The 72,089-nt window shown below is 38.4% G+C and overlaps 1 protein-coding gene and 2 non-coding genes across 3 annotated transcripts; all 3 read left to right on the forward strand.

Moving 5' to 3' along the window:
- The first annotated feature begins 18,687 nt into the window (after nt 1-18,687).
- LOC112781154 (small nucleolar RNA R71) lies at nt 18,688-18,795 on the forward strand. Its single transcript, XR_003191948.1, has one exon. It is a non-coding gene; the product is annotated as a small nucleolar RNA R71 (small nucleolar RNA).
- Nucleotides 18,796-31,681: 12,886 nt separating this feature from the next.
- Nucleotides 31,682-34,125, forward strand: LOC140182251 (uncharacterized). The gene is made up of 3 exons (XM_072228393.1): nt 31,682-32,321; nt 32,913-33,053; nt 33,656-34,125. Exons 1-3 carry the CDS (start codon nt 31,682-31,684, stop codon nt 34,123-34,125), a joined length of 1,251 nt encoding a protein of 416 aa, XP_072084494.1.
- Nucleotides 34,126-54,289: 20,164 nt separating this feature from the next.
- LOC112781550 (small nucleolar RNA R71) lies at nt 54,290-54,396 on the forward strand. Its single transcript, XR_003192322.1, has one exon. It is a non-coding gene; the product is annotated as a small nucleolar RNA R71 (small nucleolar RNA).
- Nucleotides 54,397-72,089: the final 17,693 nt, after the last annotated feature.

Genomic DNA, 72,089 nt, shown 5'->3' on the forward strand with positions numbered 1-72,089 from the left:
ACCACTTCAAGGAATCAAAAAACATAATTTGTTTTTTGTTATGAACCTTAGTCCATCATGGTCGCGTGGATATAAAGTTTGCGCGATTCGGAGATCGATTGATATTTTTAGTATAGGAAGGAAATTAGAACGTCGGGGATGTTTTAGAGTAAAAGATGAGGAAAAAGTATACTTAAAATATTAAAAGTAGTGATCCCTTATAGAAAAAAAAGATACAGAGTTAAAAGATTCATCAGAGATAAGAGCTATTCCCAAGATACCTTTTACCCCAATGAAAGAAACATATTGGTAGGGAAGAGAAATACTATCCAAGAAAATGTACGGACCGGGCAAAGACGCCAGCTAGCGAAAATGTACTAGCTAGGTAATGTTGCCAGGCGAGGACACCCACTTTAAAGTAGAGCGGTATTTGACTGATATGAATTTGCCCATATAGTACCCCGTTTCTCGCTGAATGCACATTTGCTATAGTAAAATTCTGATTAAAATTTTAAACTGACTGACATAAAAAAATCTGTGTGGCTTTAGTATCTGACTGACATGGAGACACCCATGTGGTACATGTGTTGACTAATTCAGTGAAAAATCATATTCGGGATTCGTCCCAAGTAACATCAGGCTGCGGATAGTTAATCGATGCGTGAGCTCATTGTCTACACTAGGGACAGGCATGCATCATATTATTTGCACATTTGTATTTGATTGTATTTGTTTATTGTATTTCCTTGTAATTGTGTTGTTGGTCTCATTGCAACATGTTTATGTGTTTATTTGGGTTTCTTACTTGTGGTGTTGGTTTTTGAATGTATTGAGATGATTAAGGACTGATGTTGTGATTGAGAATTGACTATGTGGCTGAGAGATGGTTAACATGACTAATTTTGTAGTTAAGGTCTGTTTATGTTTAGAATTTAAAGAAAGGGGTTAAATTGTTTTTAGGAAAATTTTTAAAGGATTAATAAAATTGTTTTTGGAATATAAGTTAACTATTTGCATTTATTTTGTAATTTTGTGGCATTCACATTCTCTACTGAGAATGTGTGGTTTTATTCTCAACCTAAATTTTCTAAAACATTTTCAGAGATATAGAAGGATGACTGATTGAGGAGCTACATACAAGTAGAAAATTGGTTTGAATAGTTACTTTTGGGTTTATTGCCCTTGCCCCTGATGTTTTCGAATGTATTTTACAGAAGGGTAGGCTTTGTTTTTTAGTTCTATTTGAATAGCTATTGTCTATTATTAATATAAATTACATAAATATGTGCATATATATATATATATATATTTGTACTTGATGGAAAACGAATTTAGCTTTTTCTTAAAATTGTCGACAAGTTAATGTGTAAAGGCTCAATATTAAATAGATAGTAATAGGAAAGTCTGTGTGACGTCCTTCTAGTAGAAGTACTAGTTGGAAGGGTCGTTACAAATGGTATCAGAGTAGTCCTTCTTGTAGAGTCTTGGGAATGGAATGACTATGTTTCACTATAACTATATACTTTGAGTGTCTGTCATGCAATAGGACTTGTCTTAATAACAAGAGTTTGAGTTTGTATGCATGATTGTCTATTGATTAAGGTCGTTAGTCTACTGTTACATGTCTCATGGTATTAGGTTTAGCCAACTTAATACTGATGATTTGTGTATACGGAAACATTAATGGATTATCATAGATGAAATAGGAGTAATAGGTAATGCAAATCATAGGGTTTAGGAACGTTAGAAGTTAAGTGTTAGGGGTTAGTTCCATTTCGACGTATAATCTTTATTCGTGCCAATGTGACTTGGTGTAGTCTCTTCCTTAATTGCTTGCAATGGAATTCTTTGTTTTGAACTTTCTTCTTGAAATGTGTTTTAAATATTTTTCAACCATACTTCATCATTCATGCATATCCTTTCTTGATTATGTTCTTATGCATTGCTTGAATCTTTTGAAACATTCCTCTGTATCACTGTTTATTTTGGCATAACAAATGATCTCTAACTCTTGGGAAACCTTGCCATTGACTTTGGTTAACTACATTTGTGAACCTTGTATTTCTTTTTAATTTAGTTTGAATTTGTTTCAACTTATTATGCTACCTTTTCTTTTATTTTTCCTATCCAAGTTCCTTGCCTCATATTTCTTTCTTAAGCTACGATTTAACTCTCCTTCTGATACGCTTCACTGCATCTGTATTCCTTGTTTGATTGTGGTACTACTCAGCCTTCCGATTTCTTTTGAACATGGTCCGTGATATTTTTTATTCTCATCCTAAGTCTTGTATTCCTTTGAATAAACTCAAGCTTGTTTTGGTGTCACGTGCGATTTCCAGATGTAGCAAGCGATACATTAGTTCTTTGGCACTTAACTTATTGATGTAAAAGGTGAAATCAGTAAGTGTGCAACGTCACAAGAAGTTGTGAAGTTTTGAGTTTGGTAGAAGAGTTTTGTTAATGTTAGATTCATGGTTGCCAAAAAAAGTCTTGTGAGATGGTTGTTGATCAAGAAGGTGTTACGTTTGGGATAGCATTGCACATGAGGAAAGACGATGTGTAAACCGTAGGTAATTAGTAAATAATTAACTAATAAATTAATTATTATTTAAAGAAATTAGAAAATTAAAATTTGGTAAGTTAGAAGAGCATTAACATCAAAAAAATAAATTTTGACACTAATTTTAAAGGTTTTAGTCCAAATGGGCCAACGGATCGAACCGATTGAACCGGATCCAAACCGGGCCCAAGGCCTAATATATAAACCCAGCTTCAGCCAACCTTTTCCTTTATTTTTCACTGATAAACCACAATTTTATGGTTTATTTTGTATTGAATTAGGTAGATTTTATTAACTTCTCTCACTTTATTCAATGAAATAGCATAGTTTTATAAATTCTCCCTAAATTGTGTTTAAGAGTGAAAACATGCTTTTTAGGCCCTAAAATTGATAATTTAATTCACTTTAATTCTATTCGATGCCTTGATATGTATGTTGAGTGATTTTAGGCTTAGAAGGCAAATATTGAGTAGAAGAAGTGAAAAGAAAAGCATGCAAAATGGAGAATTCATGAAGAAATGAACATTTGCAGAATTCATGGCGACGCGTGGAAAGGAAATCTGCCAGGCGATGCATATGCGTGACCCATGCGTATGCGTGACAAGCAGCACGTGACCTTCTTAATGAAGCACATTGGGGGCGAATTCTGCAGCTACCAAGGCCCAAATCCACTCATTTCTGAAGTATTTGAAGCCAAAATCAAGAATGGACAAAGGGGAGAGCAATTAGGATAGATATAAACATGCTTTAGGTCATATTCTAGAGAGAGAAACTCTCTCTTCTCCCTAGAATTAGGTTAGATTAGGATAGATTCCTCTTAGATTTAGGTTTAATTGCTTGTTTTGATTTAGTTTTCTTTACTTTTTCTTGTTCCATTGCTTTAATTTTCTTAGTCTTCTTGTTAATTTTCCTTTTATGTCACTTTTATGTTTATGAACTCTTTGTTGAATTTAATTTCCATTAATACAATTTTGTTTCTTTGTTTATTGTTGTTTAATTTAGTTGTTATTATTGTTATCTTGTATTTGGTAGTTGTTAGATTTTATATTTCTTGCTATTTTACCATGCTTTTCTTTTATGTCTACCAAGTGTTTGATAAAATGCTTGGTTGGATTTTAGAGTAGATTTTTATACTCTTGGCTTATGATTGAGGACTTAGGTCCCTTGAGATTATTGATGTCCATTTTCATTGGTGATTTAGGGTTGTTAATTGGTTCTACAACCAATTATGTCCATTTGACTTAACCTTCCGATGTTAGAGGAAAACTAAGTGAAATTAATCCTTTGTAATCACCATGTTGTGGTCAATGATCCGAGATAGGATACCTTGACTCTTGATCCTTGCCTTGAGTGATTTTTAGCATTTACATATTTTAGTTGTTAGTTTTATTTTCTTGTTCACAAACCCAAAACCCTAAAAGATACATCATAACCAATAATATGCACACTTCCCTGCAATTCCTTTGAGAGATGACCCGAGGTTTGAATTCTTCGGTTTATTTTTGTTGGGGTTTGTACTTGTGACAAACAAATTAAACTTTTATTGAGGATTAATTGTTAGTTTGGACTATGCTTGCAACGAAATTCTATTGAGAAATTCTAGACCGACATTAATCCTTACATCAAGTTTTTGGCGCCGATGCCGGGGAGTTGCAAATGTGTGCTTATTATTGGCTATTGTATATATGTTGATATTGTGAATAGCTTGATTTTTGGTTGTTTCTTTGTTTTTCTTGTTTTAGGAATTTGTTTTCATTATTTCTTATTAGTATTTGTTTTTATTTTCTCTTGTCACCATGAATTCTCACCCTTTTGGCTATGAGTTTGGTTACAATTATGTTGTAGGAAATGCAAGCTTTAATGATGATATGTGCTATGGGATTGGAAAATAATCAAGGGAGAAATTGCACGCTCAGGAACAAACCTCTTGGTATCCATACCAATTTTCTCCAGCCAATAATGATCCTACTCCATCCTATAATGCATACTTTTATGAACCAACTCCACAACATAGTTCTCAACCTACCTCACAAGCCCTATTTTACCAAACACCATCCTATAACCTATATCCATCATACAACCAACCTTCCTTACCTCATCCTTGTGACCATTATGAATAGAACCCCCTAGAGCACCATAATTCCAACATAATTCTCAACCTACCTCACAAGCCCTATTTTACCAAACACCATCCTATAACCCATATCCATCATACAACCAACCTTCCTTACCTCATCCTTGTGACCATTATGAATAGAACCCCCTAGAGCACCATAATTCCAACATAATTCTCAACCTACCTCACAAGCCCTATTTTACCAAACACCATCCTATAACCCATATCCATCATACAACCAACCTTCCTTACCTCATCCTTGTGACCATTATGAATAGAACCCCCTAGAGCACCACAATTCCAACATAATTACTCCCAAGAACCACCTCCACATACACCATCTCCATACCATTACCAAGATGAACCACCTTCCTATTATGAGCCTTTTCTCCCAAATAATGAACATTCCTATCCACCCCCAAACACTCATGAATGACACTCTCCTGTCATATATCCAAGAGATAAGGGAATATCGCGCCATTGTTCAAGAGTGATTTGAAGCTCTAATGGCTACCTCAATCGAGGTAGTAACCAAATTGGTCTCCCAACGCTTAGATACTTAAAGAACTCCCATGGTCACATGTGGAGAATCAAGTGACGAGCATAGTATAAAAGATAGATTAGAAACTCTGGTGGAAAATAAGGAGTGGCATTTTGTACTAGAGCAAGTGGAGAAAGCCAAAATTGTGGAAGAGAAAGAAGTGGTTGAAGACTTAAGAGATATTGAAAGTCCATGGGAATCTCAAGTCATAGAGCCCCCTTCTAAGAAGTTTAAATTTGATGTTGAGGATGGTACGCAACCTCCAAAACATATTTCGCATGAAGAATCGGAAGGAGTAGAGTAAGAAACGAGTTCCCTTGATGATGATGATGATCCCACATCAAGTCCTCCTATTTATGATTTATGATGATTTCACATCAATATACAATCCTTTTGAGCTTGATAAACCCTTTCCCATTGAGTTTGAATTTGATGTTGAGGTAGATTTCACTCAACCTCCAAGCTATGATCTGAGTAATGGGGAAGAGCTAGAAGAAGTTGGTAAGGAAGAATGTGAATTTGAGGAAGCATGGCAAGGAGTAGAACTTAAAGCATCTTGTGACGTGGTTTAAGTCCCTCAAAATGGACGGACAGGAGTGGAAATTATCCTATCAAGACCGTTGGAAGCATCTCCTCCTAAGTTACCATCATCTTTTACATCATTCAAGCGGGTAAAATTCACATCTCTTAGCTTTCTTATTCCGCTTGAATATGGTTTGCTAGAAACGGATGGTCAAATTAGGATGCTTTGTGGATTGAAGAGTAAGAGAGAGTTGTGTAGTGGTTAGAAATACAATCCTAGGTTCATTTTAGTTGGATCATCAAGGTTGAACTGCAAAGGTTGGAGTCATGCTAAATTGAAATGAGTCTAAGAGGATAGTTTGGGACCCCAGAATACATATCAACTGATGACTTGCATCATCTACCTCTTTTTCTCATCTAAAAGGACCATAAAAGAAGTATAATCTCATTCAATCAATGCAATTTCATGAGTTAATGGTGAATATTATGGTACATTTCTTTGAAATGAGCTTGTGTTAAATTTCAGGTGAAAGGAGCAACAAAAGAAGGAGGAAACAAGAAAAAGAAGCTGGGCGTGCAACTTGGCTCAAATGCCACCAAATAGTATGGGTGTGGCACGCCAACAATAGGGCGTGGCACGCCAGTTGACAACTCCAGAGAGCAACAAGAAAAGAATTACAATGGGCGTGGCGCGCCACCTACTGGGCGTGGCACGCTAGTTTATAAATTCAGAAAGCACAATGCAAGTAATTCACTGGGCGTGCCACTTGATGTCGAAGGCGTGACATGCCAGTCTTCAAGTCCATGGAACTCACAATGGGCGTGGCACGCCAAGCCCAGGCGTGGCATGCCAACTATACTTTCCAGAGAGCACTTTTGAAGATCACAAAGGGGGCGTGGCACGCCAGGCTGGGCGTGGCATGCCAACTCCATTTTGAGCAATGGGCGTGCCACTTGAACGCGAAGGCATGGCACACCAGTTATGAATTCTAGAAAGGGAGGAGGCAACATCAACAAGGGCGTGCCACTTGAAACTTCAGGCGTGGCACGCCAAGGCAACATGAAGAGGGGTGTGCCACTTGAACTCGAAGGCATAGCACACCAATACATTTGACCAGAGGAGCATAGAGGAAATACCCACACTGGGCATGCCACTTGGGTCCCAGGTGTGGCACGCCAATGCTTGCAGAGCTTAAGTACCAACACTGGGTGTGCCACTTGATGTCGAAGGCATAAAACACCAACTCCAGCACCCATGGAAGAAGAAGACTGGGCGTGCCAGTGGAGACTTAAGGCGTGGCACGCCAAGACAAGATAACTATGGGTGTGCCACTTGAATGCTGGGCGTGGCACGCCAGTCACTTTTCATTCATGCACTATCAAAGGCGTGACACGCCACTTACTGGGTGTGGCACGCCAGTATTGTTTTCCAGAGAGGAATGATGGAGTGCTTATTTTGGGAGTCACATGCCAGACCTAGGCGTGCCACGTTAGTTCAAGATTCCAGAGAAGAAGGGCAAAAGGAAGAGCCTGGGCGTGCCACTTGAGCTCGAAGGCATGGCACGCCAGGCTAACTAAGCAAAGGAGAGACCCTAGGCGTGCCACCTGGGTTCGAAGGCATGGCACGCCAGGTTGGCTGATGAAGAGGGCGTGCCACTTGGGGAACCAGCCGTGGCATGCCAGGCCAAACTGAAGAGGTAGACGTGGCACGCCACTCAAGCGCCAGTCACACGCACAGGCACATGGTTCATTTTATGAGTTTTTCCTTATCCTTTCAGTTGTAATTTTCTTTTCTCTTTTGTATTTTCTTAATTCTAGTAATAGGAGTAGTATATATACCCCTGAGAATATTGAAAAGGGGGGGGGCTAGTGGTTAGCTTGATTGGTCAAGTTTTAGTTTTACTTCACTTTATCTCTTCCATCTCTTGTACTTTTCTCTAAGATATGAGTAGCTAAACTCTCTCTCATTGGGAGAGGGAGCTCTGTTGTACTTGATGGATTAATGATAGTGAATTTCTTCTTCTTTTCATCTTCTCTTTGATTTGCTAGTGTTCAATCATCTTGGAGAAGAGGTTGAATGCAAAATGGGTTTCATGGGAACCTTGGAAAAGGAAAAATCAAACCATGCTTGAAATTCCTTCTCACACTTGAGTAGATCTGGGTTTTGGGATTGGATATGGTAACATGAAATCCACCCACTATTTGGATCTATGAGGATGTATGGTATAATCAGGGACCAAGCATATCTCTCTTCATGAGCAATTAGACCAAGGAATTGACTTATTATCAAGATTTGAGAGATTGAATCACCAAGGGTTTGGGGTTCAATGAATCATGATTGCCAAGAGGTCAATGAGTTGCATGATTGAAGATAAGATGAGATGAATTTAATCCAAAGAGAGCAACATTTCCTAATCCCAATGAATTCCCCTTATTCTTATTTTCCCTATTCTTTATAGCTTTCTTTACTTTCTGCTATTCCCCATTCCCATTTATAATTCAGTCATATATGTTTCAGTTATTTACATTCTTACTATTTACTTTTTTGCACTTTATTGCTTTCCTTTACTTTTAAGGCATTTACATTTTTGCTATTTAATTTTCTACAATCAACATTCTCTCTATTGATTAGCTTAACTAAATTCACTCATTAACTAAAGTTGCTCAATCAATCAATCTCTGTGGATTTGACCCCACTCCACTGTGGGTTATTACTTGACAATAATTTGGTGCGCTTGCCAAAGAACGGATTCATTTTATCTGGGGAGCAAATTCTGGTCATCAAGTTTTATGGCACCGTTGCTGGGGATTGATTTTGAATTAATAATGACTAAGTTGCTGAGTATTTAGATTAAGCATTTTCTTTACTTTGTTAGTCTCTTTAACTTCAGTCTTTACTTTATCCATTCCTTTTAGTATTTTAATTCTTAACTATTTATTGTTTATACATTAACTCTAACAAGAAGCACACTAACTGTTTGATACTTTGCATCAATTAATTTTGACTTATCCACCCTTCTTCCAAAGGGTGCTAATCTCTTGTTTAGATTGTTTTGTGTTGTGTATGACAGGGAGAAGAGGAGCTGTAACCTCCTACGATTCTGAGCCAGAGAGAACATTCTTAAGATTGAAAAGAAAAGCAGTGGCAAGAGGCAAGAGGGTGGTTGGTGAAGAAGAAGAAGAAGAAGAAGAGGATCCAACTCAAACCATGGAAGCAGAAGCACACAATCACATGAAGAAGCAGTTGGCAACCATGCTCCACAAGCTATGATGCACGGACACTAACACAGACACGGGACACGACACGACACGGAACACGCTGACTGGTGCACAAAATTACAATCACACTTTTGCAACTCTGCACAACTAACTAGCAAGTGCACTGGGTCGTCCAAGTAATACCTTACGTGAGTAAGGGTCGATCCCACGGAGATTGTCGGCTTGAAGCAAGCTATGGTTATCTTGTAACTCTTAGTCAGGATATCAATAATTCTCAGATTTAATTGTAAAAAGTAAAAGAACATGAAATAAATACTTATTATGCAATAATGAAGAACAGGTTGAGGCTTTGGAGATGCTTTGTCTTCTGAATCTCTGCTTTCCTACTATCTTCTTCTTCATGCACGCAAGGCTCCTTCCATGGCAAGCTTTATCTTGGGCATCACGGTTGTCAATGGCTACTTCCCGTCCTCTCAGTGAAAACGTTCCAAATGCACTGTCACCGCACGGCTAATCATCTGTCGGTTCTCGATCATGCTGGAATAGGATCCATTGATCCTTTTGCGTCTGTCACACGCCCAACAATCGCGAGTTTGAAGCTCGTCACAGTTATCCCTTCCCAGATCCTACTCAGAATACCACAGACAAGGTTTAGACGTTCCAGATCTCAGGAATGGCTGCTAATAATTCTAGCTTATACCAGATCTCCCCTCTTGTAACTGGTTTGAGATCTCCCCTCTTGAGTTGGTTTGGGACACCTTTTGAATTGGTTATCCACTTAGTTCCAGGGAGGCATATGTCCTCTAGAACTTGATCCAACCCCTTATCTACTTTCACCATTCTCCTATTAAAGGATTCTGGATCATCTTGTAGTTGAAGCAATTTGAAGATCTCTTTTATTTTGTCCAGATGGAAGTAAATAAGCCTCCCTCTGACCATGGTTCGGTAGGTATGAAAGGCGGTTCCAGTTATTCTCTGCTTATCTGTCAGCCACAGATTTGAGTAGAATTCCTGAACCATGTTTCTTCCAACCTTTGTCTCAGGATTGGCTAGAATTTTCCATCCTCTGTGTCGAATTTGCTCTTGGATCTCCAGATATTCATCCTCTTTCAGATTGAATTTAACTTCCGGGATTACTGACCTCAGATCCATTATTTTGTGGTAATGGTCTGCATGTTCTTTGGTTAAGAACCTCTCTTGATTCCAAAGACTCTTTGGAGTATTCTCTTTCTTGCCTCTTGATTTGGTTTGTTTTCCCTTAGGTGCCATGATCTTGATGAGTCTTAGCTCAATGATCACGGAAAAACACACCAAACTTAGAGGTTTGCTTGCTCTGAAGCAAAAGAAAGGAAAGGGGAGAGAGAGGAGAAGAGGCAAATTCGAATGGTAGAGAGGAGGGGATGGCCGAATGTATATTTATAGGAGGAGGGGAGGGATTTCGAAAAATTTGAAAGAGATATGACATAGAAATATGATTGATGGAAGAAAATAAAATCATGATATGAAAAAGATGAGATTTGTAATTGAAAAAGATATAAAAATGTTAAATCTGAAAATTTGGTTATGCATCTAAGAATTAAAAGATGATATGATGAGTTGAAAAAGATTTGGAAAGAAATTAAGAAGATAATTGAGTTTTTGAAGAAGATTTGGGAAGGATTTGAAAAGAAAATTGAAAAAAGATTTAGAAAATGTTTGAATTTTTGAAAATTGAGGGTGGATGATGAAAGTTTGAAACATGTTTATGCAGAAAAGTATGAATCAAAACATGAAAATTTGAAAAAATTTGAAGTTGGAAACAAAATCTCCTCCCCCTGCCTTTCTGGTGTTAAACACCCAGTATGGTATCCATTCTGGCGTTTAACGCCCAATTGTTGGCCATTATGGGTGTTTAACGCCCAGCCAGGTACCCTGGCTGGCGTTAAATGCCAGAAACCCCTTTATCACTGGGCATTTTTCTGAACGCCTAGGATGCTGCAATTCTGGCGTTAAACACCCAGAATGGTACCCATTCTGGCGTTTAACGCCCAAAATGCCCCTTACTGGCATTTTCTTTCCAGCAAGCTCCTTTTCTCTACTTTTTGCACTGAATCCTTCTGTAACTCTGTGAATTCCTTCAATTTTGATGATTAACCTTTGAAGAAAAATGTATATCAAACTTCTACAAGTATTAATTAAAACAAATAAATTGCTAATGGCTGGGTTGCCTCCCAGCAAGCGCTTCTTTATTGTCTTTAGCTGGACTTTTACTGAGCTTCATTCAAGCTTCAGTTTTGAGCATTCTTGCTCAAAATTGCTTTCAAGATAATGTTTAATTCTCTGTCCATTAACAATGAACTTTTTGTCAGAATCAATATCTTGAAGCTCAATATATCCATATGGTGACACTCTTGTAATCACATATGGTCCCCTCCACCGGGATTTTAGTTTCCCGGGGAATAATCTGAGCCTAGAGTTAAACAGCAGAACTTTTTATCCTGGCTCAAAGACTCTGGATGACAATTTCTTGTCATGCCACTTTTTTGATTTTTCCTTATAAATTTTTGCATTTTCAAAAGCATTGAGTCTGAACTCCTCTAGCTCATTTAGCTGGAGCAATCTTTTCTCACCAGCTAACTTAGCATCCATGTTTAGGAATCTGGTTGCCCAGTAGGCTTTATGTTCCAGTTCCACGAGTAAATGACAGGCCTTGCCATACACAAGCTGGTATGGAGAGGTTCCTATAGGAGTCTTGAATGCTGTTCTGTATGCCCACAGAGCATCATCCAAGCTCTTTGCCCAATCCTTTCTTCGGGCAATTACGGTCCATTCTAGGATTCTCTTTAGTTCTCTATTAGAGACTTCAGCCTGCCCATTTGTCTGTGGATGATACGGAGTTGCCACTTTGTGGCTAATTCCATATCGAACCATAGTAGAGTAAAGCTGTTTATTGCAGAAATGGGTGCCCCCATCACTGATTAGTACTCTGGGAACACCAAATCTGCTGAAAATATGTTTCTGGAGGAACTTCAGCACAGTCTTGGTATCATTAGTAGGTGTGGCAATTGCTTCCACCCATTTAGATACGTAGTCTACTGCCACCAGAATGTAAGTGTTTGAGTATGATGGTGGGAAAGGACCCATGAAGTCAATACCCCATACATCAAACAACTCAATCTCTAAGATCCTTTGTTGAGGCATGGCATAACTATGAGGCAAGTTACCAACTCTTTGGCAACTGTCACAGTTATGCAAAAACTCTCGGGCATCTCTATAGAGAGTAGGTCAATAGAAGCCACATTGGAGGACTTTAGTGGCTGTTCGCTCACTTCTGAAATGTCCTCCATACTGTGATCCATGGCAATGCCACAGGATCTTTTATGCCTCCTCTCTAGGGACGTGGTGCACGAAATTGTGATCATCAACAATGGCGCCAAAGACTTGGAGCTCTCAAATGTGAATCACACTTTGTCACAATTCCGCACAACTAACCAGCAAGTGCACTGGGTCGTCCAAGTAATACCTTACGTGAGTAAGTGTCGATCCCACGGAGACTGTCGGCTTGAAGCAAGCTATGGTCATCTTGTAAACCTCAGTCAGGAAAATTCAGATGGTGATGGAGAATTGATAATTAAAAGATGAATAAAACATAAAATAAAGATAGAGGTACTTATGTAATTCTTTGGTTGGAATTTCAGATAAGCGTATGAAGATGCTTTGTTCCTCCTAAACCTCTGCTTTCCTATTGCCCTCTTCCAATCATTCATACTCCTTTCCATGGCAAGCTTTATGTTGGGCATCACCGTTGTCAATGGCTACTTCCCGTCCTCTCAGTGAAAACGTTCTAAATGCGCTATCACCGCACAGCTAATCATCTGTCGGTTCTCGATCATGTCGGAATAGGATCCATTGATCCTTTTGCGGCTGTCACACGCCCCACAATCGCGAGTTTGAAGCTCGTCACAGTCATCCCTTCCCAGATCCTACTCAGAATACCACAGACAAGGTTTAGACGTTCCGGATCTCAAGAATGGCCGCCAATAATTCTAGCCTATACCACGAAGGTTCCAATCTTAGATTAGAAACCCAAGAGATATGCATTCAAGCCATTGCTAGTAGAACAGAGGTGGTTGTCAGGAACATGTTCATAGGTGAGAATGATGATGAGTGTCACGGATCATCACATTCATCAAGTTGAAGAACGAATGAATATCTTGGAGAAGAAATAGACTTGAGTTGAATAGAAAAACAATAGTACTTTGTATTAATTCATGAAGAACAGCAGAGCTCCACACCTTAATCTATGGTGTGTAGAAACTCCACCGTTGAGAATACAAAAGTGATAGTGGTGTAAGCATGGCCGAATGGCCAGCCTCCAGGGTCTAGGGACTAAACGTCCAAAGATTTGTCTAAATACAATAGTAAAAGGTCCTATTTATAGAGAACTAGTAGCCTAGGGTTACAGAAATAAGTAATTAATGCAGAAATCTTCTTCCGGGCCCACTTGGTGTTTGCTTGGGCTAAGCATTGAAGCTTCCACGTGTAGAGACTTTTCTTGGAGTTAAACGCCAGCTTTTGTGCCAGTTTTGGAGTTAAACGCCAGAATTCTTGAGTTGACTTGGAACGCCGGTTTGGGCCATCAAATCTTGGGCAAAGTATGGACTATTATACATTGCTGGAAAACCCAGGATGTCTACTTTCCAACGCAATTGAGAGCGTGCCAATTGGGCTTTTATAGCTCCAGAAAATCCACATCGAGTGCAGGGAGGTCAGAATCCAACAGCATCTGCAGTCCTTTTTCAGCCTCTGAATCAGATTTTTGCTCAGGTCCCTCAATTTCAGCCAGAAAATACCTGAAATCATAGAAAAACACACAAAATCATAGTAAAGTCCAGAAGAGTGATTTTTATTTAAAAACTAATAAAAATATAATAAAAACTAATTAAAATATACTAAAAACATACCAAAAACAATGCCAAAAAGCATATAAATTATCCGCTCATCACAACACCAAACTTAAATTGTTGCTTGTCTCCAAGCAACTGAAAATCAAATAGGATAAAAAGGAGAGAATATACAATGAATTCCAAAAACATCTATAAAGATCAGTATTAATTAGATGAGCAGGGCATTTAGCTCTTTGCTTCTGAACAGTTTTGGCATCTCACTTTATTCCTTGAAGTTCAGAATGATTGGCATCTATAGGAACTCAGAATCCAGATAGTGTTATTGATTCTCCTAGTTAAGTATGTTGATTCTTGAACACAGCTACTTTATGAGTCTTGGCCGTGGCCCAAAGCACTTTGTTTTCCAGTATTACCACCAGATATATAAATGCCACAGACACATAACTGGGTGAACCTTTTCAGATTGTGACTCAGCTTTGCTAGAGTCCCCAATTAGAGGTGTCAAGGGTTCTTAAGCACACTCTTCTTTTTGCTTTGGACCTCGACTTTAACCGCTCAGTCTCAAGTTTTCACTTGACACCTTCACGCCACAAGCACATGGTTAGGGACAGCTTGGTTTAGCCGCTTAGGCCAGGATTTTATTCCTGTGGGCCCTCCTATCCACTGATGCTCAAAGCCTTGGATCCTTTTTATCACCCTTGCCTTTTGGTTTAAAGGGGTATTGGCTTTTTCTGCTTGCTTTTCTTTTCTTTCCTTTTTTTTCTGCAAGCTTTTCACTGCTTTTTCTTGCTTCAAAAATCAATTTTATGATTTTTCAGATCATCAGATAACATTTCTCCTTTTCCCATCATTCTTTCAAAAGCCAACAATTTTAACATTCATAAACAATCAAATTCAAAAATATGTACTGTTCAAGCATTCATTCAGAAAGACAATAGTCTTGCCACCACATCAAAATAATTAAACTGTTTTAAAATTTGAAATTCATGCACTTCTTTTTCTTTTTCAATTAAAAACATTTTTCATTTAAGAAAGGTGATGGATTCATTTTCATAGCTTTAAGGCATAGACACTTAGACACTAATGATCATGTAATAAAGACACAAACATAAATAAACACAAGCATAAAAATTCGAAAAACAGGAAAATAAAGAACAAGGAAATTAAAGAACGGGTCCACCTTAGGGATGGCGGCTTGTTCTTCCTCTTGAAGATTTTATGGAGTGCTTGAGCTCCTCAATGTCTCTTCCTTGCCTTTGTTGCTCCTCTCTCATGGTTCTTTGGTCTTCTTTAATTTCATGGAGGAGGATGGAATGCTCTTGGTGCTCCACCCTTAGTTGTCCCATGTTAGAACTTAATTCTCCTAGGGAGGTGTTGATTTGCTCCCAATAGTTTTGTGGAGGAAATTGCATCCCTTGAGGCATCTCAGGGATTTCATGATGAGGAAATTTCTCATGCTCTTGGTGAGGTTCTCTCACTTGCTCCATCCTTTTCTTAGTGATGGGCTTGTCCTCATCGATGAGGATGTCTTCCTCTATGTCAATTCCAGCTGAATTGCAGAGGTGACAAATGAGATGAGGGAAGGCTAACCTTGCCACAGTGGAGGACTTGTCCGCCACCTTGTAGAGTTCTTGGGATATAACCTCATGAACTTCTACTTCCTCTCTAATCATGATGCTATGAATCATGATAGCCCGGTCTATAATAACTTCAGATCGGTTGCTAGTAGGAATGATTGAGCGTTGGATGAACTCCAACCATCCCCTAGCCATGGGCTTGAGGTCATGCCTTCTTAGTTGAACCGGCTTCCCTCTTGAATCTCTCTTCCATTGAGTGCCCTCCTCACATATGTCCATGAGGACTTGGTCTAACCTTTGATCAAAGTTGACCCTTCTAGTGTAGGGGTGTACATCTCCTTGCATCATGGGCAAGTTGAATGCCAACATTACATTTTCCGGACTAAAATCCAAGTATTTCCCTTGGACCATTGTAAGCTAATTCTTGGGGTCCGGGTTCACACTTTGATCATGGTTCTTGGTGATCCATGCATTGCATAGAACTCTTGAACCATTAAGATTCTGACTTGTTGAATGGGGTTGGTGAGAACTTCCCAACCTCTTCTTCGAATCTCATGTCGGATCTCTGGATATTCTCCCTTTTTGAGCTTAGAAGGGACCTCGGGGATCACCTTCTTCTTGGCCACAACTTCATAGAAGTGGTCTTAATGCACCCTTGAGAGGAATCTCTCCATCTCCCATGACTCGGAGGTGGAAGCTTTTGCCTTTCCTTTCCTCTTTCTAGAGGTTTCTCCGGCCTTTGGTGCCATTAATGGTTATGAAAAAAAAAAGCTTTAGCTTTTACCACACCAAACTTAGAAGGTTGCTCGTCCTCGAGCAAAAGAAGAAAGAAGAGAGTAGAAGAAGAAGAAATAGAGAAGATGGAGTGGGCTATGTGTTTCGGCCAAGGGGGATAGGTGGTGTGTATATTGTGTGAAAATGAAGGAGTGAAGATGGGTTTATATAGGAGTGGAGAGGAGGGTATGTTTCGGCCATTATGGGTGGGTTTGGGTGGGAAAGTGGTTTGAATTTGAATGGTGAGGTAGGTGGGGTTTTATGAAGGATGGATGTGAGTGGTGAAGAGAATGGTGGGATTTGATAGGTAAGGGGTTTTTGGGGAAGAGGTATTGAGGTGATTGGTGAATGGGTGAAGAGGAGAGAGAGAGGTGGGGTAGGTGGGGATCCTGTAGGGTCTACAGATCCTGAGGTGTCAAGGATTTCTCATCCCTGCACCATGTGGCGTGTAAAACGCCCCTTGCTGCCAATCCTGGCGTTAAACGCCAGGCTGCTTCCCATTTCTGGCGTTTAATGCCAGCTTCTTGCCCATTCCTGGCGTTAAACGCCACTTTAGAGCCCATTTCTGGCGTTAAACGCCCAGAATGGTGCCAGACTGGGCGTTTAACGCCCATTCTGCTACCCTTACTGGCGTTTAAACGCCAGTAAGTTTCTCCTCCAGGGTGTTCTATTTTTCATTCTGTTTTTGCTTTTTCAAGTATTTTTGTGACTTCTCATGATCATCAACCTACAGAAAACATAAAATAATAAAAGAAAATAGAAATTTAACATAGATAAGTAAAAATTGGTTTGCCTCCCAACAAGCGCTTCTTTAATGTCAATAGCTTGACAGTGAGCTCTCATGGAGCCTTACAGATGTTTAGAGCAATGTTGGAAACTCCCAACACCAAACTTAGAGTTTGAATGTGGGGGTTCAACACCAAACTTAAAGTTTAATTGTGGCCTCCCAACACCAAACTTAGAGTTTGACTGTGAGGGCTCTGCTTGACTCTGTATTGAGAGAAGCTCTTCATGCTTCCTCTCCATGGTAACAGAGGGATATCCTTGAGCTTTAAACACAAGGGAGTTTTCATTCACCTGAATGATCAATTTTTCTCTGTCAACATCAATCACAGCTTTTGCTGTGGCTAGGAAGGGTCTGCCAAGGATGATGGATTCATCCATACACTTCCCAATCTCTAGGATTATGAAATCAGCAGGGATGTAATGGCCTTTAACTTTTACCAAGACATCCTCTACAAGTCCATAAACCTGTTTCTTTGAATTGTCTGCCATCTCCAGTGAGATTCTTGCAGCTTGTACCTCAATGATCCCTAGCTTCTCCATTACAGAGAGAGGCATGAGGTTTATGCTTGACCCTAGGTCACACAGAGCCTTCTCAAAGGTCATGGTGCCTATGGTACTAGGGATTGAGAATTTTCCAGGGTCTTGTCTCTTCAGAGGTAATTTTTGCCTAGTCAAGTCATCCAATTCTTTGATGAGCAATGGAGGTTCATCCTCCTAAGTCTCATTACCAAACAACTTGGCATTTAGCTTCATGATTGCTCCAAGGTACTTAGCAACTTGCTCTTCAGTAACATCTTCATCCTCTTCAGAGGAAGAATACTCATCAGAGCTCATGAATGGCAAAAGTAAATTCACTAGAATCTCTATGGTCTCAGTGTAAGCCTCGGATTCCCATGGTTCCTCTTTAGGGAACTCCATGGAGGTCAGTGGACGTCCATTGAGGTCTTCCTCGGTGGAGATCACTGCCTCTTCCTCCTCTCCAGGTTCGGCCGTGTGAGACGTGTTTATGGCCTTGCACTCTTTTTGGATTCTCTTCTGTGTTGCTTGGGAGAGTGCTAGGAGGGAGTTCAGTAATTTTCTTACTCAACTGACCCACTTGTGCCTCCAAATTTCTAATGGAGGACCTTGTTTCAGTCATGAAACTTTGAGTGGTTTTGATTAGATCAGAGACAATGGTTGCTAAGTCAGAGTAGCTTTGCTTAGAATTCTCTGTCTGTTGCTGAGAAGATGATGGAAAAGGCTTGCTATTGCTAAACCTGTTTCTTCCACCATTATTGTTGTTGAAACCTTGTTGGGGTCTCTGTTGATCCTTCCATGAGAGATTTGGATGATTTCTCCACGAAGGATTATAGGTGTTTCCATAGGGTTCTCCCATATAATTCACCTCTTCCATTGTTGGGTTCTCAGGATCATAAGCTTCTTCTTCAGAGGAAGCTTCCTTAGTACTGCCTGTTGCTGCTTGCATTCCAGACAGACTCTGAGAAATCATATTGACTTGTTGGGTCAATATTTTATTCTGAGCCAATATGGCATTCAGAGTATCAATCTCAAGAACTCCTTTCTTCTGAAGTGTACATGAATTGGTTATTTGCAACCATTTCAATGAGTTCCTGAGCTTCTGCAGGCGTCTTCTTCAGATGAAGAGATCCTCCAGCAGAGCTATCCAATGACATCTTGGATAGTTCAGACAGACCATCATAGAAAATACCTATGATGCTCCATTCAGAAAGCATGTCAGAAGGACACCTTCTGATCAATTGCTTGTATTTTTCCCATGCTTCATAGAGGGATTCTCCTTCCTTCTGTCTGAAGGTTTGGACTTCCATTCTAAGCTTGCTCAATTTGAGGTGGAAAGAACTTTGCCAAGAAGGCATTGACTAGCTTTTCCCAAGAGTTCAGGCTTTCTTTAGGTTGTGAATCCAACCATGTCCTAGCTCTGTCTCTTACAGCAAAAGGAAAAAGCATAAGTCTGTAGACTTTAGGGTCAACCCCATTGGTCTTGACAGTGTCACAGATTTGCAAGAATTCAGCCAAGAACTGATGAGGATCTTCCAATGGAAGTCCATGAAACTTGCAATTATGTTGCATTAGAGAAACTAATTGAGGCTTAAGCTCAAAGTTGTTTGCTCCAATGGCAGGGATTGAGATGCTTCTCCCATAGAAGTCGGGAGTAGGTGCAGTAAAGTCACCAAGCACCTTCCTTGCATTGTTTGCATTGTTGTTTTCGGCTGCCATGGTTTCTTCTTCCTTGAAAAGCTCTGTTAGGCCCTCTAAAGAGAATTGTTCTTTAGCTTCTCTTAGCTTTCTCTTCAAGGTCCTTTCAGGTTCAGGATCAGCTTGAACAAGTATGCCTTTATCTTTGTTCCTGCTCATATGAAAGAGAAAAGAATAATAAAGTAGGGAATCTTCTATGTCACAGTATAGAGATTCCTTGAGGTGTCTGAGGAAAAGAAGAATAGAAGGAGGAGGTAGATAGAAGAGAATTCGAACATATAAAGAAGGAAGGAGTTCGAATTGCACCTTGAGGAAGAGTGTTAGTCCTTTAAATAGAAGGATGTGAGAAGAGGGAAAGAATTTTCAAAAATAAAGTAAAAGATTTTGAAATAATTAAAAGAAGTTTTGAAAATTTGATTGATGATTTTCGAAAACTAAAATTGGGAAAGAAATTAAGTGATTTTTGAAAAAGATTTTGAAATTAGAAATAAAAAAGATATGATTGAAAATTAATTTTGAAAAAGATGTGATTGAGAAGATATGATTGAGAATATATGATTGAAGATCAAATTAAAAAGAGAAAGTTTTAAAATTAAAGTTGATTACTTGACTAACAAGAAATTAAAAGATATGATTCTTAAAATTTTAAAATTTGATCCTTTCTTAATAGGCAAGTAACAACTTGAAAATTTTTGAAGTAAATCTTTAATTATAACAAGAATTTTCGAAAATAAAAAAATGGAAAGAAATTGATTTTGAAGAGATATGATTGAAAATATATGATTTGAAAAAGATTTGATTTTGAAAAATTATGAAGATTTGAAAAAAAATTTGAATTAAAAACAAAATCTTCCCTCTAGTGTCATCCTGGCGTTAAACGCCCAGAATGGCATCCATTCTGGCATTTAACGCCCAAAATCCTACCTTTTTGGGCATTAAACGCTCAGCCAGGTACCTTGGCTGGCGTTTAAATGCCAGTTTTCCTTCTTCACTGGGCGTTTTGAACACCCAGCTTTTTCTGTTTGATTCCTCTGCTGAATGTTCTGAATCTTCAATTCTCTGTATTATTGACTTGAAAAGACATATTTTTGAGAATTTTTTTTGAATTTTTCAATGATGAGAAACAATCAAAATATAATTAATCTTAGGAAACTCAAATCAAACAAACAATGCATGCAGGACACCAAACTTAAAAATTTTCATATAAGAGACACTAACAAATTGAGAATGCATATGAGAAACAACTAAACACACAAAACAAGGGAATTTAAAGATCAGAGCAACGAAATCATCAAGAACAACTTGAAGATTAATAAAGAACATTTTGCATATTTTCGAAAAATGCAAGAAGAATGCAATTGACACCAAACTTAAAAATTGACACTAGACTCAAACAAGAAACATAAAATATTTTTTATTTTTATGATTTTATAAAATTTTTCTGTGATTTTCGAAACTTATATGGAAAAGAAAATAAAGGGATTCAAAACTTTTAATAAGAATTCCAGGAATCATGCAATGTTAGTCTAAAGCTTCAGTCTAAAAAGATTAGACATGTTTGGCCAAGCTTCAACATGACATTACATTCAGCAGCTAAATTGATGAGAATCAATCAGCTTTTGTGATGATAAGAACATCACCTTGAAACTCTAGAATTCATTCTTAAAAATTCTGAAAAGTACCTAATCTAAGCAACAAGATGAACCGTCAGTTGTCCAAACTCAAACAATCCCCGGCAACGGCGCCAAAAGCTTGGTATGCGAAATTGTGATCATCAACAATGGCGCCAAAGACTTGGAGCTCTCAAACGTGAATCACACTTTGTCACAATTCCGCACAACTAACCAGCAAGTGCACTGGGTTGTCCAAGTAATACCTTACGTGAGTAAGGGTCGATCCCACGGAGACTGTCGGCTTGAAGCAAGCTATGGTCACCTTGTAAACCTCAGTCAGGCGAATTCAGATGGTGATAGAGAATTGATAATTAAAAGATGAATAAAACATAAAATAAAGATAGAGGTACTTATGTAATTCTTTGGTTGGAATTTCAGATAAGCGTATGAAGATGCTTTGTTCCTCCTGAACCTCTGCTTTCCTATTGCCCTCTTCCAATCATTCATACTCCTTTCCATGGCAAGCTTTATGTTGGGCATCACCATTGTCAATGGCTACTTCCAGTCCTCTCAGTGAAAACGTTCCAAATGCACTGTCACCGCACGGATAATCATCTGTCGGTTCTCGATCATGTCGGAATAGGATCCATAGATCCTTTTGCGTTTGTCACACGCCCCACAATCGCGAGTTTGAAGTTCGTCATAGTCATCCCTTCCCAGATCCTACTCAGAATACCACAGACAAGGTTTAGACATTCCGGATCTCAGGAATGGCCGCCAATAATTCTAGCCTATACCACGAAGGTTCCAATCTTAGATTAGAAACCAAAGAGATACGCATTCAAGCTATTGCTAGTAGAACAGAGGTGGTTGTCAGGCACATGTTCATAGGTGAGAATGATGATGAGTGTCACGGATCATCACATTTATCAAGTTGAAGAACGAATGAATATCTTGGAGAAGAAATAGACTTGAGTTGAATAGAAAAACAATAGTACTTTGTATTAATTCATGAAGAACAGCAGAGCTCCACACCTTAATCTATGGTGTGTAGAAACTCCACCATTGAGAATACAAAAGTGATAGTGGTGTAAGCATGGCCGAATGGCCAACCTCCAAGGTCTAGGGACTAAACATCCAAAGATTTGTCTAAATACAATAGTAAAAGGTCCTATTTATAGAGAACTAGTAGCCTAGGGTTACAGAAATAAGTAATTAATGCAGAAATCTTCTTCCAGGCCGACTTGGTATGTGCTTGGGCTGAGCATTGAAGCCTCCATGTGTAGAGACTTTTCTTGGAGTTAAACGCCAACTTTTGTGCCAGTTTGGGCGTTTAACTCCAGCTTTTGTGCCAGTTTTGGAGTTAAACGCCAGAATTTTTGAGCTGAATTGGAACGCCGGTTTGGGCCATCAAATCTTGGGCAAAGTATAAACTATTATACATTGCTGAAAAACCCAAGATGTCTACTTTCCAACGCAATTGAGAGCGCGCCAATTGGGCTTCTGTAGCTCCAGAAAATCCACTTCGAGTGCAGGGAGGTCAGAATCCAACAGCATCTGCAGTCCTTTTTCAGCCTCTGAATCAGATTTTTGCTCAGGTCCCTCAATTTCAGCCAGAAAATACCTGAAATCACAGAAAAATACACAAACTCATAGTAAAGTCCAGAAGAGTGATTTTTATTTAAAAACTAATAAAAATATAATAAAAACTAATTAAAATATACTAAAAACATACTAAAAATAATGCCAAAAAGCGTATAAATTATCCGCTCATCAGGATGCATCTGCGAATCATTCCGTCTGTGCATCTCTTAAAGAGATATGGTTCATCCCATAAGTAGTACTTTGCATCAGAAATTAGTTTTTTCTTTTGCAACCTGCTGTACTCCTTGGGTATGAACCTCACAGCTTTATAATTTGCAATGTCTGCAAACTATGGTGCTTCCTGAATGGCAAAAAGTTGCTCATCCGGAAAGGTCTCAGAGATCTCAGTAGGAGGGAGGGACGCCCCTGCTACTGGTTCTATCCGGGACAAGTGATCAGCTACCTGGTTCTCTGTCCCTTTTCTGTCCCTTATTTCTATATCAAACTCTTGTAAAAGCAACACCCATCTTATGAGCCTGGGTTTTGAATCCTGCTTTGTGAGTAGATATTTAAGAGCAGCATGGTCAGTATACACAATCACTTTTGAACCTACTAAATAGGATCTAAACTTGTCAATGGCATAAACCACTGTAAGTAACTCCTTTTCTGTGGTTGTGTAGTTTTTCTGTGCATCATTTAGAACACGATTGGCATAGTAAATGACGTGCAGAAGCTTGTTATGCCTTTGTCCCAACACTGCACCAATGGCATGGTCACTGGCATCACACATTAATTCGAATGGTAATGTCCAGTCAGGTGCAGAGATGACTGGTGCTGTGACCAGCTTGGCTTTCAGGGTCTCAAACGCCTGCAGACACTCTGTGTCAAACACAAATGGCGTGTCAGCAGCTAGCAGGTTGCTTAGAGGTTTTGCAATTTTTGAAAAATCCTTTATGAACCTCCTATAGAATCATGCATGCCCCAGAAAGCTTCTGATTGTCTTAACATTGGCAGGTGGTGGTAATTTCTCAATTACCTCTACCTTAGCTTGATCCACCTCTATCCCTTTGCTTGAAATTTTGTGTCCAAGGACAATTCCTTCAGTCACCATGAAGTGACATTTTTCCCAGTTTAAGACCAGGTTAGTCTCTTGGCACCTTTTCAGGACAAGTGCTAGATGATCAAGACAGGAGCTGAATGAGTCTCCAAACACTGAGAAGTCATCCATGAAGACTTCCAGGAACTTCTCTACCATATCAGAGAAGATAGAGAGCATGTACCTCTGAAAGGTTGCAGGTGCATTGCATAGACCAAAAGGCATTCTTCTATTAGCAAATACTCCAGATGGACATGTGAATGTTGTTTTCTCTTGGTCTTGAGGATCCACTGCAATTTGGTTGTAGCCTGAATAGCCATCCAAAAAGCAGTAGTATTCATGACCTGCTAGTCTCTCTAGCATCTAGTCTATGAATGGTAAAGGAAAATGATCCTTTCTGGTGGCTGTATTGAACCTTCTGTAGTCAATACACATACGCCACCCTATAACTGTTCTTGTGGGAACCAGTTCATTCTTTTCATTATAAACCACTGTCATGCCTCCCTTCTTGGGGACAACTTGGACAGGGCTCACCCAGGGGCTATCAGAAATGGGATAAATAATCACAGCCTCTAGTAACTTAGTGACCTCTTTCTACACCACTTCCTTCATGGCTGAATTTAGCCGCCTCTGTGGTTGAACCACTGGCTTGGCATCATCCTCCAATAGGATTTTGTGCAGGCATCTTGTTGGGCTAATGCCCTTAAGGTCACTTATGGACCACCCAAGAGTTGTCTTGTGTGTCCTTAGCACTTGAATTAGTGCTTTCTCTTCCTGTGGATTTAAAGCAGAGCTTATGATTACTGGAAAAGTGTCACCTTCTCCCAGAAATTCATATTTTAGGGATGGTGGTAATGGTTTGAGCTCTAGTTTAGGAGGTTTCTCCTCTTCCTGAGGGATTTTTAGAGGTTTTTTTATTTCCTCTGATTCCTCCAAATCTGGCTGAACATCTTTAAAGATGTCCTCTAGCTCTGATTCAAGACTCTCAGTCATATTGATCCCTTCCACCAAAGAGTCAATAATATCAGTGCTCATGCAGTCATTTGATGTATCTGGATGCTGCATAGCTTTGACAGCATTTAACTTGAACTCATCCTCATTGACTCTCAGGGTCACTTCCCCTTTCTGTACATCAATAAGAGTTCGTCCAGTTGCTAGGAAAGGTCTTCCTAGAATGAGAATTGCACTCTTGTGCTCCTCCATTTCCAGCACTACAAAGTCAGTGGGAAAGACAAATGGCCCAACCTTGATAATCATGTCCTCAATGATGCCTGATGGATATTTAATGGAGCCATCAGCAAGTTGAAGACATATCCGGGTTGGTTTGACTTCTTCAGTCAACCCAAGCTTTCTGATAGTCGATGCAGGTATTAGGTTGATACTTGCTCCAAGGTCACATAGAGCTGTCTTGGTGCAAGCACCCTCTAATGTGCATGGTATCATAAAGCTTCCTGGATCTTGAAGCTTTTCTGGTAAGCTTTTTAGAATGACTGCACTGCATTCTTCAGTGAGAAACACTCTTTCAGTTTCTCTCCAATCCTTCTTATGACTTAAGATCTCTTTCATGAACTTAGCATAAGAGGGTATTTGCTCAAGTGCCTCTGTAAACGAGATCTTTATTTCAAGAGTCCTGAGATAGTCTACAAAGCGGGCAAATTGTTTATCCTGTTCCGCTTGGTGGAGCTTCTGAGGATAAGGCATCTTGGCTTTATATTCTTCAACCTTAGTTACTGCAGGTTTATTCCCTACAGAAGTTGTTGGAGAAGCCTTCTTAGAGGGGTTACTATCAGCACTTGCAGGTGCCTGATCCCTCATTGGCGTTTGAATGCCAGGAATGGGGGCTGAATGGGCGTTTAACGCCAGGTTCCCACCCTTTTCTTGCGTTTGAACGCCAGAGTTATTCCTCTCTGGGCTCTTGATGTCCTCAGAGGGATTTTGGGCAGTGGTTTGGTCATCCTCTGTCATTTGTTCCTTTCTTGACTTTTTGCTACTTTGAGCTGAGTTATTCAATGTCTTCCCGCTCCTTAGTTGGACAGCTTGGCATTCTTCTGTTATCTGTTTAGATAGCTGCTGTCTTGTCTGATTCAATTGTGCTTCCATATTCTTGTTAGCATTTTTAGTGTCTTGGAGCATCTCTTTGAATTCTGCTAATTGTTTTGTCATAAGGAGTAATTGCTGATTAAGTTCAACAATCTGTTCTTGAGGATTAGGATTAGTAGTTACTGCCATAGCCTCTTCTTTTATGGATGACTCACTGTTTGAGTACAGATGTTGATTTCTAGCAACTGTATCTATGAGTTCTTGAGCCTCTTCAATTATTTTTCTCATGTGTATAGATCCACCAGCTGAGTGGTCTAGAGACATCTGAGCTTTTTCTGTAAGTCCATAGTAGAAGATGTCTAACTGTACCTAGTCTGAGAATATTTCAGAGGGGCATTTTCTTAGCATCCCTCTGTACCTCTCCTAGGCATTATAAAGAGATTCATCACCCTCTTGTTTAAAGCCTTGGATGTCCAGCCTTAGCTATGTCATCCTTTTTGGAGGGTAAAATTGATTCAGGAATTTGTCTGTTAATTGTCTCCATGTTTTTATGCTTGTTGTGGGTTGGTTATTTAACCACCTCTTAGCTTGATCTTTTACAGCAAATGGAAACAATAATAATCTGTAGACATTCTGATCCACTTCTTTATCATGTACTGTGTCAGCAATTTGTAAGAACTGTGCCAGAAACTCAGTAGGTTCTTCCTTTGGAAGATCGAAATACTGGCAATTTCGCTGCACCATGATAATGAGCTGAGAATTTAGCTCAAAGCTGCTTGCTTTGATGGGAGGTATACAGATGCTACTCCCATATGCAGCTGTAATGGGGTTAGCATATGACCCCAGAGTCCTTCTGGACTGTTCACTTCCACTTATGTCCATGATGGAGAAAAGAGAATTGATATGAATTATATTTTTTTTTTAATTTAAAAGTAACCGAAAATAATAAGTAAAATAAATGAAAAATAAAATAAAATTTCGAAAACAAAAATAAAATAAAATAAAATAAAAGTAAATTGAAAACTAAATTAATTAATTAATTAAAAAGATTTTGAAATTAGCAATTAAAAAGATATGTTTGAAAATTATTTTGAAAAAGATATGATTGAGAAGATATGATTGCAGATTAAAAAAAAGATATGATTGAAGAAATTAAAAAAAAATTTTAATTTTTGAAAAAGATTTGAAAAGATCAATTTTTGAAATTAGAATATTGACTTGACTAAAAAAAAGATATGATTTTGAAAATCTTTGACTAAATTAATGCAAAATTTCGAAATTTATGAGTAAAATAAGGAAAGGATATTTTTTTATTTTTGAATTTTAATGAGGAAAGAGAAAAACAACAAAATGACACTAAACTTAGAAATTTTAGATCAAAGCACAGAGAACAAACAAGAAAACTTCGAATGTTAAGATGAACACCAAGAACACTTTGAAGATCAAGATGAACACCAAGAACAAATTTTTGAAAAATTTTTAAATAAATAAAAACACAATGGACACCAAACTTAAAATTTTTAGAGAATCAAGCACAAATTTTCGAAAATTTAGAGGAAAACACAACAAAGACACAATACTTAGAATTTTTAGAAAACCAAGCACAAATTTTTTGAAAATTTAAAGGGAAACACTAAGAAGACACCAAACTTAGAATTTTTTAAAGATCAAGAAGAACTATGAACATGCAAATTCGAAAAATCAAAAGAAAATAAAAGCATGCAATTGACACCGAACTTAAAATATAAAACTAAACTCAAATAAAAGACTCTAAACCAACAAAAATAAAATATTCCTAATCTAAGCAATAAGATAAACCGTCAATTGTCCAAACTCGAATAATCCCCGACAACGGCACTAAAAACTTGGTGCACGAAATTACAATCACACTTTTGCAACTCCGCACAACTAACCAGCAAGTGCACTGGGTCGTCCAAGTAATACCTTACGTGAGTAAGGGTCGATCCCACGGAGATTGTCGGCTTGAAGCAAGCTATGGTTATCTTGTAACTCTTAGTCAGGATATCAATAATTCTCAGATTTCATTGTAAAAAGTAAAAGAACATGAAATAAATACATGTTATGCAATAATGAAGAACATGTTGAGGCTTTGGAGATGCTTTGTCTTCTGAATCTCTGCTTTCCTACTATCTTCTTCTTCATGCACGCAAGGCTCCTTCCATGGAAAGCTTTATGTTGGGCATCACTGTTGTCAATGGCTACTTCCCGTCCTCTCAGTGAAAACGTTCCAAATGCGCTGTCACTGCACGGCTAATCATCTGTCGGTTCTCGATCATGCTGGAATAGGATCCATTGATCCTTTTGCGTCTGTCACACGCCCAACAATCGCGAGTTTGAACCTCGTCACAGACATCCCTTCCCAGATCCTACTCAGAATACCACAGACAAGGTTAGACGTTCCGGATCTCAAGAATGGCTGCCAATAATTCTAGCTTATACCACGAAGACTCTGATCTGAGTCATGAGGCTAAGATATATGCATTCAATCTAAGGTAGAACGGAGGTGGTTGTCAGGCACGCGTTCATAGGTGAGAATGATGATGATTGTCACGGATCATCACATTCATCAGGTTGAAGTGCGAATGAACATCTTAGAATAGAAGCAAGCGTGATAGAATGGAAAATGGTAGTAATTGCATTAATTCATGAAGAACAGCAGAGCTCCTCACCTCCAACAATGGGGTTTAGAGACTCATGCCATAGAGAATACAATAAGAAACGTGTAAAGTGTCATGAGGTACAAGATAAATCACTAAAAATAGTTTTTATAGTGAACTGGTGACCTAGGGTTACAGAAAATGAGTAAGCTAGGGTGTTTAGTGTAAAAATCCACTTTCGGAGCCCACTTGGTGTGTGCTTGGGCTGAGCATTGAAGCTTTCATGTGTAGAGACTTTTCTTGGAGCTAAACGCCAGCTTTTGTGTCAGTTTGGGCGTTTAACTCTAGTTTTTATGCCAGTTCCGGCGTTAAACGCCAGAATTCTTGAGCTGACTTGAAACGCCTGTTTGGGCCATCAAATCTCGAGCAAAGTATAAACTATTATATATTTCTGGAAAGCCCAGGATATCTACTTTCCAACGCAATTGAGAATGCGCCAATTGGGCTTCTGTAGCTCTAGAAAATTCACTTTGAGTGCAGGGAGGTCAGAATCCAACAGTATCTGCAGTCCTTTTTCAGCCTCTGAATCAGATTTTTGCTCAGGTCCCTCAATTTCAGCCAGAAAATACCTGAAATCATAGAAAAACACACAAACTCATAGTAAAGTCCAGAAAAGTAAATTTTAAATAAAAAATAATAAAAATATAATAAAAACTAATTAAAATATACTAAAAACATACTAAAAACAATGCCAAAAAGCGTATAAATTATCCGCTCATCACTGACACACGAATTTTAAAATCTTACATGACAGGGGGACACGCATACATATAAAATATAAAGTATTTTTTAGATAAATCGTAATAATATTTTAATATTTTATTTATATTAAAATATAAATTAATTTTTTAAATTATTTTTAATGTCTTATTTTAAGTATATCAAGTATTTAAAATATTTTTGTTTTAATAAATAATAATATATACTATATCTAAATTTATTTTAAGAATATATATTAAGAATAAGACCGGACACGCTGACACGTGATGGTATTTAGGTGTGTCCAAGTATGTCCGGAGAAGAATTTTTTATTTTTTATTGAGACACGGTTTGGACACAGTAGACACGCGTATCGGACGAGTGTTGATGAGTGTCGTGTCCGAAATGAGTCCGACACACAGACACGGCAACTCAGCAAAGTGTCTATGCTTCATAGTCCACAAGAAAGGAGAGTGCTAGCCTCCTACATCAATCCCAATCCTGGGAATTGTGGGAGTAGCATCTTGAGACCCAACATACAAGTCAACAATTTTGAGCTCAAACCACAGCTAATCACTCTTGTTCAGAATAATTGTTCCTTTGGAGGAAATGCTCAATAAGATCCCAACCAATATCTAACCACATTCTTGAGGATTTGTGACACTGTGAAGGCAAATGGTGTTCATCCGGACACTTACAAACTGCTCTTGTTTCCCTTCTCTCTTAGGGACAAGGCATCAAAATGGCTGGAATTATTCCCTAAAGAAAGCCTTACCACTTGGGAGGATGTTGTTAACAAGTTCTTAGCAAGGTTTTACCCTCCACAAAGAATCAATAGGTTGAGAGCTGAGGTGCAAACATTCAGACAGCAAGATGGTGAAACTCTCTATGAAGCATGAGAAAAATACAAGGACTTGACAAGAAAGTGCCCTCCGGACATGTTCAATGAATGGGTATAGCTGCACATCTTCTATGAGGGGCTATCATATAAATCAAAGAAGGCCCTAGATCATTCCTCATGAGGCTCTCTCAACAAGAAGAAGACAATTGAAGAGGTCATAGACATCATAGAAACTGTTGCCAACAATGAGTATTTCTATGCCTCTGATAAAACCTAAATAAGAGGAGTAATAGAGCTCAATTCCATGGATGCTCTGTTAGCTCAGAACAAGTTGATCACAGCTCAACTAGCAGCCCTAACCAAGCAAATAGAGAAGAATAAAGTCTCTACTATCTAAGCTCAAGCACCTCCACAAGAAGAAGATACCCCAGAAGTTGAATGTGAGTGGGAGCAAGCCAACTACGTGAACAATTCCTCTAGACCACCATATGATCCCAATGCCAAAACATCCAACCAAGGTTGGAATAATCGCCCTAATTTTGGGTGGGAAAACCAACAAAATCACAACCAAGATCACAAACTATACCACTCTAACCAATACAATCACAATCCTAACCATTAACCAAGCAACAATAGACCCTACCACAACTCACATAATGCACCCTACCACCCCAGTCAACAATCATACAATAACCATTCTCAAGATTTATCATCCATAACCCCACAACTATGTGATAACAGCAACAACTTTGCAAGATTGGAGGCCGCTATGTCACAATTGGCAGGGAGTATTGCCACTGTTGCAGAGAGACAATTGTAAGTTGAGAAGAAGATAGATGCAATCCAAGAGGAGGCTAGATCCAACATGAGAAACCAAGGGGCAGCAATTTCGAAATTGGAGTCACAACTAGGGAGCTTGTCTAAACAAATACCAATGTCCACAACTACCTTTCCCAGTAATACAATGGCTAACCCAAGAGGAGAATGCAAGGCCATCACACTAAGAAGTGGGAAAGTAGTGAATGAAGCATCCTCAAGTTACAACAAGCAAGAAGAAGAAGCTACAAGTGACCCAGAAATTAAGAAGGAAGAAGAGATATCTACCCCAGCTCCACCCAAGCAAACCTTGGAAGCTTATGTTCCAAAGGCACCCTACCCACAGAGGTTGAGAAAAGATGGGAAGGACAACCAGTTTTCTAGGTTTTTGGATATCTTTAAGAGGCTCCAAATCAACATACCCTTTGCTGAGGCATTAGAGCAAATGCCCCTCTATGCCAAGTTCCTAAAGGAGCTTATGACCAAGAAAAGAAACTGGGGAGAGTGCTCACAGAAGAATGTAGTGCCATTATACAAAAGAAGCTTTCCCAAAAGATGAAGGACCCTGGGAGCTTCCAAATCCCCTGCATTATAGAGAATATCAACATTGAAAAGGCATTATGTGATATGGGAGCTAGCATCAACCTTATGTCCTTGACCATGATGAAGATAATGAGGATTGAAGAGGCCAAACCAACAAGAATGGCACTTCAATTAGCTGATAGAACATTCAAGTTCCCTCGTGGAGTAGTGGAGGACTTGTTAGTTAAGGTGGGAGAGTTTATCTTCCCAGCTGATTTGGTTGTGCTTGATATGGAGGAAGAGGCTAACACATCAATCATCCTAGCAAGACCATTTCTAGCTACTGGTGGAGCCATAATTGATGTTCAAAAAGGGGAGTTAGTCTTGAGACTGCATGAAGAGAAGATGGTTTTCAATGTCTTCAAAGCAATGAGCTACCCAAAGGAGTCCATTGGTGAATGCATGATGGTAGACACAATAGAAAAGCTAGTTCAAGGAGTTTTAGAAAAAGAACAACATGAAGAAATAATGGAGTAAGATCAACAAGTATCATATGGTGAACTACCACAAGAGAGCAAAGCAGACTCAATCATGCTAGACAAGGCAAGCAAAAAGGAAATGGAGGCACCAAAGCTAGAGTTGAAAACTCTGCCTCCAAGCTTGAAGTATGCCTACTTAGGTGACAATGACACATATCTAGTCATCATTAATTCAAGCTTGAGTAAAGATCAAGAAGAGGAGCTTATCAATGTGCTGAGACAACACAAGGATGCCATAGGGTGGACACTATCATATTTAAAAAGAATTAGTCCTTCAATGTGTATGCATAAAATACCCCTTGATGAAGATGCCAAACCATTAAGGCAGCCGCAAAGAAGGTTGAACCCATCAATGCAAGAAGTAGTGCAAAAAGAAGTGCTGAAGCTATGGCAAGCAGGGGTGATTTATCCCATCTCAGACAGCCCTTGGGTGAACCCTATTCAAGTAGTTCTTAAGAAAGGAGGAGTCACTATTGTGCCAAATGAAAGAAATAAATTGATACGAACAAGAACAGTGACTGGATGGTGCATGTGCATAGATTATAGGAAGCTCAATAAGGCTACAAGGAAAGACCACTTCCCTCTACCTTTCATGGACCAAATGTTGGAGACGCTTGCTGGACATGAATACTACTGTTTCTTGGACGGATACCTAGGCTACAATCAGATTGTAGTGGACCCCAAAGACCAAGAGAAGACTTCCTTTACTTGTCCTTATGGTGTCTTTGCATATAGGAAGATGCCCTTTGGATTGTGCAATGCACCTGCCACATTCCAAAGGTGCATGCTCTCCATTTTTTCTGACATGATTGAAAGGTTTATTGAAGTCTTTATGGATGATTTTTTTTATGTTTGGTGATTCATTTTCTAAGTGCTTGCACCACCTTGCCTTGGTGCTAAAGAGATGTCAAGAGACCAACCTAGTAATGAACTGGGAAAAGTGTCACTTTATGGTCACTTAAGGGGTGGTCCTTGGTCACAAAATCTCTAAGATAAGCATAGAGGTGGACAAGGCTAAGGTGAAAGTGATTGAAAAATTACCTCCACCTTGTAATGTCAAAGAAATTAGAAGTTTTCTAGGACATGCTGGGTTTTATAGAAGGTTCATTAGAGATTTTTCAAAGATTGCCAAACCTTTAAGCAACTTGCTTATCTCTAATGTACCTTTTGTTTTTGATAGAGAATGCATGATAGCCTTTGAGGAGTTAAAAACTAGGCTCTCTCTGCATCTATTATAGCACCACCTAACTGGGATTTACCTTTTGAATTGATGTGTGATACATCAAATTTTGCTATTGGTGCTGTTTTAGGACAAAGAAGAGACAAGCTAGTGCATGTCATCTATTATGCTAGCAAAGTTCTTAATGAGAATCAAAGGAACTACACCACCACAGAGAAAGAACTTCTTTCTATAGTGCTTGCATTTGATGAGTTTAGATCATATCTTATTGGTTCTAAAGTCATTGTTTTTATTGACCATGCAGCTCTTAAGTATTTGCTAACCAAGCAAGAGTCCAAGCCTAGATTGATAAGGTAGATCTTATTGCTTCAAGAGTTCAACATTGAGATTAAGGATAGAAGTGGGGCAGAGAACAAAGTGGCTGACCACTTATCAAGGATCCCAAAGGAGGAAGATGGAGCACACAACCTTGCAGTAAATGAGAGCTTTCCAGATGAACAATTAGGATGATCCTTATTTATTCAAGAAAGGTGCTGATGGTATTCTTTTGGCCATGAGGAAGGACAAGGGGTCCTTTGGCATTGCCATGAATCCAGTTATGGAGAACATTTTAGTGGAGAAAAGACTGCAGCCAAGATGTTGCAATGTGGATTTTTTGGCCTACAATATTCAAGAATGCTAAAGAGTTGGTGATAAGGTGCAATGAGTGTTAAAGAACTGGAAACTTACCCAAAAAGAATGAAATACCACAAAGATTCATTATGGAGTTGGAGTTGTTTGATGTTTGGGAGATTGACTTCATGGGACCATTCCCACCCTCATACTCAAATAATTACATACTAGTGGCTGTGGATTATGTGTCAAAATTGGTAGAGGCTATAGCTACTTCAACAAATGATAACAAAGTGGTGATCAATTTCTTGAGGAAGAATATATTTAGCTGGTTTGGGGTTTCTAGAGCTCTTATAAGTGATGGGGGAACTCACTTTTGCAACAAGCAACTTGAGACATTCCTCCTAAAATATGGTGTCAAGTACAAGGTAGCAACCCCTTACCATCCACAAACCAATGGTCAAGTTGAAATTTCAAATAGAGAGCTCAAAAGAATCCTTGAGAAGACTGTTGGAAACTCAAGAAAAGATTGGTCCAAGAAGCTAGATGATGCATTATGGGCCTATAGAACAGCTTTAAAGACACCTATTGGCATGTTTCCATACCAATTGGTGTTTGAAAAGGCTTGTCATCTACCAATGGAGCTTGAGCATAGAGCATTTTGGGCTCTAAAGACGTTAAACTTTGATAATCAAGCTGCTGGGGGAAAGAAGGCTACTACAACTCAATGAGCTAGAAGAATTCAGATCTCAAGCTTATGAAAATGCCAAGATTTACAAGGAAAATACAAAGAAATGGCATGATCAAAAGCTAGCAAGAAAGGAGTTTGTAGAAGGCCAAAAGGTGCTATTATACAACTCATGACTCAAGTTCTTCCCAGGGAAGCTAAAGTCAAGATTGTAAGAACCAGAGTTTTCACGTAAAACCATTTTAATAAAATAGTTTTAATGCCTGGAATAGATTTAAAATTTAGACGTTTTTATTTTAAAATATAAAGGTGAAATTTGGTTTTAATGAATTTTTCTGAGTTGGAAAATGTATCATTTTCGAAAAGTTTTTGTAAAAATACGTACTGGCGCTTAAGCCAGCAGTACCGGCTCTAGTCTGTCCAGTACCGCATATTTTGGAAAATAAGATTTTGAAAGTTGAATTATTGTTTTGAAAGGATAAAAATAATTTAGAATCGAAAACTGGGCACTAATCTTAAAGGTTTTGGCCCAAAGTGGGTCAAACGGACCAAAAACGCTAACGGGTTGGACCAGTCCCAAACCGGGCCCAAGGCCCAACACATATATGCTTATTAAATGAGCATTTTAGCTCATTCTCATCCACAAAGAAGTGAGGCACGCTGGTTTGAGAAGAGAGAGAGAAGAAGGCTTGGCACTATTCACCTCCATCTTCCTCAAGCCATAACTTGAGCTACGGACCTCCGATTGACGAGCCGTTTACGGCCACGCGAAGCTCTTGTCGAGCTCTTCGATTCTATCTAAGCAAATTTGGTAAGAATTTGCGTCTCAATCCCCAATTTCCTACCCTAACTTCTATATTTTTGGGGGTTTGGTTTTTGAGTAGATTTTGGGGTTTTGCTTGTTTATGGGTGATCTAGCATTGGAGTATTGTTGAATTTTTCCCCTAATCTTGTTGGGTAAGGTTTCACTAAACTCTTGTGTTTAGTTGTTTTTGTAAACCATAAGTTTGATGTTTGTATGTTATGTGATGTTAGATTGAGTTTTGGTATTTGTTGGAGTTGGTTGAGGCTTTGGATTGAGCTTGGTGGCTTCATTTTGGTGTTTGGAGCGTTTGAGAATCGGCCAAGGTATGGGTTTAGTTTCCTTTATGTAATATGTAATATTTCTGGAAACTTAAACTAGTTGACCTTAAGATAGAATTGAATTGAATGTATGTGTAACTTGAATGTATGTGTTACTTGAATGTGAATTGTGTCTTAGTGATTGATATAATAGTGTTTGGAGTGGATATGGTTGAGGAGTGATATTATATGTTGATGGTTGTTGAGGTTGAGAAATTTGATGATGAATGCTGAGATTTGTTATGGTTGATGGTGTTGTTGATGATTAATTAATGATGATTAATGGGAATGTTATTGGTGAATGAGGAGAATTGTGAGTCTTTATGATGATTTTGGATGTTGTTGAGTAATGATTATGATGTGTGATGATATATGTTGATGAGGATTTTGGGGTTTGAATCTTGTAGTTGGTATTGGTACTGAATGGTGGTTGAGAAATTTGAATGTGATATTAGGCTGAATTTAGAGTTGGAATGAGGAGAGTATTAAATGGTTTAATGATTGAGAAGGTTGGATAATTGATAAAATGGTTGAAGGAAGGTTTGGTATGAATATTGGGTTATTTTGGTATGGTTGAAAGTGGGCTTGAGTTGGTCTAAATTGAGAGTTGCAGCAATATTGAGGTCTTGAGACTTTTGGTAAAAATAGATTTTTAGTAAACTTTGACGGGTCATAACTTGGGCCTCAGTTTTCGAATTTTGTTGAATTTTATGTATAATTAAAGTTCATTGAAAACTCTTCAAATTGATATAAAGTTTGTAAAAATTGGATTTTTGTAAAGGAAGTTATGATCATTCAAAGTTTGGTGTCAAAATCTAAAATTATGTAAAGTTACAGAATTTTGTGATTTCTGGTATATGCGCACGCACAGCCTTGTGCGCACGCACAACCTTGTAAATTTTTAAACATGTGCGCATGCACAGCGTTGTGCGTATGCACAAGCAAGGAAAGGCCTGCTGGTTAGAGCGCTAGCACGACCTGTGTGCGCACATATCCAATGAAGTTTTACAATCTGTGCGGACGCATAGACCTGTGCGCACGCACAAGTTGGGAAGGTCAATCTGTTGGGGGCACTAACACGCCTTGTGCGAGTGAACAGAATTATAAAATTTGGTACCTGTGCATACGCACACCCCTATGCGTACGCACACCCCTATGCGTACGCACACGTTTTGAAAATCTCTTTGGGCATGCGCACGTACACCCTTGTGCGTACGCAATGATTCATCAGGAAACCGTCTCTCAACAATTTCCTATCGGCAAGTGTACCAGATTGTCGTCAAGTAAAAACTCACTGTAGAGTGAGGTCGAATCCCACAGGGATTGGTTGGTTGATCAATATTAATTGGAAAATTGTTCTAGTTGAGCGAAATCAGATTTGGTTGAGAATTGTAAAATGTAAATTTGGCGGGAAACTTACATTGCAAGAATTAAATGACAGAAGTTAAATTGCATGAAATAAAAGGACAGAAACTTAAATTGCAAGAAATTAAATGGGAAGGGGGATTAAGCATGAAATTAAGGAAGCAAAATATAAAAGAATGGGTAGATCAGAGATAGGGGAGCTCATTGGGGTCAGGAGATGTGAGAATTCTCCGAATTAAATTCATTTTCATCTCTTCCTCAATAAATGCATTCATTGATCTCCTTGGCAATCTTAAGTGATTAGATCCCAATTCCTTGGCAATCTAATCTCTCTAAGCATAAACAATTGCCCAATTCCTTGATTTAAGTGCTCATGGGAAGAGATGAAGTTTGGCCATTTATTATACCACATAAATTCATAGATCAAAGTTTTAGTAGGATTACATGTCACTATATCCATCCAAACCCCAATCTAATCCAATGTGAGAAAGCAATTCTAGCATGATCTCCTCATTCCTCTTCCAAGGTTCCGAGGAAATCCAATTATGAATAGCTTCTTTCCCAACATAACTATCCAATTGGATGAAGAACGAAAGCTTTCTAGTAAAATCAAGAGAAAAGAAAGAAGAAGAATAATGAAAACTAGTATTGATCCATTGAATTTACACAAAGCTCCCTAACCCAATGAAAGGGGTTTAGTTGTTCATAGCTCTCAAAAGGGAAAATGGAATTGAAAGATACATTGCAGAATTCAAACAATTGTAGAAAAGTAAAAATGAACCCCAAAAGGAAAAGTGCAGTAAAAGTAATGTCCAAAAAAAAAGGTTCCTCTAACTTAAATGCTAAGCTATTTATATACTTTCTTCGATTGATCTTCAATCTCTGAATTGGGCTTTTGGCCTTGATGGAATTGGGTTGAAATGTCTTCCAATTGGTTTCCTTTGCTGTTGAGAAGAGATATGCTTGAATTACAAGTTCTAGTGCTTCAAGTTAGAGTCAACGTTTAATGGTCAACGTTGACTCAAACGCCTTCTTAAAAACCAGATGAAGTTGCTGTCATTGGCGTTTGACTCAACATTGGAGAGCCAACGTTTTTCTACCCACGCGTACGCGTGCCTGGTGCGTTTGTGCCCATGGGGTAAAAATGTTCATTCACGCGTGCGCGTGCTGCAGGCGTGCGCGTGGATTTAGTAATATCATTTTCCAGTTTTAAACAAAGGTAGAAGAGCGTTGGCCTCAGCATTGGACTAGCAACGTTGCCTCCAACGTTGGCCAATCCACGCGTGCGCGTGCTGCACACGTGCGCGTGGATTCTTAAAAGCTAGACCCACGCGTACGCGCCATGGACGCGTACGCGTTGTTGTGCGTTTTTAAATTCAGATTTTGGAGTTCACCATCGCGCACGTTGGCCTTAAACGTTGGAGGAAGCGTTTGGGGTCCAACGTCACCCAACCACGCATGCGCGTCAGCTATGTGTGCGTGTGGATTGTCAAAATTTCACATCCACGCGTGCGCGTACAGCACGCGTGCGTGTCGCTATAGTTTTTTCAGAATTTCCAGAAAGCTCATTTGTTCACAACGTTGGGGGTAACGTTGGATATCCAATGCTCCCTCCAACGTGAGCATCAGCAAGTTATGCAGAGAATTGCTCTGCCTCCCCTTCAACGTTTGAGGCAACGTTGGTGATCCAACTTGGCCACCAACGTTGCTTCTTCTTTCTCTTTTCCAGGCTTCTTCTTCAACTCTCCTCCATGCCTTCCTTCACCTGTCATCAACCAATACATGCATCAAAGCCTTGCTAAAGTCGTGAAAATTCTCATCATTCTTAGCATACAAGTAATTATAGCATAATTCTCATGAAATTGCATCAAATTAATCATGGTTGAATGAATCTAGGCATACATAAAGTTCTAACCCAATTGCTTACTTATAGCTCAAGAAAGTGCATAAAACCTATTAAAAACAAAGAAAATGGCTAGTGAAACTAGCCTAAGATGCCCTGGCATCACAACACCAAAGTTAAACCTTGCTTATCCCTAAGCAAGAACTGACTTATTGAGAAGAAAGAATGAAACAGAAGGTGATGTTCATATCAGCAAGTAATTATTATTAGTTCATGGGATTTTATGCAGAAGATGCAATAACTCACTTCTTATTGATTGATAAACCCCCTTTGTAGGGTTTATCTTGTGTTGAATTTAGAGCATTTTGATAACCTTTTCTCACATTTATTCAATGAAATAGCATGATTTTGTGATTGTCTCCGTATTTGTACTTAGATGTGAAAATATGCTTTTTAGACCTTTAATTTGATAGTTTTAACCCAACTTTGATTTCCACTAGACACCTTAATGTGTTTGCTAGCGATTTCAGGTTGAAAAGGGCTAGGAAGGGATCAAAGGAGGGAAAGGAAAGCATACAAAGTGGAGAAATCATGAAAAGGAAAAAATTTGGAAAAGCCCATGGGCGCGCGCGCGTACAATGCGCTTACGCGCAGATCGCGAAATTCTCCAGGGACGCGCACACGCACTGCGCACGTACGCGCCAAAGGCCGCACGTGGTTTTTAAAGAGGAACATGTGCCTGGCGATTTTTGAGGGTTTCTAGCCCCATTTGGAGCTGAGTTTTTGGTGGGAAAAGGCTAAAAAGACCAAGGAATGAAGGGGAAGGTATCACAGATTCATACACACACATTAGGCTCGTTTAGTTTTAGTTTTAGAGAGAGAAGCTCTCCCTTCTCTCTAGGATTAGGATTAGGATTAGGTTTAGATTTTAGATCTAGGTTTTAATTCATGCTTTCTTCTACTTCTTCTTCTTAATTCTTTGTTGTTACATTCATCATTCTTCTATTGTGTGATATAATTTCTTTCACCTTGTTTGTAGATCTACTTTTGTTCATTCTATTTTCTTTCAATTCAATTTGAGGTAATTCATGATAATTGTATTTCTTTTGATTGTTGTTGTTAACTCCTTGTAATAATTGTTGTTAGATGATAAACCCCATTTGTAGGGTTTATCTTCTATTGAATTTAGAGGGTTTTATCATCTTTTTCCACATTTATTCAATGAAATAGCATGGTTTTATAACTTCTCCTTTAATTGCGCTTAAGAGTGAAAACATGCTTTTTAGGTCTTAGAATAGCTAAATTTAATTCACCTTGAATCCATTAGATGCCTTGATATGTTTCTTAAGTGATTTCAGACTTAGGAGGCAAAGATTGGATTGAGGGAATGAAGAAAAAGCATGTAAAAATGGAGAACTCATGAAGAAATGAAGGAATCGCAAAAGCTGTCAAGTCGACCTCTTCGCACTTAATTGACCATAACTTGAGCTACAGAGGTCCAAATGATTCGGTTCCAGTTGCGTTGGAAAGCTAACATCCGGGGCTTCAAACTGATATAAGATTTGCCATAGTTTCACTGAGCATAGGGGAGCGCACGCGCACGGTACGTGTACCCGCCGATTTGCACATGCTTCATTAAATGCAAATTCGTGGCCAGCGAATTCTAAAGCATTTTGGGCCCAATCCAACTCATTTATGATGCTATTTAATCCAAGGATTGAAGAGGGATGAGGATCTAGTCATTAGTTTAGTTTTATTTTAGTTTTATCATGCTTTAGTTAGTTTCTAGAGAGAGAAGCTCTCTCTTCTCTCTAGAATTAGGAGTAGGTTAGATCTAGATTAAGAATTCTTAGATCTAGGTTAATTTCATACTTTGATTTACTTTTCCTTTTATAATTCTTGTTCCTCTTCTTCTCCTCTCTCTAGTTTAGAATTTAATTCTTGTAATTATTTACTTTTATGTTGATGCACTTTTGTTCTTCCATTTTCCTTTAATGCAATTTATGATTCATGTTCTTTTATTGCTTATTTGATTTGTTGTTGTTTAATTCCTTGTAATTGAGTAGTGTAGATTTACTTTCCTTACAATTTTACTATACTTTCCTTTTATACCTTCCAAGTGTTTGATAAAATGCTTGGAAGGATTTTAGAGTAGAATTTTATGCTCTTGGCTTGGGAAGGTAACTTAGAAACTCTTGAGTTACTAATGTCCAAGTGATTGACGATTGGGAGCCATTAACACTAGATCTCACAAATTGATTTGGTGTAGAACTAGGACTTATGGACTTGGATTGACACAGCTCATTTGACTTTCCTTTATTAGTTAGAGGATGACTTATTGGGGTTGATCCTTGCCAATTCTCATGTTGTGGTTAGTGATTAGGATAGAGATCCTTGACCACCAACCTTTGCCAAGACCTTTTTAGTTGATAGTTTATTTTCATTGCCATTTACATTTCATGTCTCTTATCCCAAAAACCCCAAAACATACCTCATAACCAATAACAAGAATACTGTATTGCAATTCCTAGGGAGAACGACCCAAGGTTCCAATACTTCGGTTTATAAATTTAGGGGTTTGTACTTGTGACAACTAAATTTTTGTATGAAAGGATTATTGTTGGTTTAGAAACTATACTTGCAACGAGAATTCATTTGTGAATTTCTAAACCGTGAAAAGTCCAATCATCAAAATGGCGCCGTTGCCGGGGAGTTGCAATGGTGTTGTGTTATTGGTTATTGTATATATGTGAATATTGTGAATATGTTTGCCTTTTGCTTCTTTGTTAGTTCTTGCTAGTTTTAGGATTTAATTTTCTTGCTTCTTATTTGATTTTGTTTTTATTTTCTCTTGCTATCATGAATTCTCACTTTGGCTATGAGTGTGATTACAACTATGTTGTAGGTAATGGGAGCTACCATGAGAATGTGTATCAAGGATGGGATAATCAAAGGTGGGAGGAGCGTTATGCATATGATCAATCTTCATGGCAACAACCTCCACCAATGCACTATGAAGAAGAGCCATTCTATGATGCATATCAACCCAATGGCTATGGTGAATCCCCTTGTGACTTTCAAGAACCACCACCATATGCCTATGAGTCATATCCTCAACATGAACCTCAACCACACTCACAAGCCTCCTTCCACCAAACACCTCCATATGACCCTAATCTATATTCACCATACCAACCTCCTTTTGAACCATATGAGCCATACATGGAACCACCATTCCAAGATTACTACTCCCAAGAACCACCTCAATATACACCACCATACCCTTAACAAGAAGAACCCCCTTCCTATTATGAACCCTTTTTCCAAGATAATGAATCCTCTTACCCACCCCAATCTTCAATGGATGAAATCCTTAGCCTTATACTTTAAGGGCAAGGAGACATGTAAAGGGAGACACTAGAATTTGTGGCTACCTTGACCAAGGTAGTAAGCACTTTAGCCTCCCAATATTTGAGAACTCAAAGCACTCCCATGGTCACATGTGGAGAATTAATTAAAAAGCATAACATGAAGGAGAGATTGAAAACTCCGGTGGAAAATGAGGGATGTTATTTTGTATTAGAGCAATTGGAGAAGCCTATGATCATTGAAGAAGAAGAAGAAGAAGTGGTTGCTGACTTAGGAGATGCGGAACCTCCATGGAAAGCTAAAATCATAGAAGATTCTTCCAAGAAGGTTGAACTTGTTGTTGAGGAGGAATGTGCACAACCTCTAAAACAACTATTGAATGAAGACTTGGAAGGAGTGGAGCAAGAATTGAGTTTCCTTGGTGATGAAGATCATGCATCCAACCTTCTTGGTGGTGAATCCTTTGAATTTGACGAACCTTCTCCCAATGACATAGAAAGTAATGTGGAGGTAGATTTCTCTCAACCTCCCATTTATGATTTGAGTGATGGAGAAGAGTTGGATGAAAATGATGAACAAAGGATTGAAAGTGAAGAATTTTGTAAAGAGGTGGAGGCAATCAAGGAAGAATATAAGGGAGTAGAGCTTGTAAGGACATTGGAGATACCTCTCCCCAAGCCATCACTATCCATTCTTTCATTCAAGTGGGTAAATTCCTTATACTTAAGCTTTATTATTCCCCTTAAATATGGATTTCTTGAGACGGATGGTCAACTTAGATATATTTGTGGCTTTAAGAGCAAAAGGGAGATGGCTAGTGGTTGGAAAGATCATTCTAGGTTCATGATGGCTACACGTTCAAAGCTTAATTGCAACGGTTGGTATAGAACTAGATTGCTTGGGTCTAGGATGTTGTTTGGTTGCTTAAATGAGAATTCCAAGATTATGCCACCCAAATGGAATAATGATAATCAACTCAAAGATGGGTGTAGAAACAAGATATGGGATTTCGGCATACATAAGGATCAACTTTGGGAGCCCATATTCTATGAAGAACTCCATCAAAGCTTGGGAGAATTGAACTTGAAGAATAGAGCTCATTGGAAATGCAAGCATTGGTGGGTGTTCAAGGATAGATTCAAGTACAAGCCACCTTGATGGAGCTCCCCATAAGTCCAACTTAAGGACAATAAACAAAAGTGCTAGGTGGGAGACACCCCACCATGGTAAATTCTTTTCAATTTTTCCTTTTGTACATATTGATAAAAGTAGTTTAATTTCATGTTTTGATTAGTTTGTTAGGTTTATTTGGTAGTATAATATGTTAAATAAGGTTTTAGGGTGTTTTGGTAGATGTTTGGAGGTTTGGAAGGCTTGGTTTGGTGCAACAACTTGGAAAAATTTTGAAAAATAGAGCACCATCCACGCGTACACTCACTGCACGAGTACGCACGCATCAAGCATTTTCGACCATCTGCGTGCACGCGTACATGGCGCGTACGCGTGGATGCAAAAATTCCACCCTCAGCCAAAAACCCGAGAGTTAGGCCTGGGCTGTGCGAACATTGGGCCTAAGGCACAAATCAACCCGCGCGTACGCGCACCTAGTGCGTATGCGCCCATTACCTTAATCGCGCAAAGCGCGCCTACGCACGCTGTGCACGCAGCGCCGATAGCGCCACCTGCCCTCCTGGTACATTTTTACGAGAGTTAGGCCAATCTTGGGCTAACACTATGTGCCCAGCCTAGCCAACGCGTACGCGCACTTCGGCCAAACTGCACATCGGCGCGTACGCGTGCATGACGCATCCGTGCCGGTAGAAAAAAGTTTTTTTTTCTCCTCTTCCATTTTCTTTTGTTTATCGCATTCGTATACTTCTATTCTTTACATTTCAATTTTGTTTCTATAGCCTGTTTTCAATTTTTTTCTAAGTCTCTTCTTTCAATAATGGTGTTGCATTTTCCTACTCAATTGTTGAGAATTTCTTTCATTATTTTAGTGCTTCTTGACTTGATTGATATTGATGGGTGATGAAACTTTTAAATCAATGCTTCATCTTATATGACTTTTGTGTCTTTGTGCATTGATATGACCTCATATTGTCTTTCATGACCCACTTTTCTTATTTGATCTTGATGCTCAATATGCTCTTCATGCTTTGACTTTACTCTTGCATCAAGTATTAGTTGATATGCCATTAGCTTATATTGCTTTATCATCTACATGTTGTAGCTACCATGTAATTGAGACCCTTACTCTTATTTGGCATTAGCCCCCGCCTATGCTCTATTTGCTTTGATATCTTTGCTATAGGCTTGATTTTCTTTCTTTTTCTTTTCTTTTAGGCTGGCCACCAAAAGAAGGAGAAAGGAAAAGCTATTAAAAGGGGCGACAAACAAGTCATCCGCACAATCTTTTGAAGAAACTCATCAGTTGTAGCAACCCATCCACATTGCTCTTCTTTGTATGCACCGAGGATGGTGCAATCTTCAAGTGTGGTGAGGTCGTCCGACCGATCTCCGTGGGTAACAATTTTCTTGTCCAACGCCAATTCTTAGTTTTCTTTATTAGATTAGTTATTGCATTGCATGTTAGGTTGCATGTTAGTTAGAATTTGTACATACTTTGCCACTTCTTTTTTATGATTAGGACTACTTGGTTAGAGTGATGATTTCTTTTCCAAGAAATTGTTTTAGGGCAACCTACCAATTTGAAAAATTTTTTGTTGAACTTGCTTGAAAGAATTTATTTTGGAACATGGTTTTTGAGCTAAGAACACAAGCTTGTGGGATTTGAGCCTAATGGTGTGGTTACATCTTATAACTACTTATTTTCCTTCTTGTGTGCATTATTCTCTTTCTATGATTGTGATCTTTGATTTGTTTGATTCTTTATGTCCATTATTTTGTGTAGACATGCATTTGTTCTTCTTGCAAGTCTACTTGAACTTCATTTTTATACTTGAATTGGTAGGATTCATGAGTCGTCATATGACCTTAGCCCTACCCGTTTATACATGCTCTTGGAGGATTAACTTATTTTTGACCAAGTAGATAGAATCATTTTGCATTTAGTTGCATTCATAATAGATAGATGCATTTAGGTTATTTGCATTGAATAAATGTCATACCCCTTGCTTCATTTTTAGTTTAAGCATGAGGACATGCTTCGTTTAAGTGTGGGGAGGTTGATAAACCCCATTTGTAGGGTTTATCTTGTGTTGAATTTAGAGGGTTTTATCATCTTTTTCCAGATTTATTCAATGAAAAATAGTATGGTTTTATAACTTCTCCTTTAATTGCGCTTAAGAGTGAAAACATGCGTTTTAGGTCTTAGAATAGCTAAAATTAATTCACCTTGATTCCATTAGATGCCTTGATATATTTGTTAAGTGATTTCAGACTTAGGAGCCAAAGATTGGATTGAGGGAATGAACGAAAAGCATCTAAAAATGGAGAACTCATGAAGAAATGAAGGAATCGCAAAAGCTGTCAAGCCGACCACTTTGCACTTAATCGACCATAACCTGAGTTATAGAGATTCAAATGATGCGGTTCTAGTTGCGTTGGAAAGCTAACATCCGGGGCTTCGAAATGGTATAAGATTTGCCATAGTTTCACTGAGCATAGGGGAGCGCATGCGCACGGTACGTGTACGCGCCGATTTGCACATGCTTCATTAAATGCAAATTCGTGGCCAGCGAATTTTAAAGCATTTTGGGCCCAATCCAACTCATTTATGATACTATTTAACCCAAGGATTGAAGAGGGATGAGGATCTAGTCATTAGTTTAGTTTTATTTTAGTTTTATCATGCTTTAGTTAGTTTCTAGAGAGAGAAGCTCTCTCTTCTCTCTAGAATTAGAAGTAGGTTAGATCTAGATTAGGAATTCTTTGATCTAGGTTAATTTCATACTTTGATTTACTTTTCCTTTTATAATTCTTGTTCCTCTTCTTCTCCTCTCTCTAGATTAGCATTTAATTTTTGTAATTCTTTACTTTTATGTTGATGCACTTTTGTTCTTCCATTTTTCTTTAATGCAATTTATGATTCATGTTCTTTTATTGCTTATTTGATTTGTTGTTGTTTAACTCCTTGCAATTGAGTAGTGTAGATTTACTTTCCTTGCAATTTTACTATACTTTCCTTTTATGCCTTCCAAGTGTTTGATAAAATGCTTGGAAGGATTTTAGAGTAGAATTTTATGCTCTTGGCTTGGGAAGGTAACTTAGGAACTCTTGAGTTACTAATGTCCAAGTGATTGACGATTGGGAGCCGTTAACGCTAGATCTCACTAATTGATTTGGTGTAGAACTAGGACTTATGGACTTGGATTGACACAGCTCATTTGACTTTCCTTTATTAGTTAGAGGATGACTTAATGGGGTTTATCCTTGCCAATTCTCATGTTGTGGTTAGTGATTAGGATAGAGATCCTTGACCACCAACCTTTGCCAAGACCTTTTTAGTTGTTAGTTTATTTTCATTGCCATTTATATTTCATGTCTCTTATCCCAAAAACCCCAAAACATACCTCATAACCAATAACAAGAACACTGTATTGCAATTCCTAGGGAGAACGACCCGAGGTTCCAATACTTCGGTTTATAAATTTAGGGGTTTGTACTTGTGACAACCAAATTTTTGTATGAAAGGATTATTGTTGGTTTAGAAACTATACTTGCAATGAGAATTCATTTGTGAATTTCTAAACCGTCAAAAGTCCAATCATCATTAGATTTCATTCTAGTTGTCAATTTACTATGCTTTTCTTTTGTGCCTTCCAAGTGTTTGATGAAATGCTTCTTCTAGTTATTAGTTAGATTTTGTTCCTCTTGGCTTTGGTAGAGTAATTAGTGACGCTTGAGTTATCTAATTCCTTTGTTGATTGATAATTAGAAGTTGCTAATTGATTTGGATACCACTAAAGCTAGTCTTTCCCTTGGGAGTTGGCTAGGACTTGTGGAATCAAGTTAATTCATCCACTTAACTTTCCTCCATGGTTAGAGGTTAACTAAGTGGTAGCAATGGACAATTTGTGATCACAATTGAGGAGGATAACTAGGATAGGTCTTCTAATTCTCATAACCTTGCCAAGAGCTTTTCATAGTTGTTAGTTTATTTTAATTGCATTTTACATTTCTTGTCTCCTATCTCAAAAACCCCCAAAGATATTTCATAACCAATAACAAGGACACTTTATTGCAATTCCTAGGGAGAACGACCCGAGGTTCCAATACTTTGGTTTATAAATTTAGGGGTTTATTTTAGTGACAAACAATCTTTTGTATGAAAGGATTATTGATTGGTTTGGAAACTATACTTGCAAAAAGATTTCATTTGTGAATTTTAAACCACACAAACTTCCTCTCATCATTGATCTTTAGGCATAGCCTGTCTCCTTTAAGCATCAATTAACACACTGCTATGACCTCTTATTATTCACTCATCCTTGGTAATTGCTTTTTTTTATTTTCTTTTTCTGTAAACTTTAGCTCAGTGTCATGTGTTGTAGCAGTTTCTTAGCTTATTTGTACTTAACACATATTCACTACAGACACTTGGCTCACAATTCCTCTCAAGACATTGATGCCCAGCACCTCTTTGGGTTACTAAATGCCTTGTAACTAGGTTGCTCTTGATAATGGACTTTTGGTTGATAATCCCGGGTTAGTTAACCCAAGTTACCAAGTGTTAAAGCACTCCATTGAACCTACTCATCCAAGCAGATCCTAGTACAAAGACACCACAGGCATATATCCTAAGGTCCAAGCTATTGGTTTCTAGCCTTATTCTTTTGCTTTCTTCTGTTTTTGTTGCCACTTTTGGCTTTTCTTTTTCTTTCTTTTTATTTGTTTTTCTTTCATCCAAGGACTTTTATTTACTAAGATTCATAGACAGCATGCTAGTTTACACTAAAAGGGGATAATCTATCCTTTTATTCATTATAAGTGAGCTACTCCACAATCAAACATATATACCACCACTTACTATTATTTCACTTCTTGCTAAAAAGGAACTATTCTACTTCTTGTTCAAACATTTCTTTTATTTAAATTGAAAAGACTCAAGGGACAAAACAAGAATTTAACTAGTGAAAGTGAAAACACACACATCTAGGCTAGCATACTTATTTCAAAATAAAACATAACGGAATGCAAAATGACTTAAACTAAAAGTTACTATGAACTAAAACAGACATGTTCTTTCTTTATTGAATGGAATAACCAAGGAGCAAGTCCACCTTTCATTTTTTATCTTGTTTGTCTTTCTTCTTCTTCTCTCTTGCTTGCCTACTAGTTTCTCCATTGCCCTTTCCCTTTAGCTTTTTCCAGAATCCAGCTTTCTTCATTGTCTCTTCCATTCTGTCTTCAAGGCGTATTGCTTTGTCTATTTCTATGTCACTCCTTTCCTTGAAGTATTGATCATAAATTGGAAATGCTGGGTCCACACTATGTAGATGTTCCGCAATGTAGTTGAGCTTGATTTGGCCATTTATGTTATAATCGGATTGAACTCCATATCTTGCATCCTGAAGAGTTGTGAACTCCTTAAAAGCTCTCATGTTATCACTTAAAGTTGGGCCAGCTGGTTGAAATATCCTTGAAATTGTGAAGCTTGTTCTTTTTGCATAACTAGAGATCTTGACTCAAAATGTCTCTGCTGGCTCATCATTCTCAACTGAAGCTCATCTTGTCTCTCTTGAGCTCTCATGTATTGTGAATGAAATTCTTCTTGTTTCTCTTGAACTATTAGGTACTGTTCGGATAGCTTTTCAATTGCTTCTTGCATCCGGCACATGTCCATGTTGGTTTGTGGTTAGAATTGTTGCTCTTCTTCTTGTTCTTCTTGTTGTTCTTCTTCCTCACGTGGTTCTTCTCTCCTTCGCCTCCTTTGTGGTCTTCGACTTTGTTGTGCCTCTGTGACATTCATCATCCTTTCGAGGGTCATAGGCATGCCTGGATGCAGCCATGTCGGGTTTGCATCCTCCATTGGCACTTTGGCCTTCATGCATAACCTCATAATGGTGCTTGGGTAATGGAGCCAGGCTTCTACAGAATTCTTCTCTGCAACCTTTTGAATATCATTTGCAATGATCTCGTGAACTTTTATCTCTCCTCCTACCATTATACAGTGTAGCATGACAGCCCTTTTCTTGTTAACTTCCGAGGTGTTCACTATGCCCAAGATTGATCTTTTTATCAGCTCATACCAACCTTTTGCTTCAGGAATGAGATATCCTCTTTTCAAGAGCTTGTGCCCTCCTTGATTGTCCCTCTCCCAGTTGGCATTAAACACACAGATATCACTAGAAATTTCATCATAATCTGGGTTCCCATTCACTCTTTCTTGGTATCCAGGCTCATCAAAATATGCTGGCCTTAGTCCTAAGACCTTCATAATGGTCTTCGGACTAAAGTCTACTTTCACACCTCGTACATAACTCTTGTACGTTGGGGCTTCGGTCATATCCAGCCTTGCAGTGTTAGCGTAGAACTCCCTTATGATGTTTGCATTAATCCTGGTGATTGGTGAGGTCAGCTCTTCCCACTTTCTCTTTCTAATCTTGGCTTTTATTTCTGGGCATCCATCCTCAGGTAACTGGAAAGGGATTTCTGGATATATCTTTTTGTCATTCATCAACCCAAGTTGCATTTGGTGGAACCATGATCTGAACTTCCATCGATCATAGTCATTTCCAGCTCCCTCAGTAACAGGTTCCTTTCCTCTCCTTCTTTTGGAACTTGAAGAAGATGCCATACTTTCTTGATGATTACCCGAGTTGGGGTTGAAGGCTTATGAAGATGGGAGGTTGGTGTGATGCACTCTTGGTGGAAAAGTGTTTGAAAATAAGGTGGTATTATGGAAGCAAGTGCACAAGGATGCTCTGTTCCACAAGGAACACGGTTTCTAGGCCTTGGTTTTAGAGAACACAATAGCTGAATTAGTTTAGAGTACAGGAAGTATGAACATTTTGATTCATATGCACGGTCCAAGTGAAGCTATTTATAGTAAGCTTTAATGAAGAATGGATGGTCAGGATTCTTTTGGACAAGTGATGAATGAAGGGTGTGGATGCAAGGGTGAATGAGGATAAAAGTTACCTCTCCATTGAGCATCTTTCTTCGGCCTTCTAGGTCCCTCTTTTCAAAGTGTGCAGATTTTTGTTCCCAAGAAGCACCCTTCCAACCATGTGACTTACTTTTTGTCCTCATACTATCTTCATCATCCCTTGCCTTGTCCCTTTCATTAAATAGTTCTTCTGCTCACCTAACCATCATAACAAGCCAAAAGAAGTAAGTACTAACAAGTGGCGGCAAGAGAACAATTAATATTTAAAGCTAAAAAAATAATTGACTAGCATTCCTTATGCAACGGTGACTCCCCTTCTTATATATATAGTTTTGGAGGACACCAAACTTAGTGTTTGGCTATATGGTTCAAAGTGTTACTTCCTCCAAGTATTGTCATTGAGATCTCAACGGGATTAGTGTCACTTTTGGTTAAACCATCATGAGAAACACTTTATTTTTTTCTATTTCTAAACATGAACTAAAAATTATAAACATGGTTGCACTTTCATGACTTTCAAAACTCAAAAGAACTTTGACTCTCATGCCTTGTTCTTGCGATATATAGAACACCAAACTTAATGTTTGGCTATATATTCCAAGAAACACATGTCAGAATGGCAATATGATCATCATTTTTAAGGGTATATTAGTGTGTCTATAGGCACACCAAACTTAGAATTTGATCATATGCTTCACAATGTCATGGATAGTTGTCAAAATTGTCTATGAGAGCTTGAGTTCATGTTAGAGCAACAATTATTATTCATACTGAAAAATTAAAAACAAGGAATAAATCATGGGCTGCCTCCCATGGAGCACTTCTTTAGCGTCATTAGCTTGACGGTTGGTTTACTGTTAGGGCGGATTGTAATGCTTCAAATCTTCTCCCCTTACAGTGAAGCGGTCTCCACTTGATTCCTTGATGATCTCTACATGCTCTAGGGAGAGGACCTTTCTGATGGTGAACACTTGAGGTAGCTGGGATGGAATGGTTGGAAAATGGGGTGGGGTTGGTGGATGGTGGGCTGATATCACATTGTCTCCAGGAGAAATACCCTCTGTAGGAATCTTCTCATTTCTCCATCCCCTTGGCAATTTCTTCACAACTCTTTTCTCTTCTTCCAGTGGTGCTCCAGTGATCATTGTGTCAGGGGGTTCCTCATTAACTGCTCTTCTCAACTCTTGTGGCTTCAGTTCCTTCTTGAGTTCTCTTGGTTGTTGTATGTCTTGAGATTCTTGCTTGTTTACTAAGGATTGTTTCAGGGGTTCAGCTACTGATTCACTCTTGCTTTCCTTTGTGCACATGTTGCTGTGATCATCCTTTGACTCTATAGGTTCTGGCTCAGACTCAGATGTAGGTTTGAAAACATGAAAGGTGAGGTGTTGATAAACCTCTATTTCATGGTTTATCTTGTGCTCATTTGAGTGGTTTTTATCTACTCTTTACCCACTTATTCATACTATTTGCATGGTTTTACATTTGCCTTCCTAATTATGTGCTTTGATTGAAAACATGCTTTTTGATCTTATATTTTCTTATTATTAATCCTCTCTTATCACCATTAGATGCCTTGATATGTGTGTTAAGTGTTTTCAGATATTATAGGGCAGGAATGACTTGGAGGATGGAAAGGAAGCATGCAAAGGTGGAAGGAATACAAGAAGATGAAGAAGTTGCTAAGCTGTCCAGCCTGACCTCTTCGCACTCAAATGGCTATAACTTTAGCTACAGAGGTCCAAACGACGCGGTTTTAGTTGCATTGGAAAGCTAACGTCCGGGGCTTCGATTTGATATCTAATATGCTATAGTTCCCCTGACGCTAGGTGACGCGACCGTGTGATCCATGCAGCCGCGTCGCAGTGACGGAAATCAGCGTGTTTGAATTCTTCTCCAGCGATTTCCGGGCTGTTTTCGACCTAGTTCGCGGCCCAGAAAACACAGATTAGAGGCTATAAAGTGGGGGATTGCATCCATTCATAGGGAGGCTTTTGACATTCACAATTTTAGGAGTAGATGTAGCTTTTAGAGAGAGAGGTTCTCTCCTGTCTCTTAGGATTTAGAATTAGGATTCTTTTCACTTCATGATTATTTCATCTTTTGCCATCACAGGTTCAATGTTCTTTTATTTCTTTTCTCTATTTTGTTTATGACTCTCTATGTTTAGATTGATTTTCTATTTAATATATTTTGAGGTATTTCAGACTTATAATTGCTCCTTTTTATCATATAAATAATTTGGATTTTTCTCTTTTGGCTTTGGTTGAGTCATTGGTAACTCTTGAGTTATCAAACTCATTGTTGATTGAAAAATTGAAATTCTTCAAGAATTACTTCGAGATCTAATAACTCTAACTTTTCCCAAGGAAAGACTGGGACTTGAGGATTCGAATTAATTTGTCCACTTAACTTACCTTCATACTTAGAGGTTAATAAGGTGGAGGAAGAATCCAATTCTCATCACAATTGATAAGGATAACTAGGATAGGACTTCCAGTTCTTCATACTTTGCCAAGAGTTTATTTTATTATTATTATTTTATTTTATTTGTCATATAACATATTCCCACCTTACTTCCTAAACCCCAATTTACAAACTCATAACCAATAATAAGAACATACCTCCCTGCAATTCCTTGAGAAGATGACCCGAGGTTTGAATACTCGGTTATCAATTTCAAAAGGGTTTGTTACTTGTGACAACCAAAACATTTGTACGAAGGGATTTCTGTCGATTTAGAGACTATATCTACAATGCGACTATTTTTATGACATTCTTTACTGGCAAAAATCCCAACGTCAGGTGTTCATCATGTATTCTCAGGATTAACTCTCCTTGTTCTACATCTATCAGGGCTCTAGCAGTGGCTAAAAATGATCTCCCCAGAATAATGGGATGAAGGTAACTTTCTTCCATGTCCAGAACAACAAAGTCAGTGGGGAGGAAGTAGTTTTCTACTTTTACCAATACATTTTTGACTACTCCTTTGGTCTGCTTCTGAGTTTTATCTGCCAATTAGATAATTACATCCGTGGATCTCAGCTCATTAATTTGCAATTCTTCATAAGAGATAGAGGTATCACATTTATGCTAGCTCCTAGATCACAAAATCTCTTGTCAATTTTTGTCTCTCCTATGCCACAGGGAATATGAAAGCTCCCTGGATCTTTTTTCTTCAGAGGTACATCCTTCTTGATGAGGGCACTACATTTCTTGTTCATTGTCACTGTTTGTCCCTCCTTTTAAGGTTCCTTTCTTGGTCAGTAGCTCTTTCATGCACTTGATGTATGTAGGCATCTGTTGGAGAATTTTGATGAAGGGGATGTTGACACTAAGAGAATATTGAATATGACTTTTCTTTTTCATCTCCCTTGAGTCTCTGAGGAAATGGTGCCTTTGGCACATAAGGTTTCGGAATTTCCTTCCTTGTTGATTCTTTCCTTTGTACAGATCCAGTTCCTTGTTCCTTTTTCTCCAAGTTTCTTTGAGAGTTTCTTTGGCTATGCTCTATTGGTTTGCTGGTATCTCCTTCCTGAATTTCTTCATTTGCAAGGGTAACTGCCTTACACTCTTCCCATTTCACCTTCTTCATTTCCCCTCTTGAATTTTTCTCTGTGTTACTTGGGAAACTATCAGTGGACTTCGGAGTCTGCTGTGAAAGATGTCCTACCTAAGATTCAAGATTCTTAAGAACCTCTCCTCGGTTTTTTATACTCCCTCTCACTTCTTCCCTGAATTTTTTCATGTCTTCAGACTCCTTGTAAAGGTTTGCAAGCATAGCTTCCATTTTGGCCATTCTATCAACATCATGTGGTGATGGTCGGTTGAAATTGGGGTGTTGAGAGTGGTTGTTGTGGCTTTGGAATGGTGGCTATGAGTAAGTGTTTTGTGGTGTCTGGTATGGTTTTTGGTTGGAGTTTTGGTCAGTAGAGTTGTTATACTAGGTTGGATTATGGGTTCTGTGGTCTTGGCCTTGGTTTTATTGGTTCCCCCACTCAAAGTTTGGGTGGTTCCTCCAACCAGAGTTATAAGTTTTAGAGTATGGATCATTCACTTGCCTGGATGAGTTTCCAAGGTAATTAGCTTCCTCCCAGTTAACTCCTTCGTATGTGTCCAACTCTTCTTAGGGTGATGGTTGAGTGTGGATAGCTGCAGCCTGATTCTTCTCCATTTGCTTGGTCAATTCAACCAGTTGCTTGGTGATCATCTTGTTCTGGGCCAGGATTGTATCCATATGGTTTAATTCCAAGACTCCCTTGTTATTACTTCTGTCTGAGGCATAAAAATACTCATTGTCAACCAGTTTCTATAACATCAATGGCTTCTTCAATGATCTTCTTCTTGTTTAAGGGACCTCCAAATGAGTGGTCTACAGTTTTTTTTTATTCGTGACTCAATCCTTCATAAAAGATATGAATTTGCACCCACTCATTAAATATATCGGGGGGGCATTTCCTTGTCAAATCTTTGAATCTCTCCCAGGCTTCATAAAGAGTCTCACCATCCTGCTGTCTGATTGTCTGCACTTCAGTTCTCAGCCTGTTTACCTTTTGTGGAGGGTAGAACCTTGTTAAGAATCTATTCACCACATCTTCCCAGGTTGTCAAGCTTTCCTTGGGGAATGATTCTAGCCATTTTGATGCTTTGTCTCTCAAAGAAAATGGAAACAGTAGCAATCTATAGGTGTCAGGATTGAACACCATTAGATTTAACTGTGTCACATATCCTTTGAAATTTGGTGAGATGCTCATTAGGGTCCTCCTGAGCACTTCCTCCAAAAGAACAGTTGTTTTGGACAAGAGTTATGAGCTGAGGCTTCAATTCAAAATTATTAGCATGGATAGTTGGCTTCTGAATGCTGCTACCACAGTTTCCTGGGTTTGGATTGATGTAGGATCCCAAAACTCTCCTATCTTGTCCAGCAGGGTTGGCTACACCTCTTCTGGCATGATTGTTCACTTCTCCTTCATGATGGTTTTCCATATCATCCTCCATGGTTATATCAAAGTCTTCATCCTCTTCTTCTGCACCAACAGCCCTCTTTCCTCTTGCTTTCCTCTTCAATCTCAGGAAGGTTCTTTCCGGTTCACTATCGAATGAGGTTGAGGTTTCCTTTCTCCTACCTGTCATACAAGGAACAAGTACAAGAAATAGCAAATGCAAAGTTCACTAAACAGAGTATAGTTAGCTTGGTTAGAGCAATTTATCAAATGGTTAGTGGGTTAGTGATGAGAGAACTTTTGCGTGGTCTAGAAAATTTGCGGATAAATCCTCGTTGCAAGTATAGTTTCTAAACCTTCAAAAGTCCTTTCATACAAACGTTTTGGTTGTCACAAGTAACAAACCCCTTTTAAAATTGATAACCGAGTATTTAAACCTCGGGTCATCTTCTCAAGGAATTGCAGGGAGGTATGTTCTTATTATGGGTTATGAGTTTGTAAATTGGGAAAATTTGGAGTTTGGGCAATGGGCACAGGTATATTTTCAAAGCAATAAAAATAAATAAATAACTGAAAAATAAGCTTTTGGCAAGGTATGAGAACCGGAAATCCTGTCCTTGTTATCCTTATCAGATGTGATAAGAATTGAATTTGAATCCCACTTAGTTAAGTCAAGTGGACTAATTAGCTTGATTCTCAAGTCCTAGTCAACTCCTGTGGAGAGACTAGTGTTAGAGCAATCCTAGCTAAAGCAAAATCTGCCAATTTCAACCACTCCTGAGTTTGACAACTCAAGTGTTACCAATTACCTAACCAAAACCAAAAGGAAGAAAATATCTAAATTAAATTAAAAGCAAAGCAATCTTAAATCTGAAATACCTCAAATAATATTAATTAAAAAAATCATAACATGAATGTAGCATAAGCCAAATAGGCAACATAACTAATATAAGCATTAAAGTATCTGAACGTAAGAGATAAATATAAAGTAAAAGAACGTTGAACCTGGGATTGAGAGTCACTCCTAAAACAAAGAGAAATCCTAAATCCTAATCCTAAGAGAGAGGAGAGAACCTCTCTCTCTAAAAACTACATCTACTCCTAAAATTGTGAATATGAGAGCCCTCCTAAGAATGGATGTATTCCTCCACTTTATAGCCTCTAATCTATGTTTTCTGGGCCGCAAACTGGGTCAAAAATAGTCCAGAATTCGCTGGTTTCGAATTTTGCCACGCTGGATTTTCGTCACTGCGATGCGGCCGCATGGATCACGCGGTCGCGTCACCTAGCGTCAGAAGAACTATAGCATATTATATATCAAATCGAAGCCCCAGACGTTAGCTTTCCAACGCAACTAGAACCGTGTCATTTGGACTTATGTAGCTAAAGTTATAGCCGTTTGAGTGCGAAGAGGTCAGGCTGGACAGCTTAGCAATTTCTCCAACTTCTTGCATTCCTTCCACTTTTGCATGCTTTCTTCCCATCCTCCAAGCCATTCCTGCCCTATAATCTCTGAAAGCACTTAACACACATATCAAGGCATCTAATAGTAATAATAGACGATTAATAATAAGAAATTATAAGATCAAAGAAGCATGTTTTCAATCATAGCACAAAATCAGGAAAGAAATATAAAACCATGCAAATATTATGAATAAGTGGGTAAAGAGTTGATGAAATCCACTCAATTGAGCACAAGATAAACCATAAAATAGTGGTTTATCAACCTCCCCACACTTAAACATTAGCATGTCCTCATGCTAAGTTCAAGAGAAACTATAAAGAAATGAAGAGGAATGGTAGAATGCATGAAATGCAACCTATGTATATGAATGCAACTACATGCTAAGATGTTTCTACCTACTTGGTTAAAAATAAATAAGTTCTCAAAGACAAAAATAATTCAAATTCCACTAATTCAAATCATATAAAATAAAGACAAGTAAACTTGTAAAAAGATAGCTCATGAAAGCAGGGAACATAGAATTAAGCATTGAACCCTTACAGGAAGTGTATATGCACTCTAATCTCTTAAGTGTATAGGGTTAATCACTCTACTCTTCTCTAGTCATGCTTTCTAACTTTGTTCTTCATCTTACCAATCAACAAAAATTTAGTGTACTAATGCAAACATCATGAGGTCTTTTCAAAGTTGTAATGGGGCTAAGGTAAAGGTGAGGATATATATGTGGTTAAGTGAGGTATGTATTGAATCTTTAATTAACCTAAACTTTCACCTAACATACTTATACTCTATATAATTCTAATTCATGCCTAGCTACCCATAATTTCCACTTTTGTATGATTCCCATACTCATGTACCAAAATTTTGATATTTCTTTACTTTTATCACATATGCATTGATATTTTCATTAACTTAGCATTGGGGTAATTTTGTCCCCTTATTTACTTATGTATTGAGTAATTTTTTATTTTTCTCTTTTTTCTCTCTCTTTTTTTTTTAATTGTAGAGAAACAAACATAACTTATCAATGTACATGGATTTTCTATTATTTTTCTATTTTGGTTTTTTTTTTTCATGAGTAGGTTCCCAAATTCCCAATATTCGAATAAATTAAATACATTCCCTTATTAACCAAAGTTCTCACAATTTCCCCACACTTAGTTGATGCACAATTTCTATCTTAAGCTAACCAAAGATTCGCTTGGGATTTTTTTTTTTATTTGTTTTTCTACTTAAGGCTAGTAATGTGGTTATAGAACAAGAGGGGATTAAAAGCTCAAGGGGCTAACAAAGGTGATGTAAAAGGTAGGCTTATTTAGGGTAAGTGAGTTAATAACAAATAATGGCCTCAATCATATACAAGCATATAAATATACTAAATAATGGACATATAGAATGGAACAAAGCAAAGATTGCAGTTATAGAGAAGAAAACACACAGGAACAAAAATTTATGGTTAAATAATGTAACCATGTAAATAAGCTCAAAATCTCACAGGTTGTGTGTTCTTTAGCTCAAAAACCATGTTCCAAATACAACTTCAAACAAGTTTTAACATAAAAAAATTTTTTTCAATTTAAATTAGTGAAATTTTTCAAAAATAGAATCCTAAAAAGAAATTTATTATTTTAACCAAGTAGTAACTAAATGCACAAAATCAAACAAATATGCAATTAAACATGCAAATGCAATAATGAACAAACAAATAAAATAAAACATTGGTGTTGAAAGAGGAAATAACTAACCCATGGAGATCGGTATCAACCTCCTCACACTTAAAGATTGCACCGTCCTCGGTGCATGCTAAGATGTGCAAGTGGATGGGGGTTGTAGTTCCTCAGCTGGGGCTCTTTTTGTTCCTTTCCTTGCTGTTGATTTGGGAATGGCTTTCTCTTTTCCTTTCTTGGTGGCCATCCTGAAAAAGGGAAGAGAAAGTAAATTAAATTCAAAGAGATATATATAGCAAGGAAGAGAACGGAAAAGGTGGTGATGGATGCACATTAAGATATAACTGACATTAACACATGCTCGCGAGTACATGTGAAAAGCCATCAATGGAAAATAGCTAGTGCATATAAGGACAAGTGAATGCAAGGTGTTTATTGACATGCCGGCAAAGGGCATGAGTAGCATAGACCAAGCATTACTTGTAATAAATCACCATGTTTGTATTGACAATTATATTCAATTAATAAAATAGTAAAGGGAGCTTATGAAAAGCAAGCATTGAATAGTATAAAGTAAAATAGAGAAGTGCATAATGCCATATGGGCTTTTTCATAAACACATAGCATGTATGGTAAATAAGCTATTTGAAAGTATTAAATTGAACATGCAAGCAACCCTTTAAAAATATAATTGCCAAATAATTTTGCAATAATCCACAATGACCCAAATAAAATTCCAACACCAGTGAAAATAATGCAATGAATCAAAGTATGCAAATAAATTAAATAAATTAGAATGAGAGTGAAAAAGGATGAGAAGAAGAAAAAAGAAAGTGAGAAAGGAGAGAGAAGGAAAAAAAATTAGGATTTGGAGGAGAGAAAGATAAGATATGTGGCAATTTTTGGTTGAGCTGTGCGGCGCATGCGACGCGGCCGCGTGGGGCACGCGTTCGCATGGGTGCGCTTCCTGTATGGTGACGCGATCGCGTCGGTCACGCGGTCGCGTGACCCATGTTATACGTCTGGCGCGAGTGCAGCCTCGCACCAGCACAACTCTCTATTCAAAATAATTTAATTGCCAAATTGGGGTGACGCGATCGCGTGGTACACGCGATCGCGTGAGTGTGCGTTATAAAATGGGTGACGCGGCCGCGTCAGCGACGCGGTCGCGTGATAAGGATTGTGCTTCCAGCACCACTCTTGCACAACTCTCGCACAATATTTCAGTGTGCACCCTTTTACGTCGAAAACTCAGGGCACGCGGCCGCGTGGGTGACGCGGTCGCGTCAGCAACGCGGTCGCGTGTGGTGATTTGTGCCATTGGCACGCCTCCAGCCCTGCTCCTGCGTAACTCTCTGTTCATATTCTTTTCTTCCCAACGCACTAGTGACGCGGACGCGTCAGCGACGCTGCCGCGTCGCGTGCGAAAATTTTTTTTTTTTTGTAATCTAAAAAATGCAGAATGCAGTGTTAATATGAATGTGATGCAAAACTCCAGGTTCAATATAACAAAATAAAATAAAATTCAAAAACAAATAAAACTAAATAAAAATGAAAAAAGGACGATCATACCATGGTGGGTTGTCTCCCACCTAGCACTTTTAGTTAAAGTCCTTAAGTTGGACATTTGATGAGCTTCCTGTTATGGTGGCTTATACTTGAACTCTTCCATGAATCCCCACCAGTGTTTGTGATTTCAGTAACCTCCGGGATCCCAAACTAGGCATGTAAAACCCTTGAGCAGCTTCAAAAAGATTCTTAGGCTCCCGGGGTGTTGGATGTCAGAACAGATTCCAGGATCCCAAACCTTGCTTTTACACCCATTTTTGTCGGGATCTGTATTTTTCCAGCCGGGTGATAAGTAATTTGAATTCTCACTGCAGCTACCAAACAGCTTCCTAGACCCATTCAGTTGAGCTTTATACCAACCCTTGTGTTTGAACTTAAAGCTTCCAACCATGATGAACCTTGTAGGACAATTCTTACCACTGGCCATCTTCCTCTTACTCTTAATATCACAAAGAGCTCTAAGTTGACCATCCGTCTCTAGTAGCCCATATTTAAGTGGGATTAGAAAGCTATAGGATATGAATTTTACCCACTTGAATGTTGTGAAGGATGATGGCAACTTAGGGGGAGGTATTTTTAATGAAATTGCAAGTTCCACTCCCTTGTGCTCTTCTCTGATAATTACCACCTCTTTGCAAGCTTCTTCAATTTCAACATCTTCCTCTTGGCAGCTCTCTTCCAATTTAATCTCCTCTTCATTGCTTTCCAAGGGCATGGGAGGTTGTGCTTCTTCTTCTTGAATCTCCATCTCTTGATCAACCTCTTCCAAGTCTTCAACTATGATATGCTTTGGAGGTGGTACACCCTCCTCAGCATCAATTTCAACCGTCTTGGAAGGAGGTTCTATGACTGGACTTTCCCATGGAGGTTCTTCATCTCCTAAGTCTTCAACCAACTCTTCTTCTTGAACGATGACAGCTTCTTCTACTTGTTCTAGTATGAATTCATGCTCTGTCTTGTCCACTGGAGCCTCTAGTATCTCCTTCATGCTACGCCCTTCATGAAATTGTCCACATGGGGCTGTGGTTGACCCTTGTATATTTGAGCATCTAGAAGCCCATTGAATTAATACTTGCTCCAGTTGTTGAACGGTTGCCTGAAATTTAATTATTGTTTCCCTTAGGCGATCCTCTGCTTCTCGGGATGCCGGACTTGGACATGATACAAAAGAAAGTGGTGGTGGTTGGGAGTGATTGGATTGGAATTGGGGTGGTTCTATATATGGTTCATATGGCTCATAAGGTGGTTGGTATGGTGGTTGAGGGTTAGGGTCATATGGAGGTGAATGGTGGTAGTTGGCTTGTGAGTGTGGTAGTCCAAAGTTATGTTGAGGAAAGGGTTCATAGGCATATGGTGGTGGTTGTTGATAGTCCATTGGAGGTGGTTGTTGCCATGAGGGTTGATCAAATCCTTGTGGCTCCTCCCATCTTTGATTGTTCCAACCTTGATGCCTGTTCTCATTGTAATTTCTTCTTCCTGCAACATAATTGTAACCAGACTCATAGCCAAAGGGGTGAGAGTTCATAGTAGCAAATAAAAAATTAAAAACAAAAAATAAAAATAAATTTAAATTAACAGGTTATTTAAATTTTGAATTTGAAAATCAAATTTTGAAAATTTTTAAATTTGAATTTTGAAATTTGATTTTTGAAATAAGATAAGATAAGATAAAAAGTTTAAAAATAAAAATCTGAAATTTTTCTTTCTTTTTTCGAAAAAAAAATAATTAAAAATATTTTTGAATTTAATGAGGAAAGAGAAAAACAATAAAATGACACCAAATTTTAAATTTTTAGATCAAAACAAAGAAAACAACTAAGAACAGCTTGAAGGTCAAGATGAATGCGAAGAACAACTTGAAGATCAAGATGAACACTAAGAGCAAATTTTTGAAAATTTTTTTTTTAATAACTAAATAAAAACCAATAACCTCTTAATTTACGAAAAAGCAAAAATAAAAAAAAAATAAAAACAAATAAACAAGTAAAAAGCAAATATTTACAATAACCAATAATAAGGCACACGTTTGCAACTCCCCGACAACGGCGCCATTTTGATGAGAGAACTTTTGCGTGGTCTAGAAAATTTGCGGATAAATCCTCGTTGCAAGTATAGTTTCTAAACCTTCAAAAGTCCTTTCATACAAACATTTTGGTTGTCACGAGTAACAAACCCCTTTTAAAATTGATAACCGAGTATTTAAACCTCGGGTCGTCTTCTCAAGGAATTGCAGGGAGGTATGTTCTTATTATTGGTTATGAGTTTGTAAATTGGGGAAATTTAGAGTTTGGGCAATGGTCAAAGGTATATTTTCAAAGCAATAAAAATAAATAAATAACTGAAAAATAAGCTTTTGGCAAGGTATGAGAACTGAAAATCCTGTCCTTGTTATCCTTATCAGATGTGATGAGAATTGGATTTGAATCCCACTTAGTTAAGTCAAGTGAACTAATTAGCTTGATTCTCAAGTCCTAGTCAACTCCTGTGGAGAGACTAGTGTTAGAGCAATCCTAGCTAAAGCAAAATCTGCCAATTTCAACCACTTCTGAGTTTGACAACTCAAGTGTTACCAATTACCTAACCAAAACTAAAAAGAAGAAAATATCTAAATTAAATTAAAAGCAAAGCAATCTTAAATCTGAAATACCTCAAATAATATTAATTAAGAAAATCATAACATGAATGTAGCATAAGCCAAATAGGCAATATAACTAATATAAGCATTAAAGTATCTGAACGTAAGAGATAAATATAAAGTAAAAGAACGTTGAACCTGGGATTGAGAGTCACTCCTAAAACTAAGAGAAATCCTAAATCCTAATCCTAAGAGAGAAGAGAGAATCTCTCTCTCTAAAAACTCCATCTACTCCTAAAATTGTGAATATGAGAGCCCTCCTATGAATGGATGTATTCCCCCACTTTATAGCCTCTAATCTGTGTTTTCTGGGCCGCAAACTGGGTCAAAAACAGTCCAGAATTCGCTGGTTTCGAATTTTGCCACGCTGGATTTCCGTCACTGCGATGCGGCCGCATAGATCACGCGGTCGCGTCGCCTAGCATCAGAGGAACTATAGTATATTATATATCAAATCGAAGCCCCGGACGTTAGCTTTTAAATGCAACTGAAACCGCGTTATTTGGACCTTTGTAGCTAAAGTTATAGCAGTTTGAGTGCGAAGAGGTCAGGCTGGACAACTTAGCAATTTCTCCAACTTCTTGCATTCCTTCCACTTTTGCATGCTTTCTTCCCATCCTCCAAGCCATTCCTGTCCTATAATCTCTGAAAGCACTTAACACACATATCAAGGCATCTAATGGTAATAATAGAAGATTAATAATAAGCAATTATAAGATCAAAGAAGCCTGTTTTCAATCATAGCACAAAATCAGGAAGGAAATATAAAACCATGCAAATATTATGAATAAGTGGGTAAAGAATTGATGAAATCCACTCAATTGAGCACAAGATAAACCATAAAATAGTGGTTTATCAGTTAGCTTGCTGGAAAGTAAAGAAGTAAGGTAAAATCAAAGAAAAACAACTAAAAATTGCAGAGAACAAAAATGAACAACTGAAATTAAAATTCAATTAATCAAAAGAAAAGAAAAGTGCTCAATCTAGTTATCCTTCAATTTAGTAATTGTCAATACAAAACCAATCCTCAGCAACGGTGCCATAAACTTGATTCACCCGAAAACCGTCTCTCAACAATTTCCTACCGGCAAGTGTACCAGATTGTTGTCAAGTAAAAACTCACTGTAGAGTGAGGTTGAATCCCACAGGGATTGGTTAGTTGATCAATGTTAATTGGAGAATTGTTCTAGTTGAGCGAAATCAGATTTGGTTGAGAATTGTAAAATGTAAATTTGGCGGGAAACTTAAAATGCAAGAATTAAATGACAGAAGTTAAATTGCATGAAATTAAAGTATAGAAACTTAAATTGCAAGAAATTAAATGGGAAGGGGGATTAAGCATGAAATTAAGGAAGCAGAATATAAAAGAATGGGTAGATCAGAGATAGGGGAGCTCATTGGGATCAGGAGATGAGAGAATTCTCCGGATCAAATTCATTTTCATCTCTTCCTCAATCAATGCATTCATTGATCTCCTTGGCAATATTAAGTGATTAAATCCCAATTCTTTGGCAATCTAATCTCTCTAAGCATGAACAATTGCCCAATTTCTTGATTTAAGTGCTCATGGAAAGAGATGAAGTTTGGTCACTGATTATACCACACAAATTCATAAATCAAAGTATTGGTAGGATTACATGTCACTATATCCATCCAAATCCCAATCTAATCCAATGTGAGAAAGCAATTCTAGCATGATCTCCTCATTCCTCTTCCAAGGTTCCAAGGAGATCCAATTATGAATAGCTTCTTTTTCAAGATAACTATCCAATTGGATGAAGAACGAAAGCTTTCTAGTAAAATCAAGAGAAAAGAAAGAAGAAGAATAATGAAAACTAGTATTGATCCATTGAATTTACACAGAGTTCCCTAACCCAATGAAAGGGGTTTAGTTGTTCATAGCTCTCAAAAGGGAAAATGGAATTGAAAAATACATTGCAGAATTCAAACAATTGCAGAAAAGTAAAAAAGAACCCCAAAAGGAAAAGTGCAGTAAAGGTAATGTCCAAAAAAAAAGTTTCCTCTAACTTAAATTCTAAGCTATTTATATTAGTTCTTCCATTGATCTTCAATCTCTGAATTAGGCTTTTGGCTTTGATGGAATTGGGTTGAAATGGCTTTCAATTGGTTTCCTTTGCTATTAAGAAGAGATCTGTTTGAATTACAAGTTCTGGTGCTTCAAGTTAGAGTCAACGTTTGATGGCCAACGTTGACTCAAATGCCTTCTTAAAAACCAGATGAAGTTGTTGTCATTGGCGTTTGACTCAACATCGGAGGGTGATAAACCCCATTTGGAGGGTTTATCTTGTGTTGAATTTAGAGGATTTTATCGCCTTTTACCCACATTTATTCAATGAAATAGCATGGTTTTATAACTTCTCCTTTAATTGTGCTTAAGAGTGAACACATGCTTTTTAGGACTTAAAATAGCTAAATTTAATTCACCTTGATTCCATTAGATGCCTTGATATGTTTGTTAAGTGATTTCAGGTTTAGGAGGTAAAGATTGGATCAAGGGAATGAAGGAAAAGCATGTAGAAATGGAGAACTCATGAAGAAATGAAGGAATCGCAAAAGGTGTCAAGCCGACCTCTTTGCACTCAATCGACCATAACTTGAGCTACAGAAGTCCAAATGATGCAGTTCTAGTTGCGTTGGAAAGCTAACATCTGGGGCTTCATAATGATATAAGATTTGCCATACTTGCGCCGCGCATAGAGGCCCACATGCGCACTGTACGAGTGCGTGCCGATTTGCACGAGATTCATTAAATGCAAATTCGTGGCCAGCGATTTCTGGTGCATTTTGGGGCCCAATCCAACTCATTTCTGATGCTATTTGACCCAAGGATTGAAGAGGTATGAGACATCTAGTCATTAGTTTAGTTTTATTTTAGTTTTATCATGCTTTAGTTAGTTTCTAGAGAGAGAAGCTCTCTCCTCTCTCTAGAATTAGGAGTAGGTTAGATCTAGATTAGGAATTCTTAGATATAGGTTAATTTCATGCTTTGATTTACTTTTCCTTTTGCAATTTTTCTTCTTCTACCTTTCCTCTCTCTAGTTTAGCATTTAATTTTTGTAAAATTCTTTACTTTTATGTTCATGCACTTTTGTTTCTTCTATTTTCATTTCAATGTAATTTATGTTTTCATATTCCTTTATTGTTCATTTGATTTGTTGTTGTTTAATTCCTTGCAATTGAGTAGTGTAAATTTACATTCCTTGCAATTTTACTATGCTTTCCTTTTGTACCTTCCAAGTGTTTGATAAAATGCTTGGTTGGATTTTAGAATAGAATTTTATGCTCTTGGCTTGAGAAGGTAACTTAGGAACTCTTGAGTTACTAATGTCCAAGTGATTGACGATTGGGAGCCATTAACGCTGGATCTCACTAATTGATTTGGTGGAGAACTAGGACTTATGGACTTAGATTGACATAGCTCATTTGACTTTACTTTATTAGTTAGAGGATGACTTAATGGGGTTGATCCTTGCCAATTCTTATGTTGTGGTTAGTGATTAGGATAGAGATCCTTGACCACCAAACCTTGCCAAGACCTTTCTAGTTGTTAGTTTATTTTCATTGCCATTTACATTTCATGTCTATTATCCCAAAAACCCCAAAACATACCTCACAACCAATAACAAGACACTTTATTGCAATTCCTAGGGAGAACGACCCGATGTTTAAATACTTCGGTTTATAGATTTTAGGGGTTTGTACTTGTGTCAAACAAATTTTTGTATGAAAGGATTATTGTTTGTTTAGAAACTATACTTGCAACGAAGAACTCATTTGTGAATTCTAGACCACACAAAAGTCCTCTCATCAGAGGGCCAACGTTTTTCTAACCACGCGTACGCGTGCCTGGCGCATTTGTGCCCATGGGGTAAAAATGTTCATCCACGCGTGCGCGTGGATGCAAAAATATCATTTTCCAGTTTTAAACAAAGGTAGAAGAGCGTTGGCCTCAGCGTTGGACTGGCAACGTTGCCTCCAACATTGGCCAATCCACATGTGCGCGTGGGTTCTTAATAGCTAGGCCCATGCGTACGCGCCATGGACACGTACGCGTTGTTGTGCATTTTCAAATTCAGATTTTGGAGTTCACCATCGCGCACGTTGGCCCTCAACGTTGGAGGTAGCGTTTGGGGTCCAACGTCACCCACCCACGCGTGCGCGTCAACTGTGCGTGCGCATGAATTGTCAAAATTTCACATCCACGCGTGCGCGTCGCTACAGTTTTTTCAGAATTTCCAAAAAGCTCATTTGTTCACAACGTTGGGGGTAACGTTGGATGTCCAACGCTCCCTCCAACGTGAGCATCAACAAATTATACAGAGAATTGCTCTGCCTCCCCTTCAACGTTTGAGGCAACATTGGTGGTCCAACTTGGCCACCAACGTTGCTTCTTCTTTCTCTTTTCCAGGCTTCTTCTTCAACTTTCCTCCATGCCTTCCTTCACCTGTCATCAACCTATACATGCATCAAAGCCTTGCTAAAGTCATGAGAATTCTCATCATTCTTAGCATACAAGTAATTATAGCATAATTCTCATGAAATTGCATCAAATCAATCATGGTTGAATGAATCTAGGCATACATGAATTTCTAACCCAATTGCTTACTTATAGATCAAGAAAGTGCATAAACCTATTAAAAACAAAGAAAAATGCTAGTGAAACTAGCCTAAGATGCCCTGGCATCACGCACATGCCCTGTTTTTCAAACTAAATTCTTGTTTTCAACTATTTCACCTTCCCAACAAGCTTGTACAGTTCTGAGACACCATTTTAAGACTCTCGAACTTACTTTTGGGTATCAAACATGGGAAAGGTCCTAGGAGGATTTAAGTTGGTATTATTTTGAAAAGTTAGAAAACGGAGGCTTAGGTTTCTGGTGTAATGAGAATGGGTTTGGTAGAGCGAGAAGGAAGAAAGATGTATGAATTGAGAAACTGAGGAACTAATGAATTTGGAATGAAAATTGTGAATGAGTATGGTTGATGGAATGAGTATGAGTGGACATGTGCTATGAGGAGTGGCCTCTGAGATTGAATATGTGATTACGATATGTATTGTTCTCCGTCATAGGGCTGTGATAGTCTCCCACCTACGTTTGGATGTGCGAGTTGAAGCTAGGTTTCTCACTCATACTTATCGTAACCAGTGGAAGGTGGTAGGACACTCTCCCTCGGAATGTTTCCCTAGGAAAAGAGGAAGGTGGTAGGGCACTCTCCCTTGGAATGTTTCCCTCGGAAAGGAGAAGGTGGTAGGGCACTCATCCCTCGGAATTTTTCTTCCTGAGAATGCGGTTTTTCTCTGATTGCAAGGTGGTAGGGCACTAACCCACGGAATCATGTGGCAACCAGAGGAAGGTGGTGGGGCACGCTTCCTCGGAATGTTTCCCTCTGAAAGGAGAAGGTGGTAGGGCACTCATCCCTCGGAATTATTCCTCCTTATGCGCAATAGAGAGACCAATCCGGGAGTTGTCGACAGGATTTTCTGTTGGGTTTGGCACTATAACCGACATGTGATATCACAGCCAATAGGACAGGCATTCATCATATGCATCTTTTATATGCTTTCTTGCTTTAATTACATAAGTTTGCCTAATTGTATAATATGCCTATTTGCTTCTTAAATTACTTGTTATATGTGTGAATACTACCTGTGCTTTCTTTGCTTGCATTATCTGTATTTGTTTGGTGCTGGGGAGGTTAGGTAGGCGGTGGCGATGGGATCGCACGGAGGGTTGGTTGGTGAAGGCTGTGGGACAGCGGTGATTAGTTTTAGTTAGAATTATCCTAAGTTTAGATAACCCGGTTTATGGTTTAAGTTCTTTATTTATTTTTTATGTTAAGCTTGAATATCTGTTTGGTGTGAAGTTCTAGGATTGCATTCGGCATCACGGAGCCTTACATCTTACATTATTGGGCACTGTTACTATACTAAGAACCTCCGGTTCTCATTCCATACTTTGTTGTTATTTTTCAGATGAAGGTCGTAATCCACTTCGATGAGATTGCGAATATGGTGACAGAGCGGAGTATGGTTCCTCCTTTGTTTATTTTTATTTTTACTTGTGGTAGTTACTCTCACATCTCTTTATATATTTACCTTTATGGCCTTAGAGGATTACTTGAGAGATAAGTTGTATAAGTTGTTTTAACTCCAAAACTCTGTATGTCTGTATAAACTAGTCAGCTTAAACTCCGTAGCCGCGGTTAGTTCCCTATGATTATTATACTCTTATATCTATATATGTTCTATTCTTCTGCATCTATATCTTGTATCTTATGCATTAGCTTCGTGTGAACGTTTCGCGCTTTTGTAATTCCGCATTTGAGCTTATTTCCTTCATTGGGCTTCTAGAATATATTATTTCTTTCTATATAAATAGGTATAAGCCTTAGAATTGTCGTAACCTTTAATTAACCTTTGCTTTATGGCAAGAGGTAAGACTTAGGGTAATTAGGGTGTTACAAAGATGGTCTAGACCATTCACAATCCTTAAGGCTTCTCCCTATGGTAATGTGGAGCTTATGGAGGATAAAACACAAAGAACATTCACTTTCAATGGCCACAGGCTTAAGCACTACTTGAGAGACTCATTGGATGAACAAAGAGTGAACTACACCCTCAGCTGAAGAGGGAGAATCGTCAAGCTAATGACGTTAAAGAAGCGCTAGTTGGGAGGCACCCCAACACTTATATCCTTTCAATTTCATGCTTTCTAGTGTAGTTTATGCTTAGTTACTTAGATCGTTTAATTCTCAATTTTATTTGTTAATTAGTTGATAGTCCCTTGATTTGTTTTTGTTCAAAGTTCTCTAGTTAACTGGGATTGTAGAGTTGCATGTTACACTATTTGAGGTTGGTTTGTTGGGCTGAGGAACTAGCTAAAGAGCTAAGTTTGGTGTGGCCACTTGATGCCAAGGCATCTTAGGCTAGTTTCACTAGCCTTTTTCTTTTATTTTTAGTTGTTTTATGCATTTTCTTGAGCCTTAAGTAATCATTTGGGCCAAATAGTCATGCTTGTCTTAAATCATTCAAACATGAAGATTTTTATGCAAATTCCATGAGTTTTTAGTTATATTCCTTGAATGCTATGAATGGAAGAATTCTCATGAATTTTAGCAAGACTTTGATGCAACTGTTTGGATGATTTCAGGGAAGAAGAGGCTAGGCAAGGAAGCAACAAAATCAATAAAGGAAGCTTGAATATCACATGTGGAGTTTAAGTTCCAGTTTAAGCCTAAACTGGAGCTTAAACGCCAAAAATCATGAAGGATAAGAAATGCTGGAAATGAAGTTTAACCACCAGTTTGACCTCAAACTGGAGGTTAAACGCCAGAATGGAAGGTCTCACCAAAGAAGCATTTCCACGTTTAACCTCCAGTTTGACCTCAAACTGGAGGTTAAACGCCAGAATGATAATGCCACTCAGGAAGGAGTTCCACGTTTAACCTCCAGTTTGACCTCAAACTGGAGGTTAAACGCCAGAAGTGGGAATAGCACCAGGGAGCCATTTCCACGTTTAAGCTCCAGTTTGACCTCAAACTGGAGCTTAAACGTGTTCGACAGCCTTTCTCCTCCAGGGTTGCTCTCTCCATTTCCACGTTTAACCTCCAGTTTGACCTCAAACTGGAGGTTAAACGTGTTCGACACCTCCAGGGCTACCATTCTAAGCTTCCACGTTTAACCTCCAGTTTGACCTCAAACTGGAGGTTAAACGTGTTCGACCTCCAGGGCTGCCCTTCCTTTATCCACGTTTAAGCTTCAGTTTAACCTTAAACTGAAGCTTAAACGTGTTATATGGAACAGCTTGACCATGCCTTCTTCAAACATAAATAACTTGAGCTACAAAACTCCAAATGAGGTGATTCAAAATGCATTGGAAAGAAGACATCTAGAGCTTTCCAAGCATATATGGCATGCATGGTGGATACTAAAAATTGAGGGAGAAAACAGCCCCGTAATGTGCATAGAAGAGCATAGTACCAACATGCAATCAGGCCAGCTGACCTCTTCACCTTCCATGAAGTATAACTCGAGTTGTAGAGATCCAATTGAGGTGCTTCCAGTTGCGTTAGAAAGCTGACATCCATAGCTTTCCAACGAGGTATAATAGTCTATATTTGGCATCAAATTGGCAAGGTTGACAAGAGAACAAAGTGACGACTCAAGAAAGGGGGTGCAACATTTGAGTGTAGTTTAATGGATCATTATCCTTTTTGGATCAATTATGTCACTCAGCCCTTCAAGCAAGCAAGGCCCATCAACAACACCAAATCAAGGCCACAAGAATCATCTAGAATAGTTTATTTTCATTTGATTGTAATTTGCTTTGAATTTCATTTTTCATTTTGTAATTTAGGGAGCCTATTTAAAGGCCTTAGTTTCTGCATCTTGAGAGGGGGGGATTGAAGGGGAATCCAGCCCCTGAGAGGGGACTTTTACTTTCACTTTTAGCTATTTTTCCTTTCCTTTGTAATTGAATTGAGAGCTATGATTCACTAAACCCCCTTTCATTGGGTTAGGGAGCTCTACTGTAATTCAATGAATCAATAATAGTTTATCTTCTTCTTCAATCTTTTCTCTTGAATTTTGTTAGAAAGCTTCTCGATCTAATTCCATTGAGTAGTTGTCTTGGGAAAGAAACTACCCATACTTGGAATCCTTCGGAGCCTTGGGAAAGGAATGGAGGATTCATGCTAGAGAAGCTTTCTCACAGTGAATTGGATTGGGGTTTGGATGGATATTGTGACATGTAATCCTACCAAATTGTGGTTCATGAAATTGTGTGGTATAATCAGTGATCAAGCATCATCTCTTCTTATGAACATTTAAACCAAGGGATTGGGAATTTGTTTGTTTTTAGAGAGCATTGGTGAGCCAAGGAATTGGGATCCAATCATATAAGATTGCCAAGCAAAATTCAATGAACGCATTGGTTGAGGAAGAGATAAACATGTTTTGAATCGGAGATCTCAATATCTCCTATAACCCAATGAATCCCCATTTCTGATTTCCACTTTCTCTTTACATTCTGCAACTCAATTCATGCAACACCCCCATTCCCTTTTAATTTCAGCAATTTAGTTTCTGCTCTTTAATTCATTGCAATTTAAGATTCCGCCATTTTAATTTCTTGTCATTTACTTTTCCCGCCAACTTTACATTCTGCAAATTCTCATCTCAATCTTGATTCCGCTCAACTAGAACACACTTCTAATCCGAATTGCTCACTCAACCAATCCTTGTGGGATTCGACCTCACTCTATTGTGAGTTTTTACTTGACGATAACCGGTGCACTTGCCGGAAGGAATTTTGCCGATCGTGCAATTTCCTAAATCGTAGCATAACTAGTTTATGTGCATCAAGTTTATGGCGCCGTTGCCGGGGATTGGTTTTCGATTGACAATTCTCCAATTGGAAGTTAACTAGATTGAGCAATTTTTCTTTTCTTTTGTTAATAGTTTTTGTTTCAGTTTATTACTGCTAATTTCTGCAAATTTTAATTTGTTTTCTTTGCTTATTCACTTGTTAGCATACTAACCACTAGCTGTTTGTGATATTGCCTCACTATGGGATTTCCACTATCTTTGGATGAGTATTGTTTGAGACTGAGCACATTGCAAAAAAGAAAGGAGTATCCATCATCTTTTGGTCAATCAAAATTCATGAGAAACTCTCCACCACCACAGAATGATTCATGTCATTATGCTCATGGTGGGTGGGAGTATCAGGAACAGGAAACGGGGTACTTCCCAGAGCCACAAAATGGTCCATGTTTTGGTGAATTTGATCACTACTCAAGTTGTGGCTGGGAAGATCAAAACCAAAGAGATTTCACTTATTCACACCCCATTCATCAAGAGCCATCACCTCTGAATTATCCAACCTCACCTCCTAGTTTTACATATCCAAATTCTTCATCACTTGAGCATTTCTCA

This window comes from Arachis hypogaea, chromosome 19, assembly GCF_003086295.3.
Source record: "Arachis hypogaea cultivar Tifrunner chromosome 19, arahy.Tifrunner.gnm2.J5K5, whole genome shotgun sequence".
Taxonomy (NCBI): Eukaryota; Viridiplantae; Streptophyta; class Magnoliopsida; order Fabales; family Fabaceae; genus Arachis; species Arachis hypogaea.

What these genes read in the sequence shown, in the direction of transcription:
- LOC140182251 (XM_072228393.1), top strand. Translation starts at nt 31,682, where the DNA reads ATGGAGGCACCAAAGCTAGAGTTGAAAACTCTGCCTCCAAGCTTGAAG. An exon ending in TTCCTTTACTTGTCCTTATG is followed by an intron (nt 32,322 to 32,912) that starts GTGTCTTTGCAT and finishes GTGCTGTTTTAG; the next exon opens with GACAAAGAAGAGACAAGCTA. An exon ending in GTTTAGATCATATCTTATTG is followed by an intron (nt 33,054 to 33,655) that starts GTTCTAAAGTCA and finishes CAAAATTGGTAG; the next exon opens with AGGCTATAGCTACTTCAACA.